This window comes from Papio anubis, chromosome 4, assembly GCF_008728515.1.
Source record: "Papio anubis isolate 15944 chromosome 4, Panubis1.0, whole genome shotgun sequence".
In the NCBI taxonomy this organism is placed as follows: Eukaryota; Metazoa; Chordata; class Mammalia; order Primates; family Cercopithecidae; genus Papio; species Papio anubis.
The window spans coordinates 105,493,699-105,549,072 of NC_044979.1; the positions used below are offsets into that span (position 1 = coordinate 105,493,699).

Below are 55,374 nucleotides of genomic sequence, written 5' to 3' on the forward strand. Positions count from 1 at the left end.
AGGGAGGGAGGGAGGGAGGGAGGGAGGGAGGGAGGGAGGGAGGGAAGGGAGAGAAGGAAGGGAAGGAAAGAAAGGAAAGAAAGGAAAGAAGGAAGGAAGGAGGGAAGGGAGGGAAAGAAAGGAAAGAAGGAAGAGAAAGAAAGAAAAGAAAGAAAGAAAGAAAGAAAGAAAAAAAGAAAGAAAGAAAGAAAGAAAGAAAGAAAGAAAGAAAGAAAGAGAAAGAAAGAAAGAAAAAAGAAAGAGACAAAGAGAGAAAGAAAGAAAGAAAGTTACTGCCTAAAAAGGCTGCAATGTTGCTTTATTTCTGGTAAAGCTGATACTGGAAGCTGAGCAAGGTGGCTCACACCTATAATCCCAGCACTTAGGAGGCCAAGGTGAGTGGATCTCTTGAGGTCAGGAGTTTGAAACCAGCCTGACCAACTTGGTGAAGTCCCATCTCAACTAAAAATACAAAAATTAGCTGGGCGTGGTGGCACATGCTCATACATAATCCCAGCTACTTGGGAGGCTGAGGCGGGAGGATCACTTGAACCTGGGAGGTGGAGGTTGCAGTAAACTGAAATTGTGCCGTTGCACTCAAGCCTGGGAGACAGAGTGAGACTCCATCTCAAAACAACAACAGCAACAACACACAGACCAAAAAAAAAAAAAAAAAAAAAAAAACCTGATACTGGAGGACACAGCCTCCCCCATGGGTAGGTAGGTTCTGAATACTGAGTCTTACAATTAAACAGATGCATTCAGGAGCAGGACTGGCCTGGACAGGGGTTCCCCTGCAGAGTCAATGCTTTCTAGTTGGAGGAATTGAAAGAAATGTGTCCTTCCTGTTCACTCTCCAGAGAAAGGGGAGGGAGGTCTTGGCTAGGCTGTCTCACCAGTCACACTGCCATTCCTCCTTTCCAGGCTACAGGGAGAGAAAGGCAGAGTCTGGAAGGAAACACAGAGTCAACAGAAACACTCTATCCCTGCCCAAAGCCTCCAGCCAGGCTGAAGCTGGTGAGATCTCAGATGCCACCTGCCTGCCCTCAGCCTCCAGGCCACACTCCCCTGCGACACACTCCCTGCCATTTGTTTTTCAATTGATCCATTGGTCCTGGAGGTCTGAGGCCAAGTCCAGTCCTCCCATCCTCCCTCCACCTGCAGATCTAACAGGAACCATAACAAGGCACAGGTGGGCCCTGTGACCCACTCTCCAGGCCTCTTGCCCCGTCGCATCTCTGCCCTGCTATAGCCAAGCCGTCAGCAGCGTTGCGGTTCTTGGAGGTCCACCTCTTCCTGGCTTCTGCACATCTGTGGGAAGCTCACAGTGGGTGTTGGGGGAGGAGTGGGAATTGTGTAAACGTGGCCGTCCTGCAGGCCTGCACACCTGCTCTCGAATTGCCAAGGAGAGCCCCTTAGCACAGCACCGGCCTCCAGGAAGCCAGGAGCCAGGGCCTTGGCAAAGCTAACCACCCGGCCCAGGGCACACAGCAAGGGGCAGCAGGGCTGGGCAGGAATGCGGGTCTACCAGGCTCTGTCAGGGGCCCAGCTCCTCGCTCACCCACCATGCTCGGATGCAAATGTGCCAGGAGCACTGGCAATAACCTGCGGTAAAACCTCACTTCAGGCAAACCTCCCACTGCTGGGACGCTGTTTGCTTATTTGTAAAATGGGACTAACACTTTCCTACCAGTGGAAATTATGAGGATTTGGGAAGATGATCATAAGACCATGCAGACTAACATATTCTGGAAATTAAAATGTCATGTCAAATATAAGGGATTATTGTTACTGCTCCCATCATGATGGTCCTGAAACCCACAAAATGAGAATGAGGGAAGTGATTTCTAACCATGCCACTGCCTCCCACTGCAGCCTAGAAAGGCCCAGTGACACCGGGGCCTTTCCTAAGGGGTTCACCCTAAGGGGTTCAGGCATTGGCCAGCGACACCCCAGGTACACAGTAGAGCCTCAAGAGGAAGGGAGCTCTGGCCCCCACCCACCTGCAAAAACAGAACTTGTCCCGCTTTCCATGTCCTTCATTCCAGAAATAGCCAGGCACCCTCCGTGGGTTGTGGGGATCACTGTGGGCTGCTGGGTTTTGATTTTCCCCAGAACTGATCAGAGAAGAGAAGTTCCAGAGCCAGCTGACCAGGAATGGGGGTCGAGTTGAATTCCCCCCACGTACCTAAACATTCTCCCTTGATTAAACTGGCTGAGTCTGGAAAAAGTAAATATTTTTAGAAAGTCAAGCCCAGTGATTTTGTTTTCTAAATCTATGCTGGCATGGTGTCTGGAAAGAAGAAATATGGCTTCCGATGGGGTTTAGGGAACAGAAATTGGTATTTGAACACCAACTGTGTATCAGACACAAAGCTGGGCATGTTCACATTCCTCTCCTTCCTTCTCACAGCAGCCTTGGAAGGAAAGATGTCATGGTCATTTTATTGTAGATGAGGAAGAGAAGCTTGGAGAGGCTGGGCGGCCTGCTACAGACACACAGGTGGCAAGCCACAGAACTGGGTCCAGACTCAGCCTGGCTGTTTACCATGCCCATGCCGTTTCCAGGACACCCTGCTCTGCTGATCAATTTAAGATACCCCTTTTTTGCCAGGTGGCCAAAGAACAGACAGACTGTAGAATGCCAGTGCCTCTTATTTTCTCTCTTTGTCTGTTCAAAAATATAATTTTTCTTGCAGATTAGAAAAGTGGCCCCTTTGAATTAGCCAGGTATGGTGGTACACGCCTGTAGTCCCAGCTACTCGGGAGGCTGAGGCAGGGGAATTGTTTGAACCAGGGAGGAGGAGGTTGCAGTGAGCCGAGATCACACCACTGCACTCTAGCCTGGGTGACAGAGAAAGACCCCATCTCAAAAAAAAAAAACAAAACAAAAAAAAGAAGCCCCTTTGGTGGTGTTGACTTTTCCATCTCACCTAATAAAGACATACCCGAGACTGGGCAATTTATAAAGGAAAGAGGTTTAATTGACTCACAGTTTCACGTGGCCAGGGAGGCCTCACAATCATGGCTGAAGGTGAACAAGGAGCAAAGTCACGTCTTACATGGCAGCAAGCAAAAGAGCTTGTGCAGGGGAGCTACCATTTATAAAACCATCAGATCTCTTGAGACATATTAACTACCACAAGAACACTATGGGGGAAACCGCCCCTATGATTCAATTATCTCCACCTGACCCTGCCCTTGACACATGGGGATTATTACAATTCAAGGTGAGATTTGGGTGGGGACACAGCCCAATGGTTTCAGTGCAATACCTTTAGAAGCTCGCATAGAGGTCCCTAGGTTGCGCTGATTTCATTTTGTCCTCACTTACTAAATTCTGGCTAGCATGTGATGCTGCTGAAAGGTGGAAGACAGAGATATCAGGGTGAATCAGCCAATTCAGGTGGTGCATCTGTGCCCTGGCCCAGCCATGGTGATCACCAGATGCTCCCTGGAAGAAGCCAGGCCTCTTCACAACAGCAACAGGCCCAATGGTCTGTGTTCCTACAGCCCAGGGAGTGACAGGGGTCCCTCTTGCTCAGGGTCGCATGTCCCTTTCCTTGACCCCCTTTCCTTGCTGGGACTTGAAACCCAACATGAGAGGTGCTGGGTCCAGTTTAGACTTGAAATGAAAGGGTAGATTTGAAAAGGTCTGGAAGAAAGTGTTAAACATTGTTAAAGAGATTGAAGATGAGAAAGACACAGAGAGAGAGAGAGAGAGAGAGAGAGAGAGAGAGAAGGAGAGAATAGTCACTTTGACCAGAGAAGGAGGATGCAGTTGAAACGCAATCAACTCCTTATTTTTGTATGCATCGAAAATCTAAGGACTTTACAATAGAATCTTCTTTATGTCATTGGGCATTTACCACATGGTTGACACTGGTTGCCCACCCTACCCACATTATCTGGAGTAAGGTACTCCTTCCAAATCCATACTGCATATGCATTGATGCTTTAGAGAGAAAACAGAGGAATGACAACAGAGAAGAAGAGGAGGAAAGGGAGGGGCAAAGAGTCCCTGCTGCTGTAAAGGAGTCGAGCACTGGCACACTCTAATCTGTTGAGATCATATTTTCCACTCTAAATTATTAATTTGCTGTGCTGGTTTCTACCCAGTGCTTAGTGCTATGTCTGGCATGTGGTAGGCTCTCAGTAAATATTTGTTGAAGTATATGAATACACAATTTTTTTTTTTTTTTTTTTACTTAAAGTTCTGGGATATATGTGCAGAACGTGCAGGTTTGTTACACAGGTATACATGTGCCATGGTGGTTTGCTGCACCTATCAATCCATCATCTAGGTTTTCAGCCCAACATGCATTAGTATTTGTCCTAATGCTCTCCCTCCCCTTGCCCCCTACCCCTCGACAGGCCCTGGTGTATGATGTTCCCCTCTGTGTGTCCATGTGTCCTCATTGTTCAACTCCCGCTTATGAATGAGAACATACGTACACAAATCTTTTTTAGTGTGTCTAGAGATTGAAGTTTCTAGATTTACAAACCTTGACCCCACCTTAGTGGGAGGAGGCTTACCTGAGTGGCCAGCAGCAGCCCAAGATGACACCTATGCCTCTTTGTTAACCATCAACACCACCAGTTTCAACAACACAGCTTTCCCCTAACCAAGAAGCCATTTCTGCACCTGCACAAGAAATATGGGCCCACCCCTCAGAGAGAAGCTGGAAATCTGGACAAAAGACCCTTTGACCTACAATTGTCCACTTAACCCCACAGGGAATAGTCTAAGAGAAAAGTGTTTCACAAAAGCCAAAGCATGTGGCCAAGCTGTTATTTCACTGAACTCATGCCTGGTGCCTTGTTGCAAGTATGAGTTCAAGGTCTGGAGAGCATTCATGGAATGTGACTGATGGATGCATTTCTTCTTACACCTAATTCCCTCTAACTGCTGTGAAATAGTTCCCAAGCCTTCATTCACTGGTCTAATTTCAAAGCAGATTCCCTTAGAAGTTTCAAGTGGGCAGAATGAAGAAAAGAGTCAAGCATGAGAAAATCCAAAGCATGGTCAGGAACCAACTACTCAGAAACTACAAATATTAGAAATAATGGCCAGGTGCAGTGGTTCACGCCTGTAATCCCAGCACTTTGGGAGGCCGAGGCGGGTGGATCACCTTAGGTCAGGAGTTCAAGACCAGCCTGCTCAACATGGTGAAACCCCATATCTACTAAAAATACAAAAAATTAGCCAGGCGTGAGGGCAGGTGCCTGTAATCCCAGCTGCTTGGGAGGCTGAGGCAGGAGAATTGCTTGAACTCAGGAGGCGGAGGTTGCAGTGAGCCGAGATCATGCCGCTGCACTCCAGCCTGGGTGACAAGAATGAAACTCGATCTCAAAAAAAAAAAAAGAAAGAAAGAAAGAAATAATATTTTTTGGCTGGGTGCAATGGTTCATGCCTATAATCCCAACAGTTTTGGAAGCCAAGGTGGGAGGACTGCTTGAGCCCAAGAGTTTGAGACCAGCCTGGGCAACATAGGGAGACCCCATCTCTACAAAACTAAAAAAAATTAGTCGGGCATGGTGACACATGCCTGGGGTCCCAGCTACTTGGGAGGCTGAGATGGGTGGATGCTTGGGCCCAGGAAGTTGAGGCTGCAGTGAACCACGATTGTGCCACTGCACTCCAGCTTGGGCAAGAGAGTGAAACCTTGACTCAAAATATATGTGTGTATATATTTTTTTTTAACTACTATTTGCCTATATATTTAGATCTCACCTTCTTCCAATAAAGAGATTTAAGACATATACACATACATGCATAATCTTTCCATGGAAGGAATAGTGAGAAGGAAAGATGTTTGATTTAGGAGCAAGACAGCCTGGATTCACATTCTGTTCTCCCCCTAAATCAGTGTATCACCTTGGACTAATGCCTCCGGCCTCAGTTTCCTCATTTGTAAAATAAAGATAAAAGTAGCACCTACCTCATAGGAATGTTGTGTGGAATGAACTCAACTTGAGGCTCAAAAAGAAATATTAATCACCTCTACTGACCATTTATTAAATACCGAGACTGTACTAGATACTCTTTCATACTGAGATTCAATACAACTCACAACAGCCTTATAAAGTAGGTATTACTCGTCACATTTCATACACGAAATACTAGAAGCTCAAGAGGTTGGTAATTTGACCAAAACAACATAGACAAAGGGAAAGGCTAGTATTTGGATCCTGGTCTTCCCAAATAAAAAAAATAAAAAATAAAAAATAAACCAAGGCTGTAGACAACACTGCTTCCCAGATCCTGAGTCATCCCATGATGGTTCCTTATTCTCATAATGAAGGGGATCAACCTGCCCTAAATGCCACCCCTCTGAATTCTCACAATTAAGTAATTTCTACACATGTGGAAGATAACATTCAAATTTAATGCCTAGGTCTGACTTGTCTACACCTATGATATTAAGAAAGACCACATTGGCAGAAACAGACTTTATACAATGCAAGAAGACCACAACCATCACTGAAAACACCATCTTTCCCACTGCTTAGGGATTGCTTGTGTAGGTTGGCCTGTGTTCCAAAGGCTTTTGTTTGTAACACCCTCAGTTAATTGACAAGCTAGCACAGTACAAGATCGTGTAATAGTATTCACATGAACTCAATCAATGATAGGCTTTACTATTCACTCATTTTATCTTCAAAACTACATTATGAGATACTTATCTCCATTTTACAGAAGGGGAGCCCAAAACTTAGAGAACAAAGCTACTAAATAGCTGAATTCATTATGTATTGCTGTATTACAAATTACTCCAAAACTTCATAGCTTAAATCAATAATAAACATTTATTGCATCACACAGTCTCTGTGAATCAGGAGTTTGAAAATGCCTTGGGTGGGTGGTTCTAGCTTAGGACTTCTCACGAGGTTGCAGTCAGGACGTCGACTGGGACCACAGTCATTGGAAGGCTTGACTGGGGATGAAGGATCTGCTTCCGAAGTGGCTCAGTCACATGGCTGGCGTGCTGACACTGGCTGTTGGTGGGAGGCCTCAGTCATACTCCACATGGGCCACTCCACAGGCTGCTTGAGTATCCTCATATCATGGCAGCTGGCTTCCCTCAGAGTGAGCAATCTAAAATTCAGAGAGCTCAATAGAAGTTTATCCTTTTAAGAACTCAGCCTTGGAAGCCACATAGTGTCACCTCAATCGCATTCTATGGTTTAGGAACAAATCATTAAGTCCAGCCTACTCTCAATGGAAGAAGTAGACTCCATTTTGGTGGGGGAGGTACATCAGAGAATTTACAACATATGTTTAAATCACCACAGAGGCAGAACTGGAATTTTCATTTCTCCCTTTCTAACTTAGAACTCCAGCTCTTTTCTTGATACCCAAGGCAGGAAAAATGTGGCATCGCCATTTCCACAGTTCACCTCCACCTCCGTAGCAGATGTCATGAGCAACCCCAGAACTCATTCGGCCGCAGCTGGACCTGGCCTCAGAATCTCTCTCACGCTGTCCCCATGGAAGTCACCGCCCATCAGATGGAGCTGGCACACAAGTAGAAATGTAGTGCATCCTGCCCATACCACAGCTATCGAGAAAAACTCACAGGTGCATTAGGTTTCAGTATCTTAGAGCCCCTAATCTTATGGATCGCCTCTGAGACACTCTATAAAACAAGATTTGTAATAATAAACCCCTCTCCCAAAAATTCTCTAAAAAGGAAAATGCTTTAGCAAACCTCGCGTTCTAACTTTTAGAAGGTCTTCTCAATTCCAGAACTCCACCGTAATTATGCACTCTCACCCCACCCCAGAAATGTCATTTACGCCTGTAATGACAGGAAGAGAGGCCTGCGGGTGGCATCTGCTGTTTTCTTAACTTGATATAGTGTTTGCCACCCACAGGTGCACACTGGAATCACCAGTGCCGAGGCCTGGTCCCCATCCCGGAGACTCCGATGTAACTGATATGAGGCCCGGGGACTTCTCAAGGCTCCCCAGGTGATTCCAATGTTCAGCCAGTCTGAGAACAACTGACTTAGCACCTCATTTTCATTGCCAAATAGGTGATTCTCTGTGCATTCATTAAACTCTGCCACCTTGTAGTTGGTTAAATGAGCATATTAATAGAACTTAAAGAGTGATGAACCCCCAGGCTATATCCAATACTTACTGCTCTTTTTCAAAATGTCAATCTCAATTCGACTTTGGATTATCCTTCCTCAGTAGTTTTTCCCATCTCCATTAAATGCACCAACCCATCTGATTCAATAAAAACCCAATTGTTTTGCGCATTTATGAGACTTTGACACACTCTTTTCAGAGTCACCTCCAGAACTACCTCTGTTTCACACAATGTTCATATCCCTCTATAATTTATCCCAGGTCCACAAACACATAAGATCACCCTGAAGCAAACATAAAATTCTGCTGATCTGGGAGTTTATAATAGTTTTTCAGTAAACAGTCTTCTCAAACCTACATAGTAAACACTTACTTTCCTAGGTTAATAGCTAGGAATTTTTAAATTAGCTCGATAACCTAAATATCAAAATGCTACTCCTCTTTCAAATATCACATCTATCCTAAAAGGGAGATTTTTTAATGTGAAAAAAAGGTTTTACTATTGTTTTGTTATTGCTATTGCTGTTGTTCATATCTTTTAACTTCTCTTGAAATCATACATAAAAACATCTTAAGATTTTTTTTTAACTTGTATTATTAAGTCAGGGGTACATATGCAGGTTTGTTACATAAACAAATATGTGTCATGGGAGTTTGTTGTACAGACTATCTCCTCATCCAGGTATTAAGCCTAGTACCCATTAGTTATTTTTCTGATCCTCTCCCTCCTCCCACCCTCCACCCTCTGAAAGACCCCAGTGTGTGTTGTTTCCCTCTATGGGTCCATGTGCTCGCATCATTAAGCTCCCAATTATAAGTGAGAGCCTGTGGTATTTGGTTTTCTGTTCCTGGGTTAGTTCGCTAAAGATAATGGCCTGCAGCTCCATCCATGTCTGTGTAAAGGACATAAACCCATTCTCTTTACGGCAGCATAGTATTCCATGGTCTATATGTGCCACATTTTCTTTATCCAGTCTGTCATTGATGGACATTTAGGTTGATTCCATGTCACTGCTATTGTGAATAATGCTGCAATGAACATACATGTGCAGGTGTCTTTATAACAGAATGATTTACATCCCTTTGGGTATATACCCAGTAATGAGATTGTTAAGTTGAATGGAATTTCTGTCTTTAGGTCTTTGAGGAATCACCACATTGTCTTCCACAATGGCTGAACTAATTTACACTCCCACCAACAGTGTATAAGCGTTCCTTTTTTTAAAAGGGTGGTATTTCCAACAGAAACATTTTCATCTGTACACCTTAGCCAAGGCAAGGACAGACCATCACCGTATGATATTGAAGACTTCTAGGGGTAGAGGATGGCAGCAGTTCCCTTAACACAGTTCCCACATTTTATCACACCTAGAGATTACCTGGGAAGCTAATAAACGTTCCTTCACCAGGTTGCACCTCATATAGTTTAATCAGAATCACCAGCAGCACAAGACAGGCATTTGTGAATTTTATTGAATTTGTAAAAGTTTCCCAGGTGATGCCTACATACCACAAAGTTTAGAAACTACTGTCTTAACTCTTTTTTGCTAAATCTTTACAGATCTGTAAGAAACAATTTTCTACGTCCCTAAGCTGTTTTAAGAAAAAAATATCCACTCAGATTTGAGATATTTGCAAATAAAAGTTTATTTACTGGAATAGACTGTGTTACACTGTAAGGCACTTGAGAAACCTAAATGTCTCCTTATTTGCTAAGTTTTAAAATTAAAACAGAACACATCAGAACATATTCTTCAATAAATTTTTCAGTGAATTATTACCCTTTGGACTTGGAGCCTAAACAAAAGTATACTTTATGGTTTATAAACAGGCTCCTCTTTCTCCCTTTACTGTAGTTAGCTGACTTCTCTAGCTATGACATAAATGTTTCCCAACTAAAGATCAAATACAAATTGATACCAAATATCAGATATTTAATCATGAAAAATAAATTGCTTAGATTTCAATTGTAAAGGATAAGCATTTATTAGCTTAACTCACAAAATAACCATCTGCATCACTTTTTGATTTTTTTAATCTTAGGCTACTGCCTTGTGATTTAATGCATGTAGCTTCTTTATATAATTTATTCTTGTATAGTATCTTTATTTTTAATGTACGTGTGTCTTATCTCACAAAGACCTGTAAGAGAAAGGATCATGTATATCAACGAATATTTATTGAGCATCTGCTATGTGCCTGGATCTATATTAGCCCAGAAAGTTTTCCCACAGCTGTATTATTCAATTTGCAGTTTACAAGTTGTTATTCAGTGGTAAAATCAACTTACTGGCCTAACCACCTTTTTTGTTAATGACATAGTATAAAATGGAAGCAAATAGGAAGGAGTAGCAAGTAGCAGCATGCTTCTCGCATAATGAGAATAAGTTTTGACTGGGTGCTGTGCCTCATGCCTATAATCCCAACACTTTGGGAGCCTAAGGCAGGAAGAATGCTTGAGCCCAGGAGTTCAAGACCAGCCTAGGCAATATAGTGGGACCCTGCCTCCACAAAAAATTAAGAAATTAGCTGAATATGGTGGCACATGCCTGTGGTCCCAGCTACTCAGGAGGGAGGTTGAGGCAAGAAGAGTGCTTGCACCCAGGAGGTCGAGGCTGCAGTGAGCTCTGCTCATGCTACTGCACTCCAGCCTGGGCAACAAAGTAAGGCCATCTTAAAAAAAAAAAAAAAAAAAAAGAGAAAGAAAAAAGAAAAGAAAGAAAAGAAAAGAAAACAGAGAGAATAAGTTTCATTTAGCAATATTTTGTTTCGCTAAATGAAACAAAGGGGTGTGTGTGTGTGTGTGTGTGTAGGTAGGTAGGTAGGTAGGTAAAATGGATCTCGATGTGAAATATTTTTCTTCATTAAAAAGGTTTGGAATGTATGCTATAGAACAGTATTGTGTGTGTCATAGCCTTCTATAAGTATGGATTAAATGGTTAAAGTCAAAATTCTTAGAAATTGAATTTTTGTTCATTGATTTGTTTTAGTTCATTTTAAAAAAAAGCTTGCAGCAGCTTCTCAGGCTAGAAGAACAGAAAGTCACCTTGGAACAGATATTCATTTAGCAACTTTGAGCACTTGAGGAGTCTCTTATCCGTATGTAAATATAAAGAGCTGAGGCCTCCTGTTGGGAGAAAGGAGTTCAAGACCTCTGGCCTGGAGGGCTGAGATTCTCTCTGGTGTGCAGAGCTGGTTTGCAGGGAAAGTGTGTCTCTTTGTCTAAGTGCCAAGAAGCCACCTGAGACAGTAAGAGATGGTGCCCTGACTTTCCATCTAGAGGTTCAAAAGGCCTGATACAGACCCAGCCAAGGTCCATGGACAGCAGAGGGGGTCTGGGCTGGCTTAAAGGCTGTAAGATAGAGGTGGCCCCTGCACAGCAACATGGAAGAGGCTTTGACACAGAGAAACTGTGCTTTCTGCTTAGCAGGACTGGCGGGACACCTTAGAAAATCACACAGAAAAAATAATAAAGATATAACAGTGATTACTATTCTAAACTTTTTTAAATGCATGCCAATTATTTGCAGGACTGAAACTCACACACAATCTGTGATATTCAGGTATATTGTAACTTACTAATAGCTACTAATTGTCCATCAAACCCTCATCCCCATGATGTACCATGGGAACTTGTCAAAAGGAGTCATGGCACCATCACAAAAAGACAGATCACCAGATCTTCCATGCCCCTGATGGAAGAACACAGTGGCACCTGCACAGTGGTTTTGTCAAGCAAAAATCAAACCTGAAACTGATCAAAGCATCAGATCTGACTACTAGATTGTAGTAAATGTGGAGGAGAAGGGAACAATGCCACAGGTGCACTCCGCAAAATACAGACTGGGACAGGACAGACAGCCCATCTTCTCCAACAAATACATTGTAGGAAAAGAATAGGAGAGAAGACTCTAGATAAAATGACTCTTAAGAGGCACAGCAATGGATTGCAATACTACTCATATCCTGATTTTAAGAAACCACAAAATATAATTTGAGAAATCAGGAAAATTGGAACACAGATTGGATAATTGTTTAATTATGGTAAGGGACTGTTGATTTTGACAGATTTTATATTGGTACTATGATTATGTTCATAAAGAGTCTTTTAGAATTACATTCTGAAAAGCTATGAATGTAAATATAGACTTGAATCAAAACATGAGGTGAGGAGAAATATCAATGCAAAAACATTGGCCATGAGTGGATATTAGTCACAGCTGGAGATGGGTACCTGGGATTTTATTATTCTGTTTCTATATGTATATGCTTGGAATTTTTCATTTTCCAAAAGCCATAGGCACCCCAGTCTTTTTTGTAGGCAGTGTGGACCATGTCACTTTGCAGCTTCTGTTCTATCACATCCTCAACTCCATCCCCTTCCAACCTGATGAACAGACTCAAAACAAGTATTTCATTTCATTCAGTGCACTGAACACTGTACCAGAAACCAGAGACTTAAACAAAGTGTAAGAACTGACAATAGGTGTAAAATTCCCATGATTGTGATCAATGCAGTGATTCATGCTTGCTGATGTGCATATAATACATACACTATACACAATTTATTTACACTTTAAATTCATTCAGTGGCTTCACCTCAATGAAATGAGAGGAATGCAGTCACACTCAAAGTCTACCTAGAGTTCCACACAGTGTTTCAGTAAAATGAATCATTGTGTTTCACTGCAAGGCACACCATTTGAATGCTGAAAAGACATGTATAAATTGATGTAACCCATCAATCTCTGGGTGCTTACAATATGCCAAGCACAAGTAAAGAAAATATGATTATTTGACTATGGAATTATAATAAAGTTCTACCTGCATCAGTGGTATGTCACAGGAACCATGAATTGCCACATTGATTCAAGAGTAGAGATTCAAAATGTTGGAATTCAGAGAGGACATTACAGTAACTTACACAAATTTTAAAATATTACTTGAAAGTGCAAAATGCTACTGGGGTACAAAGACATTAAAGATAAATTTAAGAATAAGCCACCAACACACTTGACTCATGAAGGTGACAGACTTCAGACAGACTATCTGGTTAACCATTTGCATGAATGTGTGATGATGGATAGAAATGTATACAGGAATTGTGTATCTGTTTCTATTATGTTTCTTTCTCAAAATGCTTAGAAGTGGAAGGTTATATTTGGCACACTTGCTTCCTTATTGAGTCACTGCAACATTTTCACATAATTTTCTTTCCAAATCAATATTTACATGCATTTTAATAAAATAACCTGCATTCTCCATCGTTTAAATTGCAGTGTGAATGTTCAGTGGCCTTCCCTTATTATTATAAGAGGCAATAATTTGGCAACAGGTTTTGTTACTGCAAAGGGAAGAAGTGTCTTTGTGGACATTTTTTCCCATCTATTTTCTTCCTTTCTGCAAACTATCATTTGACAAACACTTAGACATTCTGTGATAAGCAGGAGCGCTTCCTCAGGAACAGGCTCCACAGGTCTGAAAAGTAGCTTTCTTGTGGAGGAATATTACCTTGTTTTTGAAGATCTGAAGAAGGGTTAGGAGAAAGAATTGACAATCACTTTCTAGGCTAGTTGAATTCCACTTGAAGAACCAACTTTGTTTTCAATCTTTGTGCCTCAAAAGATGGGAAGCTTTATTCTTGCCTGGTATTTTTTTATCTCCCTTCCAGGGATAAGTAAGTAACCAGATACCTGCAGTGCATTGAGCTATTTTACCAATATTTGCTCAGGTGTCTTCTCTGGTTCTTCCAGAGTTTTTTATTTCTTATAGCTATTGTTTTTCTATGCAGATTATAATAATTATAGAAACTTTTAATATTTTGTAACTAACAATTTGATTTGAGATCAATGTAAACCATAATCTAAGTTCAACACAGCAGTTTAGTGTACAGGAGTGATACGGTTTGGCTCTGTGTCCCCACTCAAATCTCATGTTGAATTGTAATCCCCAGTGTTGGGGGAGGGGACCTGGTGGGAGGTAATTAGATCACGGGGGCGGTTCCCCCATGCTGTTCTCCCGATGGTGAGTGCATTCTCATGAGATCTGATGGTTTAAAGTGTGTGGCACTTCTCCCCTCACTCTTTCTCTCTCTCCTGCTGCCATGTGAAGAAGGTGTTTGCTTCTTCTTCACCTTCCGCCATGACTGTAAGTTCCCTAAGATTTCCCAATCATGCTTTCTGGTAAGCCTGTGGAACTATGAGACAATTAAACCTCTTTTCTTCACAGATTTCCCAGTCTCAGGTAGCTCTTTCTAGCAGTGTGAGAACGGAGTCATACAACGAAAAAAAAACCAGGACTGGAAACCAGATGACCTGAATTCAAGTTCCAGCCGTATCACTAGCTACCTGTGTGATCCTGAGCAAGTGAGTTATTTCATCTACAAAATGAAGAACTCAGAAGATGTTTTTACCTCCTTTAGATGTTTAGACCTGTGATGGTTAACATTGGGTGTCAACTTGATTGACTTGAAGGATGCATAGATGGCTGGTAAAGTATTGTTTCTGGGTGTACCTGTGAGGACATTGCCAGAGGAGATTAACATTTGATTCAGTGGACTGGGAGAGGAAGCCCCACCCTCAGTGTGAGTGGGCACCATCCACTTGTTTGCCAGCCAGGCTAGAACAAAGCAGGTGGAAGAAGGTGGGATGAGCTGGCTTGCTGAGTTCTGGCTTTCATCTTTCTCCCATGCTGGATGCTTCCTCCCATTCCTCCTGCCCTTGGACATCAAACTCCAGGTTCTTTGGCCTTTGGACTCTTGGAGTTACACCAGTGGTTTGCTGGGAGATCTAGGGCCTTTGGCCAGACTGAAGGCTGCACTGTCAGCTTCCCTACTTTTGAGGCTTTTGGACTCAGACTGATCCACTACCAACTTCTTTCTTCCTCAGCTTGCAGATGGCCTATCGTGGGACTTTGCCTTGAGATCATGTGAGCTGATTCTCCTTAATGAACTTCCTTTCATATATACATATATCCCATTAGTTCTGTCCCTCTCGAGAACCTTGACTAATATAAGACCTAAACATTTAGCGCTAAAATTATGTGATTTTGGCTTAAAACCGTCTCACAAGACCTTTTGCTATACTTTGTGAACGAGCTATTCACGAAGAAGCCACAGGTCCCCCCACAACTTCTCTCTCTTTCTCTCTCTCCTCTTCTCTTCTCTCCTCTCCTCTCCTCTCCTCTCCTCTCTCCTCCTCCTCCTCCTCCTCCTCCTCCTCCTCCTCCTCCTTCTTCTTCTTCTTCTTCTTCTTCTTCTTCTTCTTCTTTTTTCTCTCTCTCTCTCTCTCTCTCTCTTTCTCTTTCTCTCTCCTTCCTCAGTGATGGGCTAGAAAGCTAACATTCTTGGTTTTCAGACTCCTTTGTGCTTAAGTGGGATGGCCAAGTTCTTTCTAGCCAGTGACATCAGTTGAAATCTCTTGAAGATGGGATCTAATTAAACTAAAGAGCTTCTGCACAGCAAAAGAAACTACCATCAGAGTGAACAGGCAACCTACAGAATGGGAGAACATTTTTGCAATCTACTCATCTGACAAAGGGCTAATATACAGAACCTACAAAGAACTCAAACAAATTTACAAGAAAAAAACAAACAACCCCATCAAAAAGTGGGCAAAGGATATGAACAGACATTTCTCAAAAGAAGACATTCATACAGCCAACAGACACATGAAAAAATGCTCATCATCACTGGCCATCAGAGAAATGCAAATCAAAACCACAATGAGATACCATCTCACACCAGTTAGAATGGTGATCATTAAAAAGTCAGGAAACAACAGGTGCTGGAGAGGATGTGGAGAAATACGAACACTTTTACACTGTTGGTGGGATTGTAAACTAGTTCAACCATTATGGAAAACAGTATGGCGATTCCTCAAGGATCTAGAACTAGATGTATCATATGACCCAGCCATCCCATTACTGGGTATATACCCAAAGGATTATAAATCATGCTGCTATAAAGACACATGCACACGTATGTTTATTGTGGCACTATTCACAATAGCAAAGACTTGGAATCAACCCAAATGTCCATCAGTGACAGACTGGATTAAGAAAATGTGGCACATATACACCATGGAATACTATGCAGCCATAAAAAAGGATGAGTTTGTGTCCTTTGTAGGGACATGGATGCAGCTGGAAACCATCATTCTTAGCAAACTATCACAAGAAAGAAAACCAAACACCGCATGTTCTCACTCATAGGTGGGAACTGAACAATGAGATCACTTGGACTCGGGAAGGGGGACATCACACACTGGGGCCTATCATGGGAAGGGGGGAGGGAGGAGGAATTGCATTGGGAGTTATACCTGATGTAAATGACGAGTTGATGGGTGCTGACAAGTTGATGGGTGTAGCACACCAACATGGCACAAGTATACATATGTAACAAACCTGCACGTTATGCACATGTACCCTAGAACTTAAAGTATAATAATAATAAATAAATAAATAAATAAAAGAAATCTCTTGAAGAAATTTCAGGAAAGCTTTTTTTTTTTTTCTTTTTGTAAAAAAACAAAGAAAGAAAAGACCTGGTGTGACATCCCTTCTCCCTTTCATTTCTTCTTCCATCTTCCTGATTGTGATGTGAACATGAGCCCAAAGCCTCAGCAGCAATCTTTGACCAAGAAACACAAATGCAAGGGCTAAGGCTGGAGTCTACTGTGTGTGGAGGGCAAATATGAAAAGAGCCTACTTTACAAATGCACCACTAAACCATCATCCCAGACCCAGCTGGCCTACAATCACTATTCTTGTTGCCTGAAACAAATAAATATCTACCTTTTGAAAGCGCTGTTAATTAGGCTTCCTGCAAGCTTCAAATGAGTGCAGCCCTAACAAACCTCAAACACAGTTATTTTTCCAGGATAGTACCAATTTTAGAAAGACTTCATTACATTTTAAAATGAATCCTACTGCTTGGAATCAGTTTCCATTTCCCTTCACCTTTGTTTCAAGCTTCTATAACTCCCACTCAGTGTTCAAGACCCCACTTATGCCCCTCTGCCTTGACTCCTCCAAGTAGAGCCCATCACAGCCTCTTTGGTGCCACTTTCACAACTGGCACTCACCTTTATTTTTGTCCCCATCACATTATACTATGATTTATTTAGTCTACTTTTCATCCTATCTAAACCAAGAGTCTCCAGGGACAGATACATTTTATATTGCTTTGTTTACCACAAATATAGCTCTGAACCTGTTACATAATAGATGTTCAATAAATGGTAGTTTATTTAATTTTGGATAAGTACATTCACTTACTCATAATCATATAATATCATAATCATTTAGCAAACTCATCACTTATGTGGAAGTGACTGGGGACAACTGAACCTCATGTTGATTGTTCTATCCACAGATCTCAATCTGCATAATTCTATATAGACTCACTGCTCCTGTCATCTACCAAATACATTATACACTTAACTTTCCTTCCATTTATTTATTTTTTTTCTATAGGTTATAAGTGTACAGGTGGTGTTGGGTTAAATGAGTAAGTTCTTTAGTGGTAATTTGTGAGAGTTTGGTGCACCCACCACCAAGCAGTATTCACTGCATCCTATTTTATCTTTTATCCTTCACCCCCTCTCTCACCCTTCCCCCCAAGTCCCTGAAGTTTAACTTTCAAAAGGAGCTTCTTTACAGTGTAAAAGCTATGCTGAACTCAGCCACCCTCCCACCTTTCTGACGCATTGTAAGCAGCAGTAGGATTGATCCTGGGTTTGTTCATTACTTTAAGGGAAATAAAAGATGTTATGATGGCCCTGAAACTCGTGGGAATGAAAAGTGGAGAGCTTATCACAAACAGTGCTCACTAAACATTTATTATGCCTGGGAGGGATGCATTAGGCCTTCCTGGGACAGTGTATATTACAAATGGAGGACACAGCAAGATACTAATTCTTTCTGATCTATTGATTGCCTTGGAACAACACAGGAAGAAGACGTTCGGAATTGCAGGATTGTGTGTATTTAGGCAGGAACTATCCTTAAAATGTCAAATAAGTAATTGGGATGTAATAGGATTGTGTGAGATTACATTAAAGCCTACAGTTATTCAGTTTATTACATTTTGCTATAAACCACTAAAATGTCTATCTATCCAGGCAAATTGAAGCTGATTCAGTTATGTTTAAGAATGCTCAGAAAATTAATATTTTAGTGGCCTCATTACTGAAGCTATGGATAAAACATGTTTTCTTTCTCAAGGAAAGTGCTCCTGCCCAGGAAAAGATGCCTGGTTGAGAAAAACATTCTGAACGTAATTCACATATAGAATTCACAACTTTGGATACAACTTTTGCCAGTACATGAACTGGTTGCTCTTCTTTTAGAAAGTTACTTTTCTTTTTTCCTTTTCTCTTCAAATAAATTTACTTCAAAAGGAATCGCAAACCTCCTACCACAAAATTAACTAAGTGTTTGTGTATGTGTGTGTTTGTGTATGTGTGTGTGTGTATATGTGTGTGTGTGTGTTTGTGTGTGTGTGTGTGTGTGCGTATGTATGTTACTGCCAAGACTAGGGTCTGATCTTTCTTTTTTAAAAGTGAGACACGAAAGTGTTAGTTGGCTGGGTGCGGTGGCTCACGCCTGTAATCCCAGCACTCTGGGAGACCGAAGTGGGCAGATCGCCTGAAGTAAGGCGTTTGAGACCAGCCTGGCCAACATGGCAAAACCCCATCTACTAAAAAAATAAAATAAAATAAAATAAAATAGCCAGGTGTGGTGGTGTGCACCTGTAATCCCAGCTACTTGGGAGGCTGAGGCATGAGATCACTTGAACCTGGGAGGTGGAGGTTGCGGTGAGCCAAGATCACGCCACTGCACTCCAGCCTGGGTGACAGAGTGAGACTCTGTCTCAGAAAAAAAAAAGAAAAAAGAAAGGGTTAGTGAGGTGGTGACAGGTGTTAGAAACATACTGGTTCTAACTTGAGACTTTTTCATTGACACAATAATAAAGATAAATTATGATTTTTCATTATATGATTGAACATTGTGTCCATGTACCATACCATTGTACCATGAAGTCCCTGTAAATACCATTAGATGTGCACACCCTAAGGCATGAGTGCAGTAGAAAGAGCACAGGTTGGCCTGGTGCAGTGGCTAATGTCTGTAATCCCAGCACTTTGGGAGGTCAAGGTGGGTGGATCACAAGGTCAGGAGTTCAAGACCAGCCTGGCCAATATGGTGAAACCCCATCTCTACTAAAAAATATAAAAATTAGCTGGGTGTTGTGGTGCGCACCTATAATCCCAGCTACTCGGGAGGCTGAGGCAGGAGAATCAGTTGAACCTAGGAGGCGGAGGTTGTACTGAGCCGAGATGGCGCCATTGCACTCCAGCCTGGGTGACAGTGAGATTCTGTCGAAAAAAAAGAAAGAAAGGAGAGAGAGAGAGAGAGACAGAAAGAAAAGAAAGAAAGAAAGAGAAAGAAAGAAAGAAAGAAAGAAAGAAAGAAAGAAAGAAAGAAAGAAAACAGATTTTGAAGCTAGACAGAGCTGGATATAAACTCTGGCTCCCCCACTTACCATGTAACTTGGACAAGTTCTCTTATCTCTGTGCTTCAGTTTCCTTATCTGTGAAATAAAATAACGCAGTACCACAATGGCATACAATTACACAGTAGAATGTCATCATTTGCAAAAGCATGCTGAAGTGTAAAGGGTAAAGATGACCATAGTTTGAAACGGTTTAAAATATCAACTTGGCTAGGCTGAGCCATGCTTCCCAGAATTCCTTTCTGGTTCAGGTGGGCCTCAAGAGATGTTTTACATGAGATTTGGAGGGTGAAAGTGAAGTGGCAGCCATTTTGATTTGTATGCTCAGGTTATTACAATAGAAAAATCCAAGTAAAAGCCACTAAACAGATTCTACCCATAAGAATTTAAGCAAACCAAAAGCAATGTCTCATTCCTGGAGGGACTGTAGAGATTAGTGCCACCATAGGACCTCTGAAAGATCAGAGATGATGATTCTTACCAATCCCCATTTGACTCACTGATTTGACCTGTGCAGTAAACAGAATGGCAGTGAATAATCAGAAATTTAATCAGATGGTGACTCCAATTATCAGAAATTTAATCAGATGGTGACACAATTGCTGTTATTCCAAACATAGTTTCAATTGCATATTCCAAACATAGTTTCAACACATCCCTTAGCACCTGACATGCTGCTATTGGTCTGGCGAATACTCTTTGTTTTTCTACTGTTAGTAGACATCATCAAAAGTAATTTTCTTTCAGCTAAGAAGGCCAGCAATTTTCCTTCACCATCCTATTGCAGGAGTATATCAACTCTCCAGCCCTAGTGTATAGGATGTTGGTCACATTTTTCATGTTGCAGAACATTATTCTGGTCAATTGCATTGATGATGTTATGTTGACTGGATCTGATGAAAAGGAAGAAATGACTTCTAGCTGCATTGGTAAGATATCACCAAAAAATCCACGAATAGCATACAACAGCATACAAAAAAAAAATCATACAATTATGCTACAAAAAAAAAACAGAAGCTTTCTATCTTTGTGAAAAATTGAAGGATTTAATGATCTGAGGCATATCAACATATTCCTTCCATATTGAAGAGCGTGTTGCTGTATCTGGCCCCTCCTACCACTAAGAAAGAGGCACGACCCCTGGTGAACCTCTCTGGGTTTGGCAGGCAATATATTCCTCATTCAGGCATATTATTCCAACTCATCTACCTAGTGAGCCACAAAGCTTCCAGTGTTGAGTGAGACCCACAAGAGAGAGTTCTGCAACAGGTCCAGGCTGATGTACAGGCTTCTCACTTGGGACATAGAACCCATAAGAACTGACGCTGCTTGAAGGGTCAATGGCAAATAGGGATTCTGCGTGGAGTGTTTGGCAGACCTCTCTAGGGTAAATCACAGTGAAGACTCAAAGGATTTGGCGGAAGATCTGTGGTTCTCTGCTGGTAACTACTCTCCTTTAGAGAAACAGCTTTTAGATTTCTGTTGGGCCTTAGTAGAGACAAAACTGCCCATGGGCCACCCATCACCATGTGCCTTAAGCTCCATGTCACGTGTTGGGTGCTTTCTAACCCCTCAAGCCATAAAGTTGAGAATATGAAGCACTGCTCCATCGTCAAGCAGAAGTGTTATATATGGACTGAGCTCCAGCAGGTGCCTTTGCCCTCGTCCCGGCTACACTGGCCCTCAGAAACCCCAGCCCCCTTCCCTTGCTACACTGCATCTTCTCTCTCAACCCATGTGTATGGCCTCATGGGGAGTCCTCTATGATCATTTGACTGATGGGGAAGAAACAGGCTGGTTGGACAGGCAGTTTGGCCTGATATCTAGACACCATCTGGGAGTGGGCGGCAGCACTACCACCCCACTTTGAGACAGCTCTGAAAGGCAGTAGTGAAAGGAAACCCTCCCAGTGCGCAGGACTGTGAGTACCGTGCCTGTTCATTTTGCCTTGGAGAGAGGGCCAGGGGCAGGGGGCGCACCACTCAGTGAGTCCTCTTCAACTCAGGGTGGCTTTCCTGCACGTGGCTCCCCACAGCTGATTCTGGAGGTTAGCGCCCCCTAGAGGAGACTCCAGCGTCTCATATTCCCTTTTATCAGACCTGAGGTTGTCAAGGATTTACGTATTTCCTTAATCAACAGACAAGTTCTATGCCAACTGCCTCTCGCTTAACATAAAGCCAACTTTTAGCTAAATAAAAACTTCTGAATGCTTTTTGAATACAAATAAGAGATCTACGAAAAATCTAGCCATAGCTTCACATGTCACTGATTCCCAGGGACAGAAGTAGTCAGAGCCTGGACTTTAGATGTCATAGTCCCTCCCTGCTCACCTTCCCAAGTACCACCTCCAAGGAGAGCTGCACAGAGGGCCACGGTCCAGGATGGCCCTGAAGCCCATCCTCTAAAAGTCCCCTGGAGGAGACTGCTTTGCTATTTAGAATGTGTCTGAGAAAGCAACCAAGGCTTAGGGATAGGTAAGCACCCCCACCTCTTCCATTGCTCATGGGAAAGATATCCATTTTATGTCGTATTTAACACACAAACAGTCCCTGGCACTGGGAAGGCAAAACAGAAGAAATATGTCAGGATGGGTGGGAAAAGGGGGTCAGGGAGAAGACTCACCACAGTTCCTCCTTCGACTTAGGCCACACCAATGACTGGTTCTCCTCTTCCCCTAGACAGCCAAGACAAGGGGGGACAGGACTAGGAATGAGAAATGCCCCCTAAAGTTCAGACCCGGCTGGAGGAAGGGGTGGTGTATACCCACAGCAACTCTTTCACAGAGTTTGCAACATTATTGCTAAAGCTTCAGTAATTCACCTATCAAAGGGAGAATTTTTGCTATAATTTCTGCCATGTACTACCAATATTATAACACTTTTATTTAAGTAGATGTGTATAAAAAGTTTCTTTATATCCACTGCCATGCATTTTTTAAATATAAAACATGGGCATATGCAAAAATATAGCCATAAATGATAGATAAGTATAAAATTAAATATAAATTTTAAAATGCATGATTAAATTTGAGAGAGATCTTGTGCCTGCAATCATTCTACACCTGAGAAGTGCCCTCTGTGCTGAAAAGGGAGATGAGGGAGTGCCAGGGAGACGTGAGAAAGGATAGGCACTGACCTGAGGCCTTCTCCTCCACGCAGTCGGAGAGATCACTGTAAAATCTTCTCGCAACCTTCAGAGCTAGTGAGAGCTGGATATAAATTTCAGGTCTGCAATTTCCTGTGTAACTTCTTTTTCTGTGCTTCAGTTCCTTTCCTCATCTGGAAAATGAGCTTAACAAAGGACCACAGTGACATATGGAAATAGAGTACAATGTGCACACGATTTTCAAATGCACGCTGAAATGTCAAGTCATCTATTACTTTGAAATGTTTCAGAGAAAAAAAGAGACAGAGATAGAAGTAAATATAGGAAAATGTCAACTGTTCTATCTAGCAGGTACATATAGGGATGTCCATTGTACTAGTCTTTCAGCGTTTCCTTATGTACCCATGTATGCAATTATGAGAGAGAGGAAGGAGGGAGCTGGATGTGCTGGCCAGTCCCAGAGCATAGGTACTCTTCGCTGAATCTGTCCGGCCATCTCCCAAGGTTCTAGGGTTCTGCGCTGCTTCCCAGGTGCTGAGGAGGACTCCGGGCCGAACCCTTGGGGTGGCTCTGTGGTACGTGTGGAGTGTGACCTTGTGAAGCCGTGGCTACAGGATGGTGCTCAGGGTGCCCTCTGTGCAGCACCCCTTGGAGAATGTCCTTAGGAAAGTGAGTAGGGAGGTTGCCATGACCCCACCCAACCTGAGCCTGACCTTGACTTCCTCCCCCTCTTGTGAGAGTCTGGGACATGTGCAGCCATATGTAGACTTTTCATACCTTTTTTTCTTTTTTCAGATACATTAATCAGCTGAAATCCAACCTTTTGTTAAAAGAGAGACACAGCTGGAAGAAAAACATGTCCCACTGATTCAGGAGAAATGCAAAACCACTGATAATCTCAGCTCCGACAAAAAGGAGGCTGTGGAGCTAGAATCTTCCTTATAGAGCACTAGCCTTTAGGATGTCAGCAGGAACTTGGAGCCTGCCAGAAAACCCCGAGAACTGAAGAGGGTCAACTTAGTTCCTTAGGAGGACCTGTAGGAAGAGAAGTCCAGGCCCAGAACAAGAGGAGACAGCTGAAGTCAGGGGAAAGGTCCAGTTTCTAGAAGAGGAATTATGAGTCATCCCACAGCAAGTAGCTCTTCCAAACAGAGCCGCTGGTGCACAGCTGGCCCCTCACAGCAAGGGGGCCTCCCTAATTGGAAAACAGAGCTCCCCTCCCCTCTGCTCAGCTTCCGCTTAAGCTGCCAGGTTATGCTCACCTCGCTCCTCCTTCCATCCAAGGAACTGTGTATGATATTTCAAGGCCTCATTTTCCTCCTCCCTCCTTGCCTCTTTCTCTTCCTTTCTCTCCTTCTTCCAGATGCCATGCATGGATCCCACCACTGCCACCACCGTCAAGACCTCCCCCAAACTTCACAGCCTGAAAATAGAAATGTGTGCCTGCAAAATTAATTCAGTCTCAAACAAACCAACTATTGCACTTCCAAAACTACGCCAGGAAACTTGGAGCTTTCCTTTGTCTTGCTTAGAAAAAAATTTAATCGTGCCTCTCTCCTTCTTAGTTTATGCAGCTGCTCCTGCTTAAGAGATTATATTTTTTGCTAGATGAAGCTATAATATCCAGAGATTTATAAATGATAAGTATATATTTACAAAATGATTATATATATAATTACTTTTTATTTTGCCCTCTCGAGAGTATAAAAACTGTATTTTAATTTTAATTATGTGTCCATTATAACCTCAACAATAATGTGAGTAGTATGAGTATCAGCGAGAGAAAATATTTTTCACTTTAAATGTTGTCTTTGTTTGCCCAAATGCTATATTATAGTTAAAAGGCAAATGTAAAAATTGTTTCATATCTATACAAATATTGATTGGCTTTAAAAACCAGACACATGAATTATTTTCTTCAAAACATACCTTTCTAATATTACTCAAAGCAGCTCACTTACACTCTTAGCATATGTGCCAAAATTTATCCATAAAATGAAATTACAAAAGGGAATCTTTGTCCAGATCCAGACCAAATAGCCACAATGTATAAAACACAGTATCAAAATGAAATTAAGTTGTAAAGCCTTCAGAATGATTTCTAACAATACTAAATAGTTTATAAATATTTAGTCGATAGTTTACTTATCTGTGAAAAGGAACTAGTAATGGGAACCTCTCATCAAGAGAGTCATTGTATAATTAAATAGAATCAAAAAATAGATGTTATTTTAAAGCATTTAATCTTATAAAACTTCTTTTAATATTACAAACAAAACAGAAAGAACTAATGTATTAATTAAAATCATAACCTTTAGCAACTTTAAGACCTAAGACAAATATTAAATTGAATCAAGAAATAATTTTTGATACCTAGACAATTCCTAAGAACAAGATTCAAAAGACTAAATATAATTTTAATTTACCCTTATTTCTTGAGATGGCTACAAATTAACAGGGTATGCAAATGACTTTTATGATTACCTACATTTGTTTTGCTATCTTAAATTTGCTGAAAATGGCAAAATTTTAAAACAATTCAACAGTTTTCTAGTTTGCTTTTTTGTTTGAGGAAAAAAGCAGGTTAATTTGGCTACATATAATAATATAAATGGTTGAGTAGACTATGCAATAATTACAGAAAAAAGGAATATGTATATAAGATAATTGATGTAATTTGATTGTTAAAAGCATTACAGTGTATTAAGATAGTATTTTATATATATATTGTTTTAACAAATATCAATAGGTCAATTATATTTTGAAGTTATAGTTAAAATATTTACATTTATCACTTAATTTTATGCTAATTTACATGCATATATGTAAATACAGCCATGAAGGTTTATTTATCTTTCCCTGCAAATTGTTACATAAATAATATATAAAATTAGTAAAATTAGAAGTAGAGGGTTTGGTTTTCCTTTTTTTTTTTTTTTAAAGTGACTGTCATTCAATAAGGTCTGTGCTCCATACAGTATTACTCTTAAGTACAAACTACCTCTACTGTGAAGGCCCAAAATAGACTAGTTAAATGGACTAGTTAATAGGGAATTCATGCTATAGTCAACACTCCCTGTGTCATCAACATATGTACAATTGGAGAGATGGAATAGTCTGTGATTGGACTGAAAGAAAGGGTCATGGGTTAGATCCCTACAGCAGACCCACTTGGACTTTGACTCATGTTTTCATGGCCTGGGGTTAGTCACCTGGGCCCCTGGCCTTGGAAAACTAATGAATAGTCATTTTGTCTTTCATAATTGCCTAGAAACCACTTGACTGATGCATCTTGTACTGAGTCTAAAATACATCACCATTGTCATGTGAGGTCACTCAACAACTCATCTAATAACAAATGGAGTAAGAGGTACTAATTTGTCCAAATACGAAGAATGTTCTCTAGACAGTCTCCCAACAGGCAGAATCTCAGTAATGGTGAAAAACCTCAATATCATGGATTAATTACCTGTGGCCTAACTTCATCTGCTGTTGGCCAAAAGTGAGAATTACAAGAAAAACGTATCCAAAAGCCGTCAGCTTGCACTACCAGCAAGACCATGATGTTCTACTGAAGATAAACAATTTCACAGAACACCTACATCAGATCAATTCAACGTGGGACCATGAGAGAATAGGAGAAAAGCCAAATCCCTCGGAAGTTATGTCTGAATACAAACATGAGAATACTGGAAATACTATAAAAACAATCCAATTTCTTCCTCTCTCAGCTCACATGAGTGGCCGTTGCCTTTTTGCCAATTACATCTTCAGTTCCATTCCACTTCTCCCACTTCCAAGGTAAAATATTAAGTTGTCCATACATAGATTTAATTTTACTTCCTGACAGTATCCAACCCAGGAGAGTACCCTGCTTCTTCAGACACCCCCCAAAACCACCTAACAGGTTTAAATCCTGAAATGCTTCCTGATTTCCTCATGGTGTGTAGTCTCCTTTGTTGCAGCAAGTAACACAGGCAAATATGTTCCACTGCAGATGTATTCCTTGGGAGTTTTGACTGACAGGCAATGATACCACCAATGACTCAAACACTGAGTCATTTGATCCAAGAATGATCAAAAGCCAGTGAATACAGAAAAAAAAATGAGAAACAGCAATAACAATTTTCACACACCAGATGTGCCAGAAGGTATTTTCACATTTGCCTTTATCTCATGCATCAATTATATGAAAGCATTCTCATTAGAGTAATTTTATAGTTCAACACATTAAGCTCAGAGAGTATAAAAGACTTACTTAAGGTAATTTTCATATCACATCTACATTTGCATATGTTTTATAGCATTTTTAGCTAGGAAATGCTAAGGCTCAAATTCAATTTTAGGTTTCTCCAGCTCTCAAATCTTTCCCTCTATAATGTGATACCTCCAAATACTATTACACTGCTTTAATCAGATTCAAGAACAAATTCTTCTGATTATCTTCGTGGCAGCTTCAACAAAAATCCAAGAGACCTGTTAAATTTACTGGTGGAATTCTGGAGGCTAAGAGTGACAGCTGTTGGTAACAGGAAATACGGTGCTAAAGAGACATGTTTGGGGGTCAGAGGAAATTGAGGAACTATATTAGGAGGTGGATAAAGGAAGGAGGAGCAGCCTGGAGCCATGAAAGGAGAACTAAACTTCCTTCTGCATTAGATGATGTATTTAGGATTAAAACTAATGGGTCATGGAAATGGCCGTAAACCATCCACATGTTTTTTTCTTTTTCTTTTTTTTTTTGGAGACCGAGTCTTGCTCTGTGGCCCAGGCTGGAGTGCAGTGGTGTGATGTTGGCTCACTGCAACCTCCACCCCCAAGTTGAAGTGATTCTCATGCCTCAGCTTCTCAAGTAGCTGGGATTACAGGTGCCTGCCACCACACCTGGCTAATTGTTGTATTTTTAGTAGAGACGAGGTTTCACCATGTTGACCAGCCTGGTCTTGAACTCCTGACCTCAGTTGATCCGTTTGCCTTGGCCTTCCAAAGTGCTGGGATTACAGGTGTGAGCCACTGCGCCTGGTCCCTTTCCTATATTTCAATCCAATAATCCTGACCCTGGAAATTTATCTTAAGTAATAATTTAGCAAATAAAATATACATATATATGTAGAAATGTTCATTGTAACATATATTTGCAAAGATTTGGAAATAGCATACATATCCAACAATAAGGAAATAAAATAGCACATTTTATGCTTTATACCATGCAATATTATACAACATAAAAACATAATTGTGAATAATACATGAATAGAAAAATGCTTAATGCCTAAGGTTCAGTTACACACAAATCAGAAAACAAATAAGCAGGAAAAAATAAAACATATATGAGAGTCACACACAAAGCTGCTGGAGAAACGTTCCATCTGCTCTAAGAAGTCATTCCCTACCCTCAAGGGAGACATCAGTCACCTGGACTAGATGCTTAGCTGCCACAAGAGGACACCTGGAACCAGCCCCAAGAACTTTGCCTGAGGGCATCTGAAAGAAAGATCAGCCACCCTGGTTCTTCCCTGAGGTTACCAGGGCTCTGGGAGTTGCCTCAGTTGCTACTGAGAAGGTCCTACACCTTACATGCTCAACAGCTAAATAACCTACAGCTTTCCTTTGATGGCCCTCCTTCCTCAAAGGAAGGACCAATTCCACTATACCACACATCCCATTTGCTTCAGTCCTCAGCATAATCAGAGACGTGCTTACCCCACTCTGATCTGTAATGCCCCAACTGGACCTAATCACTTCCTCTCTTCATCGTCCCAAATTAACCACCTCTCATCAGCAAAATCACTTTTAATCTCCAGCCATATCCTAAAAGTTATTATTATTATTATCTTTGAGAGGTCTCCTTCTGTTCACCCAGCCTGGAGTGCAGTGGTGTGATCTTGGCTCACTGCAACCTCTGCCTCTCGGGTCCAAGCAATTCTTCTGCCTAGCCTCCCAAGTAGCTGGGATTATAGGCATGCACCACCATTCCTGGCAAATTTCTGTATTTTTAGTAGAGATGGGATTTCGCCATGTTGCCAGGCTGGTCTCAAACTCCTGAGCTCAGGTGATATGCCCTCCTTGGCCTCCTCAAGTGCTGGGATTATAGGCATGTGCCACCATGCCCAGTTAATTTTTGCATTTTTAGTAGAGACAGGTTTCCACCATGTTGGCCAGGCTGGTCTCAAACTCCTGACGTCAGGTGATCTGCCCATCTCAAGATCCCAAAGTGCTGGGATTACAGGTATGAGCCACTACTCCCAGCCTGTTTTCCCTTTTTTCTTCTGAGTGAAACTTGGCTGGCACTGGAGGACATGGTTTACCTGAGCCCCCTTAAAAGATGCACTCCCTGATTTTCATTATGACCCTACAAGCAAGTAGCAGTGATGCAGGATTTTTTCAGTGCTGCTTGGCCAGCTGGAGATATCCACAGCCGTCAAAACCCACACCTGAGCCTCACTCAGCCCTGAGCTCACAACAGGAGGCACCCTGGCCACTCGACGAGCCAGGCCACACCTGGCTTGTAGTGTGGCTGGATCCCACCCTGGCCACTCGACGAGCCAGGCCACACCTGGCTTGTACTCTGGCTGGATCCCATGTTCACCACAGGATCCACACTCAGCCCACAGCTGGGCCAGGCTGGGGGTGCCTTGACCTGCCTCTGCCTTGTGCACCAGCATTCCAACAAGGGGAATGTGGTGGTGCTTGAACAGGGATGCCAGTGACCCTGAAACCCCAAAGGGGATGTTATAGCCTTTTTCATACCCACATTCAGTGGGTCTCAAGTTCTTGTCCCATGTCCAAGAAGAATGAGATTACGCTGACAGGCAAAGGGTAAGCAGGGAAGAGAGTTTTACTGAGTAACAGCTCCCAGCAGAGAGGGGATCAAGAGAAGGCAGCCCCCTACCTGAAGTTGGGTAGCTCCCCCCACCTGAAGGCAGGCAGTCCCCACCAACTGTGGCAGAGTCCAGGGCTTTTATGGGCTCAGAATGGGGGAGTGCATGCTGATTGGTTTATGAGTATGCAAGAAAGGCTAAAACAAAGGCACCAATCAAAGGTGGGTAAGAAACACAGTGCAAGAAACCACTCAGGAAAGGGTAGCTATATGCAAAATAGGTGAAAGGTGGGGATCAATCAGAGGAAAGCATGCCAAACGAGAAGAGAGGTTCTCAGTCTGGTCCATGGATTTATCCAAGACTTGTAGCTTGGTTTTCAGGCTTTGAACTGTCTTTGGTTTGAAGGGGAGTTTCATTGGGGACCCACCCCATCTGCCTAGGCATTTGACTGCCTCCTGCCACTATCAGAAGAGTGAGGTGGACCTCACTTCAAGGGCACTGGAGTTGAGGAAATCAAGCATCTGGAGCAACAGGTTATTGGACTCATAATTTGTGGGCACAGTGAGTTGCCCAAAGTTCTACATGAGCAACCATGTACAGAAAGCCAGTGATCCAAATGCTAAATGCATAGATTCAAGAAGTGGGGTGTGGGGCATTGGAAGGTGTTGAGTAGATGGCTGCAGTGGATAAGAGAAAAGGCTTGATTCTTCAGTCTGAGGTTTTTGAAGATGAAATAGCTTGGAATGTGGCATTGAGGAGCAAGCTGATCTCCATGTCTTGATGTACCTAGGTTGTTGCAGACAAAGCGGTCAACATATGTGAGTGCAAAGTGGATGCCCACATCTCAGTCCCACTAAATCCATGAACTGGTCTGCATTTGTACCCCATATTCCATTTTCACTGTCTAACAAATATCCCTGAGCAAACCAAAGATAATCCTTCCCCTTGCAGTCTGCACCCCATTCTCTCTTGACTTCTCATTGATAAGTAAAAGGTTCTGCCATTATTCCCTCTCCTTCTGGCATCATCCATTTCTCCCACAGAGAAGAACATTCCCATGAGCCTACAAACACATTGTTTTTAAATCTTTCCTAGATTCCAAGAACAGATACATATTTTATTTTATTTCTCTGTTCCAACAGAGAATATTTCAACACAAAATTCCTCAAGAGATTTGTCACCATCTCCTCTTCCTCTTTAACCATTGTAATCATGATTCTGTCCCCACTGCACCAAGAAAGCAACTCTTATCAAACATATGGTCAAAGTTAATATCAATTTCTTGTCCCCATCTCACTGATTGCAATTGACACTTTTTTTATTTATTATTATTTTTTTTTTTTTTGAGATGTTTGAGACAGAGTCTCACTCTGTCGCCCAGGCTGGAGTGCAGTGGCATGATCTCGGCTCACTGCAACCTCTGCCTCCCAGGTTCAAGCGATTCTCCCACCTCAGCTTCCCAAGTAGCTGGGAATACAAGCACACACCACCACGCCTGGTTAATTTTTGTATTTTTACTAGAGATGGGGTTTCACCACATTGGCCAAGCTGGTCTCAAATTCCTGACCTCAGGTGATCCGCCCACATAGCACCTCCCAAAGTGCAAGCCACCCCGCCCGGCTGACACTTTTGGAATATTTCTTCCTTAGGTTTCTTTGATAGAAGATGCACTAGATATTTTGTTTCACCAGTTGTTCATTTTCTCTCCTTCTCTAGACTCTGCTTCTCTCCCAGAACTTTAAATTATTACATTCCCCAGTTCTCAGTCTTCATTTATCTATCTCTTCTCTCTCTCTCTAAGAAATCTCACCCATTCTCACTGATTTAGAAACTATCTGTGCTCTGGCTCTCAAATCTGTATCTCCAAACTAATCCCTCCTGATTTCCAAGCTTGTAAATCCAACTGTTGACTCAGCATCTCCACTTGTCTAATAGACATCTTGCACATAAAAGAAATATTGGTCCACCCTTCCCCACTCTAACCTATTCCATCCTGTCTTCCCCACCTAAGGAAATGAGGCCACCAACTACTCAGTTGCTCAGCCTGAAAACCTCCAACTCATCTTTTTTTCCCCACTTCGCCTTATAGTCCATGTCCATCAACACACACTATTAGCTTTCCCCCTACAATACATGTCCCAACTGTGACCCCTTCTCACCACCTCCACTTCTCACACTCAGCCCAGCCACCCTTGGATGCCACCTGCAGTACAGCAATGGCCTCTGGACTTGTCTCGCTATCTCCATCCTGGCCCCCCAGTCCCCTCCTACTGTGCAGTTATCATCTTGTCACAGCTAGAGTGAGCTTTACAAATAGAAAATATATATGTATCATATTGAATTTCTGAAAAGATGTTCAATCTCAGCAAGCAACTAAACATTTTGAAATTAAAATAACACATTGCTCAATGTAGTGCTTGGCACAAAGTGACTTCTCAATGAATATTTATTGTATACATGAAAAACAATTTTTCATTTACGAATTGGCAAAACTTTTTAAGTATAAATGTACAGTGTTAGCAAGGGCTCAGAGAAATGGCACTCTTCACACTTCTGGAGAGACTCTGTTTTTTATCAGGAAATTTGTCTCAAAAGTCTCCGAAGTGCCCATATAGTTTGAACGATTACTTTCATATCTAAATTTTCAATTTAAGAATTTGACTAAGGATGTGCACAAAGTTGTAGCTTCTGCATCTTTGATGTAACCAGATGAAACCTTCAGAAACCAGTTGGTGTCTTGGTGTGTCCATTTGCTTGTTTTGTCTGTCGCTCTAGATGGGTTGGGGGTTAAGAAAAAGGATTTTTGTCATGTGACACAGAAACGTTTTCCAGGCCTTTGTCCTAAGAGAGGCCAATGTTTCACAACCCTGACTTGAGTTCACTAGTTCGGGGTGGGGCCTAGGCAGGATATTTTTAAAGCTCCTTACAGAGTTCTCAGAGTAGTCTACTGAGAAGGATTGACCTGGGTTTTCCTCACCCACAGCAAGAAGGGTTGTTCCCCACACTGCAGTTTTCTGAGATGAGCCCCCCAAGTGACTTTGCCTGCGATGGGCATGGCTGTGTAGGAACTGAAGGGGCTACATCCTAAGCCCCCCTGACTTGACAGGAGCAACTAAGAATCCTGGTTCAGATAATCTGTCATGAGGGGAAAGCCTCATGCACTCTTCACTTATAGAACAAGCCTCTTTTCCATAAAGCAATATTGTAAAGGGGAAGTTTTTTCAGACTCCATCCAAATTGCCATCCAAAATCTAGTACCTAAATTAGTTAGATTTTCTGTGAATATTTTAGAATATTGCCTGTCACATGATGTTATGAACTGAATCTGTACCCCCAACATTCACATGTTGAAATCCTAACCCCTAATGTGTTGATAGAGATGACTCTCTTTGAAAGGTAATTAGATCATGAACCTGGAGCCCTCACAAATGGGATTCGTGCCCTTACAGCTCTCTTGATCTGTTTTCACCATGTGAGGACACAGTGAGAAGATGGTCATATGAAAATCAGGAAGAAGGCAACGAATCAGCTGAAACCTTGATCTTGGACTTCCCAGCCTCCAGAACTGTGATAAATACATATTTCTCTTTAGGACCTCCAGTTTATGGTATATTTGTTATAGCACCCTGAATGGACTAAGATACATTGTAAAAGTTCACTTTCCTCTACTATAAAATGGGTGGAGAATAAAATGGGATAACAAATTGCAAAGTACCTTATCCGTAGCTGGCAACATTTTTCAGGTTAGAATTCCTAAAAGGTTAAGAGTATGAAATCAAGCTACACAGTTACTCCTCCCCTTGCCTTCTTTTCCCCACTGCCACACCTGCCTTGCATTCATTTTGCAGCCTGAGCTTGCCTGCAGAGATGCAAGGCAGGGCTTTGCACAGCCTGCAGATGTTGCTGGATGAATGGCAGGATGGGGATCCCAAGTCAGCTCCTCCTTTGGATCTTCCCCTGGCCTCTCCCACCATTACCACTTCTCCCCCAAGGACACGCAGGGGTCAATTACAAGAGCAGGGTGACTCGTTGGCAGGAAAAACATGGACACTCTGAATTAGAACAAACATCTTTGCCTGTGGTCCTTTGCTCTCCCTCAGGCTGCTGAGAGGGATCTGGAGAGAGCTTCAGGTGGGCTCTTCTGGGCTCTACAGAGACCTGGGGTGGCAGACAGGCCAGGCTGCCCAGGCACTGGGGCACACTATCTTTTGAACCAATTGCTGACTCTGGGTTCACCTTTCCTTGCCATCAAATGACCAGAGACAAGATCAAGGCAGAACAGATGTTGGACCTTCCTAGAGCCTCTGTTTAAAATCAAAGGGGACTTCCTCTTACTGATCCCATCTATCTCAGTAAGAGAAGGAGCAGCTCATCCTCTCTGCTTCTCAAACATCAGTATTTTGGCTAGAAAAACACCAATTTATATTCAGTAATCCAGGCATTTGAGGTGACAATTTAACCTTCCATGTTCAAGGATGGATTTTTTTTGTTTCATTTATAAAAATTCATTATTGAATAGAAAGAAGCTCTTTGTTGTTTGAAGGGTATATTAATGTGCTGTTACTGCTATAACATTAGCCCCCACTTTGAGGCTTTGAAGGACACAAGTGCATTGTCTTACAATTCTAGAGGCCAGAAGTCAGACATTGATCATCCTGGGCTAAAATCAAGGCGTCAGCAGGACTGTGTCCTCCTGGAGGCTCTAGGAAAGAATCTTTCTCTGCTTTTTCCAGCTCCTTGTGGTCCCTTTCCCCATTTTCAAAGCCAGGGGTGGAGCATCTTCAAATCTCTCTCTCCTTTTGACCTCCTCTTCTGCTTCCCTCTCCCACCTTAAAGACCCTAATAATTACATTAGACTTGCTTCAGTAATCCAAAATAATTTCCCAATCATAAGATCAGTTGATTAGCAACTTAATTCTTTCTGCGACCTTCATTCCCCCTTGCCATGTCACACGATATACTCACAGGTTCAGGGGATTAGGATGTGGACATTGTTGGAGGGTCATCATTCTAACTACCACAGGTAGTATACAACATTTTGGTTTGGCTGCTAAGCAAATGATGACCCCACCTACCTACCTACAGAAGAGCCTTCAAACTTCAAAAGGGGGCCTCGGGCCCCAGACAAAGAGCAAGACTTCCCAACACTATCAGGCCACTTTCTGGTGACAATAGTCAGAGTGGTTAGGAATCAGCACTGATGATATTTAGGTGACTAAGGTAGCATGATCAGAGCCCAGATAAGTATTTTGTCCTTGGAGAAAAAGTAGGTCTTTGTCTACTCAAAGCAGTCAGGAAGGAGGAGGCCAGAGCTTGAGTTGTGAGGCGATCTGAGCATCAAAGTCGGAAAAACAAAGTTCAAACACAAAATCTATGTGGCAAAAGTAGGGCTGACACTGAGACCAAGTCCCTGGCAGAAGCCAAGGGCAATGAGAGTGAAACTGGAATTTAGCGTCCAACACTAAGCCCACTGAGCTAATGTACTGCTGTGTGCCTATTGGCCAACTGCCCTTATGGTGTCAGGCAGATCAGCCTGGCTTAAGGATACAGGGTTTGGCTGATATCATTTTTCTCACAGATGACATTAGAACCACATTATTCTTTTGATTCATTTTTGTTGTCTCCCCAAAATTAAAGAAGCTCACTGGTTAGAAGATGACCATGCCCATTAGTAATCCTGATGTGGCAGTGGCATTTGGACATCCTGGCTGGACTCTCTTCCCCACCGGCTCCAGCATCTTTGCAGGTTACCAAAGTGTTTACAAGCTGAAGAGAAATAAAATAAAAACCTGGCATCTTAATGCATGCCACTCATATCTTTTCAAACAACTTCATATTCCATGGAGTCGCCTTTCATCCAGGTATCAGTGCATTTTCTTCACTGCAATAACGGACTTACATTGGTGAAGGAAACAGAATACTATCAGAGTGATACAGGAAAATCTCCTTTTTTTCCACTGTGGCTCAGAGAAAAGAGGGTTAGCATTCAGCCTCTGACTAATGTGCTTCCTAGATTTGAGAAGCAACACAAACCTCAGCTGATTTCATGGTAAAGTGTTATCTAAGTCCATGTCTTTTTTATTGAGGATACAAAGAGCTCTAATATTTAGCCATAATTTCTAAGATGATGCAACCAAGGGAAAATTGAATGGAAGGAAAGCAAACCCAAATAAATACAAGGTATTATACACCAGATATGAGGCTGTGTGTTTCATGTGCTTTTTCGTGCACCCCTCACGCTAATCCTAGGATATAGTGATTATTCTTCCCATTTTAACTGAGCACTTGAGGCTCACACAGAGTATACATGACTTGCCCACAGTGATTTTTTAAGCACATGCCTACAGGCTTCAAATTCATTTACATTTTAGCTAGTAAGGGGTAAGACAAAAATACACACTTAAATCTCTCTGATCCCCCATAACTTTTCCTCTATTACATAATTCTTCTAAATATTATTAATACTCTGTTAGTTTTCCAAGCAGATTCCACAGCAAAATTCTGAATATCCTCAATGGTGGCTTTAGCGCAGATACAAGAGCTGTGTTCAGATTACTGGTGGACTTCCAGAAGGGTAGGGGTTGGCTGGTAGTGAGAGGAAGCCTGGCTCTGAGAAGGAGCGTTGGGGAAACGGGGGAGATTAGGGGTCCTGGTGGGAGAGGGAGAAAGGGGAGCCGTCTGGAGCAGTAGAAGGAGGATTGAACTTGGCCCCGGATTCGATGAGGCATCAGGGACTAAAACAAAAGAATCAATGAAATGGCTTTGTACCTTTTATATTCTGATGCAGCAATTGAAATCCTGGAAATGTATCTATCCTAAAGGATAATTTAGCAAATATATAAGCACACACATATACCCAAAAATGTCCATTGCAACATATATTTATAAAGATTTGGAAACATCATACAAGTCCAACAGTATAGACATAAATGAGCAAATCTTTATACTTTCCCGTCATGCCATGTTCTATTTTAAATGTATAATTTGTATGTATTTAAATAAAGAAAAATGCTTGTAAGACTCACTTTTAAAAATCAGACAATAGAGAAGCAGGGACGAAAATCTTCACAAAATATATATATGAAAGAGAGTGTCTTGGGCTGTGGAAAGAATAGGCTTCTGCTGCTGTGTGTCCTTCCTTACATGCAGAGAGAGACTGATCCCCTGAACCAGCTTCCACAACACAGTACATCTCTCCCAGCCCCAAAGACCAGCAGGCCTGGAAACCTGGCCCAGCATTCCTGAGCTTCCAGCTGAGCAAGACCAGCCACCACCTCCTCTTCTCAGCCACTATACCTCAGGCTCCTGCCTTCTCCAGCTCAGAAAGTGAGGCCACCGCCCACTCAGTTGCTCAGCCTGAAAACCTCCAAGTCATCCTTGATTCCCTTCATAGCTCACACGCAATCCATCGGCAAATGCTATTAGCCCAGCCTCTGCAATACATCCCAAACCTGACCCCTTTTCATGGTACCCACTTCTCACACTTGCACCACTGCAATGGCCTCTGGACATATCTCTGTCTGCCATTCTGGCCCCCTCCCCCTCCAACCATCCACTCTCACCTCAGCTAGAGTGAGCTATACACAAAAGAACGGAGAGGCCGAGGCGGGTGGATCACTTGAGCTCAGGAGATCGAGGCCATCCTGGCTAACATGGTGAAACCCCATCTCTACTAAAAATACAAAAAATTAGCTGGGTGTGGTGGCACACATCTGTAGTCCCAACTACTCAGGAGGCTGAGGCAGGAAAATCGCTTGAACCTGGGAGGTGGAGGTTGCAGTGAGCTGAGATCGCACCACTGCATCTCAGCCTGGGCAACAAAGCGAGACTCCGTCTCAAAAAAAAAAAAAGAATTATAATTAGCTACCAAGTATATGAAAATATGCTGAATCTCAATGAAGATCGACACACTTTGAAATTAAAGTAACACTGTCCAATGGAGTAATGGCATATATAAAACATTCAAGAAATATGTGTTGCACACACGCGAAACTATTTTTCATCTACCAAATGGGCAAAGATTTTTAAATTGAAAATTTCCAGAATTGGAAGGGCCCAAATAATCACCCTTTTTCACTTCTAGTGAAATTATGTTTTTTTTTTTTAAGTGTCAAAAATATCCTGTAACTTCACATCTAAAATTTTAACTCAAGGATTTAATTAAGGAAGTAAGCAAATGGTATCTTCTTCATCTTTTCAACAACAGGCGTAGACATTGAGGAATGAAGACATTAGTGCCTTGTTTGCTCATTTCTTTATCCTTTCTGGCTGCCTTTGGGAGGAGGGGAAGGACATGCGTATTTTTTTCTCCCAGGAGGCCTTTGTCCTAGGACACTTGATGTGAATCCTGGCTGCATTTAAAATAATCTAGAAATTTGCAAAATGTATGTATTACCAGGTTCTATCTCCAGAGATTCCAATTTCATTTGGCCTAGGGTGGGGCCCAGACAGGGTATTTTTTTAAGTCTCTGGGGGATTTTCAGCAGCCAGGCTGAGAGGGACAGGCCTGGGGGCCCCTCCTCCTCCAGGGAAACGGGGCTCCTCCCTTCTGCACATTGCAGGTTTCTGACAGGAGCCTCCCGGAGGTGACCAGACCCTAAATGGACACAGCTGCATGGGACCTAAAAAAGGCTGGAACCTAAGGCCCCTACCTTGAGAACAGCCATGAGGAATCCAGTGGCCAGGCCAGCAGTTGACAAGGAATGTCCCTATAATCAGCTTGCTGTGAGCTTATTTAGACAACGGTGCCAAAAAATAAACCTAGTACCTGGGCTCAACCCACAGTAGTGAGGGTGGTGCCTAGAGAATGTTCATGATCCCAGGCCTCTCCCAGCCACGTTCTTGAGCTCCAGGTCCTAGATTAATTCAAAGATAATTGATGAAGTCACAGAAAAGTCACTCATACACTCAGCAAATATTTATTGAGCATCTACTATGTACCAGGCACTGATCTAAACACTGGAGATATATCAGCAAATAAAAGACCACAGCTACATCACTAGCAGGCAGAGCCACAGATTAAGCATTAAATCATTAAATGTAATCTGCAAGTAAAACATACAGTCTGCTAGATGGTGATGGAGACTCAGGGGTAAATAGAGACATGTAGGGGTGGGTGTGTGGGGAGGTAAGCTCAGGGGAATAAGAGTAGGTCCTGACCCCTGACCTACTCTTCCTACTCAAGTGGGAGACTGCCAGAGGTGTTCAGGAACCAGCAGGAGGGTAGGGTGGCTAGAGAGGAGGGGCCGAGGAGAGAGCATCATTGGGGGTAAGTCTCAGAGAGGTGCATAGGGGAGCTTTGACTTTTACTCCACGTGGAATGGAAGCCACTGCAAGGTGTTGAGCACAAGAGGAACCAGATGAGAATATTGCCAAACAGAACTTGGGCCCACCTACCCGGCACAGCAAAGCCAAACACTGACATCAGGATTTATGGCAAGAAAAAGTGAGGCATTTATTGCAAAGCGCCAAGCAAGGAGAATTGGGCAGTTCATGCTTAAGACCAGAACTCCCCACTGGCTGACAGATAAGGGTTTTTCTAAGGCAGTGATATGGTTTGTATATTTTCTCCCTGCCCAAATCTCATGTTGAATTATAATCCCCGGTATTGGAGGTGGGGCCTCGTGGGAGGTGACTGGATTGTGGGGGTGGATTTCTCATGAATGGCTTGGGCCATCCCCTTGGTGCTGAGCGAGCTCTCGCCCTGAGTTCACATGAGATCTGGTTCTTTAATGTTGTGTGGCACCTACCCCCCACCCTCCCGATCCCTCTCTCTCAATCTCTCTCTCTCTCTCCTGCTTTTGCCATGTGAGGTAACTGCCCCCCTTTTGCATTCCACCATGACTGTAAGCTTCCTGAGGCCACCTGAGAAGCCAAGCAGATGCCGGCATCATGCTTCCTGCACAGCCTGCAGAACTGTGAACCAATTCAACCTCTTTTCTTTATAAATTACCAGCCACAGGTATTTCTTTATAGCAATGCAAGAACTGCCTAATATAGGCAGGAAGGCAGAGGTTACAGGCAAAGTCATAAATCAACACAATGAAGCTATACATTGGCTTGGCCTAAAAAAGGCAGGACATCTTGAAATGGGGTTGGGAGGACCAAAGGTCATAGGTGAATTCAAAGATTTCCTGACTTGTGATTGATTAAGCTTTGTTTAAAAACTTGGGGTCAGTCAAAAGGAATGTTGAGCTCTGGCCTGTGGGCATGACTTCCTCTGGGCACCTCAGGAAGAAGTTTAGAATAACTGGCAGGCAGAGTTCAGTCCTCGTTCCCCTTATCTGAGATCTACAGGCTGGCAGATGGCATTTTGCATTTGCTGGGGGTTCGGGTTTATAAAAAACAACTCAAAGACATATGTGAAGATGTTATCTTTAGTTTCTGTAGGGAACCAAAGAGTTTGTGGCTCTAGTTTCCTTGGCTGTTGTTTAAAACTACTATTGGCCAGGCACAGTGGCTCATGCCTATAATCCCAGCACTTTGGGAGGCCAGAGTGGGCAGATCACCTAAGGTTGGGAGTTCGAGACCAGCCTAACCAACAAGGAGAAACCCCATCTCTACTGAAAACACAAAATTAGCCAGGGGTGGTGGTGCATCCCTGTAATCCCAGCTACTCAGGAGGCTGAGGCAGGAGAATTTCTTGAACCCGGGAGGCAGAGGTTGCGGTGAGCTGAGATCGTGCCGTTGCACTCCAGCCTGGGCAACAAGAGCGAAACTCTGTCTCAAAAAAAAAAAAAAGCTACTATTTACCTATTTACTTATCAGGTTGCTCATTTACTTCTCAAGGTGACCTAGGTACCTGGAATTTCCCTTAAAGGAACTAGGATTTTTCTTTATTTCTACGCTTGAGGGCCTCGACAGACCCTCAAAGAGAGCCCTGTTCCATCTCAAGACTGAGCACTAATGGTTTAGTGGAAGTGGGAAAATCAGGTAGGACGTTACTGAAGTAACCTGAGGGAAGAGAGAACAGGGACTGAGCCCCAAGTGGTGGCACAGGAATTGTTGATAAGTGGGCAGGTTTGGATGCATTAGGAGGTCAAAGCCAGCATGCTGTTTTGACAAGTGTCAAGAGGGGTGAGAGATAAACCCTGACTTCAAGGTTTTGGGAGTTTCATGTTTGACATTGGAATTTTCACCATTTGTGATTCTTTTTGTTTTTTTTTTGAGACGGATTCTCGCTCTGTCGCCCAGGCTGGAGTGCAGTGGTGAGATCTCAGCTCACTGCAAGCTCTGCCTCCCAGGTTTACGCCATTCTTCTGCCTCAGCCTCCCGCCAGGCGCCCGCCACCTCGCCCGGCTAGCTTTTTGTATTTTTTAGTAGAGACGGGGTTTCACCGTGTTAGCCAGGATGGTCTCGATCTCCTGACCTTGTGATCCGCCCGTCTTGGCCTCCCAAAGTGCTGGGATTACAGGCTTGAGCCACCGCGCCCGGCCTGTGATTCTTTAATACAGAACTGGAACATTTCACCAACCCACGAATCGGCCTGGCCCTCATGTGCAGCATGCCTGGCTCCTCCAGCATCGCCGCTATGAAGAAAGTGGTTCAGCAGCTCCCGCTGGAAGCCGGGCTCAACCACGCTCAAACGCGTACAAGTTTCCTAGGCAGCTGCAGACTTAAAACAATTCGGTCTGCAGAATGCTCAACATGACCCTCTGCTGACTGGAGTATCTTCAGGTACAAATCCCTTCAGACCCCAGAAAGTCTGTTCCTTTTTGTAGTAAAATGAATCTTTCAAAGGTTTTCCAAATCGCTTCTTATGATCCAGTGAATATTCAAGAGAGCTAAATTTGAAACCTGCACAAAAGCTTATCCCTGTAACACATGGGCCATAATATACAAAATTCTGCTTTTGTCAGTCCTTAACATCTACCTCTCTGAATTTTCATGAATTTCTATTTCACAAGAGTAATTGTTTTATAAACACTGGCAGCAGCATACAATAAAACTTAGTATGAAAAAAAAAAAGAACTGGAACATTTCTTGCATCCTGAATATTCCTGTGCAATTCTTATCTATTAGATTCGGGGCGATTCATTAAGGGATTGCTGAGACTCTCCTTGCAGCCCTGAGGACTAATTACAGTCGCCAGCTGTGTGACCAGCAGGAGGGAGACCCTGCTGGAGAGGGGGTGAGGGAGGTGGGAAGGGCTGGATGGAATATATTGAAATCCAGGAGGAAAGGCACATCCTAACATTTCCAATGAAGGAATAAGGAAATCACAAGTCCAAGTCTTTTTTTTTTTTTTCTTGTGAGAGAGTCTCGCTCTGTTGCCCAGGCTGGAGAGCAGTGGTGCAATCTCAGTTCACTGCAACCTCTCGTCCTGGGTTCAAATGATTCTCCTGCTTCTGCCTCCCGAGTAGCTGAGATTACAGATGCCCGCCACCACGCCCAGCTAATTTTTGTATTTTTAGTAGAGATGGGGTTTCCCCATCTTGACCAGGCTGGTCTCAAACTCCTGACCTCAGGTGATACACCTGCTTCAGCCTCCCAAAGTGCCAAGTCTTTATTGTAAACCATGACTGGCTGCCTGAATTCTAAAATTCTTAGGACTTAAGAAGCAACAAGCCATGATTGACTAATCAGTTGAAATAAAAACAGTTCAAGATGGACCCACCCTGAGGCTCAATCCCAAATGCCAGTCTCCCTTCCTGCACCCTCAAGTGCACCTGTCTGGCTTGAAAACAAATTCCCTGTATTCGGCCTCAAGCTAAGCTAACCAAGCAAACAATTCCTTTTAGCCAGGCCTCTGCTTTGTTCCAGGGCTTGCGTTTTACCGGGGCCACGGCCCTGGAGCCAGCCTCAGGGGTGAGATTTCTCCTTCTCATGAAGGAAGCAGTGTTGAAAGCAAAATATTTGATTCCTGTTTTTGAGGCCTAAACATTTAACTGTAAAGTATGTAGTGTTCTGGAATTCTGGCTGTGGTATGTATCAAGCTACGAAAACAACATGCCATCTTGTCTCTCCATGTAACACAGAGGTACAGAGAGGCTGAGATAAAGAAACACATAAATAGGTGGTTAGCTGTGATAGTAAAACAAGGGAACCACTGGGAGAATGTCCGTGCTACTGGAAATTAGAGCTGCCACTGTATAAAAGCTGCATACATTTTGACTTGATATCACCATCAGTTAAGCAGTGGTTATAACATTTTGTCCCTGGAAATGTATAAAGTTAAGAGACTACTTGTTTTTCCAGGAGACAGCTTTCTGAAAAACGTTAAAGCAGATTTTCATAAACAAACTATCAGGCACACACCTATTTTTTTCTATAGCAATTATCACTTTTTACCATAATAGATGTACTTATTTACTTATTTTTTGCACTTACTATTTATTGACTCTTTTATATAAATTTACGTAATTTACCTATTTGGTGCATTTATTGATTATTGACTCTTTCCCTCTACTACAATGTCTACAATGTGTAGTTCTTTGAGGCAGATGGAGATCGGTGCATGTGGTGGGTGTTGCTGCTGCTGTGGTTGTTGGCCCGGGACACAGCTGAAAACTCAACCCAGGTCTTCCTGGCTCCACATCTGGAGCTCTATTTTCTCCCCAACTCTAGCTGTGCAGGCGTAGGGCGCCAACCCTAATTCTTTATCACCCTAAAGGTGTTACAGGACTCTTTACCTCACAAACAGGGAAGAGACTCTCCCTTTACCAAGCCTCTTCTATTGCTCAGTTGCTGTGATGTTCTCCACGCAGACATGCCCTGATCTACTATTTCAACCTTAACATTTCTCAACCGCTAATAAATTTTAGTTTAGTTTTGAATCCCAAGCACCCAGGACACTGGGATAGTGATCAAGGAGGAAAGGCAAGTCCTAACCTTTCTAATGAAGGAACAAGAAAACGAAAGCCCAGCCCTTTATTGTAAATCATTACAGGGTGCCCAAATCAAACACAAAATGTAACTTTACATTTTACGTAAAAATGGGTGCGACTTTTGAATACCACTGGGTGCTTGGAATTCAAACATAAACCAAACCCCTGCATTAATTGCCCATAGAAATTGACCCTATAATCGATATCCCTCTGAAAATTTACACTAGATCTCTAGCTTTATGCTTTGAACCAATCTCACATTGAACTCGCAACCTGACACCAGTTTCTGGTGTTTGTCTTTAAGATAAGCAGGCATAGGGTCTATACTACTCCAGGCCTCCAGAGTTTTTATTAAAAGTGTCTTATCTTACATGTACTATAAGTGAACAGGTGCTCACATCCCATAGTGCACTGGGAAAAGTATCCTTGAGTGCAAAATGTCACAGGTTGTACAAATCCCATTGTCATTTCAAGGAGACTCCTCACTGCATTCCTAACCAAAAAGCCAAATTGAATTATTATAGAATTCTGGAATAAATCTCCTAATCCTTTCACAAATCTCTGTCAATCTGCTACCATCTGACCACACTGGTATACTATCCACCCATGTGGAGACTCTCACTCAGACAGATCATTGGAGATTTTTAGTCAGAGTATAATTTATGTGCCAAGTCAAAATATCTATCTGGAAAATATTAGAAAAAGTCAATATAACGAAAAGCTTTCCCTTGTCTCTTTCTTGAAATTCTTCTCTAGCTTAACCCAATTTCCTAAGTCACTTAGAGGCCTTTAAACAAAATGAAATCTTAATGATGTCTCTGCCATGAATAATTAATTGTTGGTGTACAATCTTCTCAACAAAATCCATTCTCATTAGATTAGAGGTTTCCGCAAGATACATGAGTTCATTATGGACATTTTTACATTCTTCTTGTATCTTTCTTTCTTTGTCCATTTTATCTGTGCTGTGATCTGGGATTCCATCACCCTGACAGCCTTCCAAAGAGAAGCAGTCGTCAGGCAATTAAAGACCTTTGAGAAGTGGTAAAGTCTTCCTGCTTTAAAACATGGCAGCGTCACTGGACAGGAAACAATGAACAGTGAACGCTTGAACTGACCATGGTGGTTTGGTCTTTCAGTGGGAAAGAGGAGGATCTAGGGACGATAGGCTTACCTGTCCTCTTAGAAACTTCTACATCCATCGGTCTTCCGTCTCATAAGAAAGCCTTGAAGACCAGAAAGTCCTGGGAAGAAAGGAACATTGCACCAACCCAACCTCTTGTGGTTTCTTTTCAGATGCTGAAATGCAAGATCATAGACACAATGGAGAAACTTTAGAGGCCATTTACTGCTCATTGGACAAATAGCTGGACACTGCCATGAGTTACAGGTCTAGCCACTGTGCTTTTATGAACTTCATCCCCATCCCCTTCCCAATCCCTCCTTTTCATTCTTCCCTCCTCCATCCTCACATACAAATGTGTTCAATTGTTCCAACTGTATTGCTGAACCAAGTTAGATTTATTAAATCTGTGTTTGAATTTAAAAACCTAATCTGGAAGAAGAAAAGAATCTCAAACACATTTGAATTTTTCCTCATAGACATAAAGTATATATATTGGATTATGCCTAAATTACTGTATTTTAAAGTAATGATTCAAAGAACAGTTAGGTATAGGATAGGCTTTGCAGATGTCAGGCACAGAGTTCTTTGTTTCATACATTTTTTACATAGCTATAATCACCCAAGAGACACAATCTTGTATCCTGTTCTTGTTCATCTGTCATGTGCATTTCTGAGGTTACAACATTGTTTCTACAAACATCATTTAGAAATATCGCATGGCACTCCATCGAGTCAATGTACTCTATTTTAATAAACCATGGCCTTTTCTTTCCATTTTTTAACTATTAATAATGGTGCAATAAGCATCCTTCTGTAAAAGCTTTTCCAATATTTAGGACTATTTCCTTAGGTTCAGTTCTTCAAAGTGGAACTGCTGGATAAAGGAGAATACTTAGGTTTTTGAGATATACTGTGAAACAGCTTTTCCAAAACACTGTTCTACTTTACGTTCCCACATATACTGTCAGCTGGACCAAAGTGAAAAAGATCAATAAACTTGCAATTTCAGGTAGTCACAACATACATAAGAAACTGACTTTAAATATTTATTATGAAATGTACAGTACATACAGAAAAGTATATAAAAATTATGTGGTTTAAAGAATAATAATGGCCAGGCACAGTGGTTCACGCCTGCAATCCCAGCACTTTGAGAGGCCCAGGGTGGGCGGATCACCTGAAGTCAGGCATTCAAGACCAGCCTGGCCAACTTGGAGAAATGCCGTCTCTACTAAAAACACAAAGATAAGCCAGGCGTGGTGACACGTGCCTATAATCTCAGCTACTCAAGAGCTGAGGCAGGAGAATCGCTTGAACCCAGAAGGCAGAGGTTGCAGTGAGCCAAGATCATGCCACTGCACTCCAGTCTGGGCAACAGAGCGAGACTTTATCTCAAAAAAAAAATAATAATAATAATAATAATAATAAAATTAACAGCCATGTACCCACTCTCCCGTTTAAGAAATAGACTATTATGACCACATTAGCGGCCCCTCATGTACCTACATTAGTGTATCACAGCAGCTATAGACAGATCTCAAAATGCCATTGATGTAAAACACATGTACGCATACACTGATGTCCCTCTCACATCACAGTCCATGCAGGCTCAGGAGCTGTCCTTGCCACCTCCAACAGTAATTTAAGACCCTGGCTCTGGCCCCATTGAAACACAAGCTCTGGAACAAATTTAAGACTGTTAAGAGTCTTAACAGTAATTTAAGACTCATCATTTCACCATCTTGGAATTTTTGCTTTTAGTTAAGTAGAATAAATAAGAGAGGACACAGAGAACTTACATCTGCTTTTAACTGCCTTTCTCAAGGAGTGACACATCTCTGCCTTCTTCGGTAAGAGCTGCCACATGGCCTCAACTTAACTCTAAAGGGGGTTGGAAATGTGGCCTTCCTTTATGTCTGAACAACACTGCCCATCACATATTGCCTCTGCCACAGTCAGATACCTTATCCCCGACAGATAACCCTTCCTGCCTTCTGTGTTAGTCACTCCCTTGCTTTTCTTTAAATAGTGTTGTAAAAATTGCCTAGGAAGCACAAATCTGTGTAAGAGAAGGAAAATATCAACGCTATTCTACAAGGGTTCCCAACAGAAGAGAAGGTGGCAAAATGGGCGTCACAGGCTGGCTTCTGCTTCCCTGAGAATCTATGAGAGCACTTTCTAGGCATGTCTGCAGGCAAGGTCATGGCTGAGTCATGGAAACCACAAATTAACACAACTGGGGCATCAGACAGAACTGTAATTTGAACCACCTACTAGACACCTGTCAGAAAGAGCTTCGGAGGGAGGAGGCTGCTCTGTATTTTCTTCTAACTTCACAGCGCTCCTCTGTCAGCCCTCAAGAGAAGTTCAGAGCTAACCCAAGCATCAAGGGGAGAGCAGCAGCTTTAATAGCACTGAGCCAAGAGAAGAATCAGGACCAGCCTCCCCCAGACATTCTTCCTCGGGTCTCACAGATGGCACTAAGATAGCAGGGATCTTGCGATGATGGCCCTCAACTCACAGAGGCTGCCTTCCAGCTCCGCTGTTGGCCACCAGCCTGGGAGCTCCCTTCATCATCAGCCTATGGGTTTCCTTCACCTCTCCCCTGCTTTCAATCTCCAGATTCCAGTGCCCCCAGCTCTTTCTTCCTTGGTTTACTCTTTATCAGTTGTTATTCTTTGAACATAGGGAGCTTTTGTTATTTTAAAGTTGTAACTCATAACTCCAATGTCTGGAGTCCTGAGGGCCTTTTCCATTGTCTGTTCTTTCTGCCGGAAACATACCGTCCAGCAGCTTCTTAAGAAATGGTGTATGAGAGATACGTTTTTTGAGAAAATACATATGCATTTTTCAGTTTGCAACACATTTTTTACAACCATCATAGAATGGCAGCATGACATTCCATCGAGTGTACTATGGTTTGGCTGTTTCCGCACCCAAATCTCATCTTGGATTGTAATCCCCGTAATCCCCATGTGTTGTAGCAGGGACCCAGTGGGAAGTAAATGAATCACGGGGGCGGTTTCCCCCGTGCTCTTCTCATGATAGTGAGTTCTCATGAGATCTGATGGTTTTATAAGTGTCTGGCATTTCCCCTGCTGGCTTTCACTGTCTCTCCTGCTGTCCTGTGAAGAGGTGCCTTCCACCATGATTGTAAGTTTCCTGAGGCTTCCCCAGGCATGCAGAACTGTGAGTCAATTAAATCTCTTTTCTTTATAAATTACCCAGTCTCAGGCATTTCCTTATAGCAATCTGAAAATGGACTAACACAGAGTGAATACATCCTATTTTACCATACCATGCCCTTTTTAAAGATATTTTATATTGTTTTCCACTTTTCACTACTATTAGTAATGTTGCAATGAGCATCCTTCCACATACGGATGCCCTCCATGGACAAGGTAACCTGGTGGGCACTATGGAGAAAGAGTGAGGACACAGTCTAGTGGGCACAAAACAAGAAAATGACAGCAAAGGGAAGCAAGTATATGTCTACACACATACACACACACACACACACACGCATGCATGCATGCCTAACAGAGAAACATGTGATTATGTTTTCCTAAGAGTCTGGGGTTCCAAATGGCCTACCGCTAAAACTAAAGTTCTCTGAGGTCTTTGTGTGTGACTAAATTACACATGCTAATTTTCCATTTTAATCCATAATTATCTATGATGGTTTTGACATTGAATAATAATATTTTAAGTTACTTACCAGTTATCTCATCTGTGGCACCAATTTTAGTTGCTACTTCTCTGAAACCTCCACATCCATGCATTATACAATCCATCTCTCTGGTTCCGGTCTGGCATCCAAACCTGGACCCCTCCTCCTGGAAGTATGTCTTCCACGGTTCCTCCCTTTTGCCTCCAACTCATAGTATTCAGAACTGAACACAGCGTCCCTGATCCACCTTAAACCTGTCTTTAACCCTTATTCCAGCCTAGGATATGAAGATTCTATTTCCATTATAAATCTACCAGATATTAGCCAATTTAATGAGGTGGAAGACTTTTATTCTCTGGAGGTTTCTCACAAAAAAATCAGTGAAGACGGCTAAAATATTACCAAGGGACTGCTACCCACTGCCCTTTGACAGGAGTGAGCGAAGACTCTTAGTCATTCTAGAGGGGCTCAGAGCACCCAGAGGGCCCCGAAGCCCCAGCAGTGACTGGCATGGGAAAGAAAAATGGAGGGAAGTACAGGATGACGGGAAAAAAGAGTCAAACGCTTCTCTCTGAATGCAACTTTGTAAAAGGACTGGGCTACAAGGAACCCAGTCTTTTATTCAAATTACTTTGCATTACTTAACTGAACCTCAGTTTCCTCAGTTGTAAAACAGTAATAACAGCTGTCCACCTTGAAGACATGCTATTGTTTAATTCTTACATCTAATAAATATTTCTAGAATATTATCTGTAGAGTTGGTGCTAAGGATATCACAATAACAGGACATAGTTCCTGCCTGCAGGGTCCCTGTGGTCTGCTTGTAAGAGAGACCCAAGGAAAGAGCAATCACAGTATAGGAGAATAAGTGTTTCCCAGGTATGCACAAAATGAGATAATGACTTTATAGTGCTTAGCAAATGCTAGAGTGTTGTACAAATTTTGGCTTTATTAGTACTGGGTACTCCTGATCCTATTCAGGGGTCTCTAACTACTCTTGCTGTGTTCCTCCCCACCAAGCCATGAAGCAGAAGGCCAGCCTTGGTACCCACAGCCTCTTCTAATGCTAAAGCCTCTGCTGAAGGGGCAGGACCAAATGAGCCCTGCAACTGATCCCACCTCACTCTCAGGCAGCAGGTGATGGAACTGCGTTGACACTAAGCCCAGGCAACCAGTCGATACGCTGACTTTTGACACATGATATTGTCTAGCAAGAAACTTTGTGTTGAGCCAGTCAGGTTCCTTCTTTTGAGAATTTTAACTGGGAAACACAGTAGGAATCTAGCAGTCAACAACAGGGCTGAAACTGGAAAAATGCAGAGAACCAAGACATGAGGCAGAAATGGGAGGATGAAGGGTCATAGCAGGCAGTTGTCACTAAGAAACTATGAGTGGAGAAAAGTATACCAAGCAGAAGGAAAAACTGAAAACATCTGCAGTGAGAGGGCTGTGGAAAAATGCACAAAGAAAACTGAGGCTGGCTGGGCGCGGTGCCTCACGCCTGTAATCCCAGCACTTTGGGAGGCTGAGGCAGGTGGATTACCTGAGGTCAGGAGTTCGAGACCAGCCTGGCCAACATGGTGAAACCCCGTCTCTACTAAAAATACAAAAATTCCCTGGGCGTCGTGGTGTATACCTGTAATCCCAGCTACTCAGGAGCCCAAGGCAGGAGACTTACTTGAACCCAGGAGGTGGAGGTTGCAGTGAGCCGAGATCATGCCACTGCACTCCAGCCTGGGCAACACAGAAAGACACCATCTAAAAACAAAAGGGAAAAGAAAGAGAAAACTGATGCTATTATAGACAGCTTAGGCCTTCAGGGCAGCCACAGGGGGTATAGCTGGTCCCGCAGGTGACTCTCCACTTTCCCTGCTCCTTCCTTTTATTTATATTTTCCTATCAAAAAAAAGAATGAAACCTTACAAAGCCAAACTGAAAAGATGCCTTTGAGCACACAAAAATCATATTCATTCTAAAGTCTATTGACTGAATTCTCAGATACATTTCTTCTTTCACTGTTTTTACAATTACCATCTTCTATATGCAAAATCTAGAAGGAAAGATGCAATTAATTTTCATGACATCACGTAGTATTTTACTATTTGTTTGCAGGCCATCAACAAACTTCCCTCATGAGAAAATCCTAACTGTAATCAAGAAAGCAAATATCTTCCAAAAGCTCTTTGGAGAAATGGCTGATTCTAGCACCGGAGCAGAAAATATACAAGATGAGCTTGGAACATCTTATTATGCCAGGAAATAAGGAAGTGCTCAAAAGAAAAGTCTCAATGATGGGGATATATCAAAGGAACACAACATCACTAATTCACATGGAAATGCAAATCAAAACCACAATGAGCTATCATCTCACCCCAGTTAAAATGGCTATGATCAAAAAGACAGAAAATAACATGCTTGAGGCCTTGGAGAAAGGGCAAGCTTGTACAAACAGGTGAAAATGTAAATTAGTATAGCCACTATGGAAAACAGTGTGGAGGTTCTTCAGAAAGCTAAAAATAGAGCCACCATATGATCCAGGAATCTTGCTACTGGCTATCTATCCAAAAGAAAGGAAACCAGTATACCAGAGATATCTGCACTCCCATATTTATTATAGCACTATTCACAATAGCAAAAATGTAGAATCAACCCAAGTATCCATCAACAGATGAATGGATTAAAAAATGTGGCATATAGACACAATAAAGTACTATTCAGCCATGAAAAGGAACGAAATCTTGTCATTTGCAGCAACACGAATGAAACAGGAAGACATTATGTTAAATGAAATAAGTCAGGCACAGAAACACAAATATCACATATTCTCACTCTCATGGGAGAGCTAAAAAGTGGATCTCAAGAAGACAGTAGACTGGTGGTTACCAGAGTCCAGGAAATGGTGAGGTGGAGGCAGGAAGAGAAGTTGGTTAATGGATACAAAAATACAGTTAGATAAAAGAAATAAGTTCTAGTGTTTGATAGCACAGTAGAATGACTATAATTAATAAGAACTTACTGTATATTTCAAAATAGCAAGAAAGGAAGATTTGGAATGTTTCCAACACAAAGAAATGATAAATTTGAAGTGATGGATATCCCAATTACCCTGATTTTAGTACACATTGTACGCTTGTATCAAAATGACACATGTACCCTATTAATATGTACAATTATTATGTAGCAATTAAATAGGAACACAAGAGCCACCTGAAAGAGCTCCCAGTGGCCAAAGCTTAAACAATTTTAGCAATAAAATAAAGTCATATTGGATTAAAACCCAATGTATAAAATAAATATCCATGAGTCCACACTAACACAAATAAATAGATTGAATAAATAAATAATTGGGAGGCAAGAGATAAATCCCACCATAGAGAAGAATTCCAAATAATTTACGTAGATACTCTGTCCTCGAATCTGTGAGGCATAACTCCCTGCTCCTTCTTGGCTGCACATAGTGACTTTCTTCCAAAGAGCTCAGTGTGGAAGGCAGGTGGGAATTATTTTACAGTGGGAAAACCTGACAAACACTACCAGGTGGCCAGGTGACCTTCACCAGGTGGTGAAGGTCAATATCATGTATTTCTTTTTTGAGATGGAGTCTCACTGTGTCACCCAGGCTGGAGTGCAGTGGCACAATCTTGGTCTACTGCAGCCTCCGCCTCCTGGGTTCAAGGAATTCTCCTGAGCAGCCTGCCACCATGCCCAGCTAATTTTAACGGCCCGCCACCATGCCCAGAGATACTATGTATTCTTGATATGATGTGATGAAAATATTTGGCACATTACCCCTGGTGTCTTCCTCCTAAAAATACATAACCCCAGTTTAATCATGAGAAAAATATCAGACAAATCCCAAGTCAAGAGACATCCTATAAAAATACTCCACCCATACTACTCAAAAATATTAAGGCCATCAAAAACAAAGAAGTCTGAGAAATTGTCACACCCTAGAGGAGCATAAATAGACATAACATCTAAATTTAATGTGATATCTTGGAATCTTGGAGGGGATTCTGGAACAGAAAAGAGACATTAGATAGACTAAGGAAATCTAAATAAAGTATGGACTTTAGTTAATCATAATGTATCAATATTGGTTCATTAATTGCAACAAATGTACCCTACGAAGGTAACCTGATAATATAGGGGGAACTGGGTGCAGAGAATATGGTAACTCTGTATCATCTTTGCAATTTTTCTGAAACTCTAAAACTGTTCTAAAATTAAAAGTTCATTTTTGAAAGTTAAAGAAGTTAAAGAAAAATATCAAAAGCATCATTAAGCAATTGGGGCCATCTTTATATGTTTTTGTTTTAGACAGTAATGATTAGATCCCTGTAATAAAAGACAAGGTCTGGAAAAAAAAAAATATCTCCCAAGAGAATTACTAAGTAGGGCATGGGAATAAGGTGCTATCTCACTAAGCAAATACTATGGCCATAGAGGTGGATTGTCTGCTGATTTGTTCTAAAGTGGAGGCTATCAAAAATTTAAATAGCTTTTGCCCAAAATATAATGGTCTAATTCAACTACCAGTAGCGACCTCTGGACACAGAGAGCGAGACAACAGCGCTCGATGCTTAACTCCTACAGGAACTTCATTCGTCTGTCTGGTGCCAACAGCACCCTTGAGTCACCTGTAAAAGTGGCCAGGTTTATTCTCTATATTTTTCTATATGTTTGAAATATTCCATAATAATGTTAAGAACATTTTTATGATTTTTATTAGCTTTCAATTTTGAAATAATTTCAAACTTGATGAGAAAAGTTGCAAAAATAGCACAAAGAATTCCCACATACCCTTTACCCAGCTTCCCCAAATGTTAACTTTCTGTATAGTTATAGTACAGTGATCAAAACCAAGAAATTAACATCGAAGCAATAGTATCAGCTCACCTACAGATTGTATCCAAAAGTTACCAATCGTCCCACTGAGCTCCTTTTTCTGGTTCAGGACCCAGGGTGCATGCACAGCTGCCATGTCGCCCTTCTCCTCCAGTCTGGAGCATTTCCTCGGCCTTTCTTTGTTTTTCATGACCTTGACACTTTTGAAGAGTCAGTGTAAAATCATTTAAACCCACTGAGTTTATGACAATCTCCCTAAAACTGTTTTGAACTGAAGGCAGCTCTTCAGCGAGCTGCCAGGCCGTCAGGGAGCAACCTTGATACAGTTTCTCAAGCTGGACAACTCTGCAGCCTCTGCAACCCTCAGGGTGGCAGGAGGCGCATGGGAAAGTGGCACAACAAAGGCGGGACTGCACTTCACTGGGATTCCGGACAGACAACCAGTATCCTGAGCACCTAACACGGCGCCAAGCTCCTACGTGCCTAGATACCTCCCCCACTCGTAGGAGCATCTGAGGAGGTGGGTGGGTTTGTGCTCCAATCCACTCGCTAGGGCTTGGGGGGACCAGGAGTTCACCGTTGTGTGAGCAAAACCCAGATGCCAGTACTGCGCATCCTGGAGTCACCTGGAGGCTACAGTCTCCAGCTTTCCCAAAGTTCGCCATCAGGAACCAGAATATCAGGGCCCGAGAGTGTCCTGTCTTCCATGTTTTTTTCATGTGTGGTAGTGTAGCATCCTTCCCTCCAGCGTCTCCAAGCCCTGAAGTAACCTTCCTCCAAGGACCACCGCAGTAGAGATGTGCAGTGTTACAGCACCATCTAGTGCTAAAAATAGTGCAGTGCAGCCATAGCATCCCTGCCGCTCCAGTCACAGCTCCTGAGGGTGTAATTAATAATTTAGCAACGTGCCAAGATTTAACAAGTTGACTCTAATTTCACGGTGTGACAAGCCAGTGTGGTTTAGCAGGGAAGAGGCATTGGAGTCAGATGAATCCCTTGTCTGCCCTTACCAATGTGCCTTGCTCTGTCTCTGCCGGTCCAAACCTTATTTTCCTCATAGTTAAAATGGGACTAACACTGTATTCAATATTGTTATAATGTACGTGGATAAGTCCTGGGGTGACAGAAAGTCCCAATAAACATGTATTGCTTCTCATCCTCCTCCCTACCCTCTGTATACAGAGGATTTCCATGACAACCTGGAGCCGTTAAAATGGAAGGGACTCTTCTCCATGAGGTGTGATGTTCATCCAAAGAGCCGGACAATCTATAAAACCCTGAGGCCCCTCCATGGTTAGGAGCCGGGACTCGGAATCTGAATTGGCTTATTTTGAATACCAGCTCTGACGGTTGCTGGTTTTTCCATCTGTAAAACAGCGATAGTAGTGATGATGCCTATCTCCTAAGGCTGTTGTGAGGATTAAATTAATACCTGCAAAGCACTTAGAAGGTAAGAATTTCGTAAGCGTGAACTATCATTAATAACATTTCTTAGCAATCTGGACCCAAAAAAGGCAGGAGGCGGGGAAGGCTCGGAGCCATCATTTATTTAATTTATAAAAGAAAATGTTCCACTTTTTGTCCTTTTGAATAGTACTCTACCTCTCATGTTTTCCCCTAAACACATACACACACACACACACACTCTTCAAATACTTATTTTGAGTCTGGCTTCTCTTCAACCAAGTCTCAGTTAGCTTCCTGGGCCATCACCAAGGTGAGGCTGGGCCATGAGCAGCCCATCTGAGCTTCACAGACAGCCCAAATACCTCAGCCATTGGTATAGTCCTGGTAAAGTGAGCCCTTTATCATTATGAAATATCCTTCATACTCTAGTAATGCCTGAAAGTTTACTTCGTGTACTAAATACACCAGCTTCCTTTTGGTTAATACTTGCATGATAGTTCTTTTTCCATCCTTTTAATTTCAGTCTTTCTGTATCCTTGTTTAAGGTATGCTGTTTTGAAGTCTCAGATAATTATATTTGTTCTTTATCCAGGGGTGGTAATATTGCCTTTGAAATGGAATATTTAGTCCACATATGCTTGATGTAGAGATTGATGCATGTGGGCGTTTGTTTTCTATTTGTTCCCGTCTGTTCTGTGCTTTTTTTTTTTTTTTTTTTGCTTCCTTGGGATTATTTTATTTCATATTCTCCTTCTGTTATCTTGTTAGTTTTATATTCTCTTATTCTTTTAGAAAATACTGTAGAAACTGAAACATGTACCCCTGATTTATTCCTTTTTTTTTTTTTTTTTTTTTTTTTTTTTTTTTTGAGACGGAGTCTCGCTCTGTCACCCAGGCTGGAGTGCAGTGGCCGGATCTCAGCTCACTGCAAGCTCCGCTTCCCGGGTTTACGCCATTCTCCTGCCTCAGCCTCCCGAGTA

General features: G+C 42.3%; 1 long non-coding RNA gene and 1 pseudogene across 3 annotated transcripts; one reads left to right on the plus strand and one right to left on the minus strand.

Moving 5' to 3' along the window:
* Positions 1 to 6,770: 6,770 nt before the first annotated feature.
* LOC103882901 lies at positions 6,771 to 54,263 on the minus strand. Of its 3 annotated transcripts, XR_001900780.3 has the most exons (6): positions 53,039 to 54,263; positions 44,518 to 44,642; positions 23,959 to 24,119; positions 22,727 to 22,881; positions 19,622 to 22,265; positions 6,771 to 7,497 (listed from the first exon to the last, which is right to left on the minus strand). It is a non-coding gene; the product is annotated as an uncharacterized LOC103882901 (long non-coding RNA). The 3 variants fall into 3 exon arrangements; XR_002520974.2 differs by lacking the exon at positions 53,039 to 54,263 and having other exon boundaries at positions 22,727 to 22,869; positions 44,518 to 45,583; XR_002520973.2 differs by lacking the exon at positions 53,039 to 54,263 and having other exon boundaries at positions 44,518 to 45,583.
* LOC108585014 lies at positions 41,021 to 41,263 on the plus strand (annotated as a pseudogene).
* Positions 54,264 to 55,374: the final 1,111 nt, after the last annotated feature.